The 71,009-nt window shown below is 46.6% G+C and overlaps 2 protein-coding genes across 4 annotated transcripts in view; one reads left to right on the top strand and one right to left on the bottom strand.

Annotated features, from left to right (window-relative positions):
• The window catches only part of INSYN1 (inhibitory synaptic factor 1), a 90,248-nt gene extending 87,745 nt beyond the window's left edge, over positions 1–2,503 (top strand). The window contains exon 2 of the mRNA XM_058156589.1: positions 1,814–2,503. Within this exon, the coding sequence (XP_058012572.1) occupies positions 1,814–2,503 (690 nt within the window). The remainder of the gene's footprint in view (positions 1–1,813) is intronic.
• A 35,944-nt stretch (positions 2,504–38,447) lies between these two features.
• On the bottom strand, positions 38,448–68,737 carry CD276 (CD276 molecule). Of its 3 annotated transcripts, none has more exons than XM_058155833.1 (8): positions 68,583–68,737; positions 60,044–60,167; positions 56,508–56,858; positions 52,002–52,298; positions 47,624–47,764; positions 46,126–46,164; positions 43,981–44,016; positions 38,448–42,391 (listed from the first exon to the last, which is right to left on the bottom strand). In XM_058155833.1, exons 2-8 carry the CDS (start codon positions 60,138–60,140, stop codon positions 42,369–42,371), a joined length of 984 nt encoding a protein of 327 aa, XP_058011816.1. In that variant the 5' UTR covers positions 60,141–60,167; positions 68,583–68,737; the 3' UTR covers positions 38,448–42,368. The 3 variants fall into 3 exon arrangements, with proteins under 3 accessions (XP_058011816.1, XP_058011814.1, XP_058011815.1); XM_058155831.1 differs by lacking the exon at positions 68,583–68,737 and adding an exon at positions 59,538–59,796; XM_058155832.1 differs by lacking the exon at positions 68,583–68,737 and adding an exon at positions 68,389–68,527 and having other exon boundaries at positions 38,450–42,391.
• Between the last annotated feature and the right edge of the window lie 2,272 nt (positions 68,738–71,009).

Here is a 71,009-nt window from a genome sequence, read left to right as displayed (position 1 = left end):
AGAAGAAGGATGGTGAGAAAGCCCCCAAGGTTGGCGTGGCTTTAAGTCCTCCCTCATAAGGGGGATTCTCGCCCTGTCCCAGGAGTGAAAGGGGTTAGGGCAGCAGTTCTCAACCTGTGAGTCGCGACCCTGTTGGGGGTCAAATGACGATTTGCCAGGGGTCACTTAAGACCATCGGAAATATGGGAAGTATACTTGCGAGTCGAAGAATCGCGCTCCAATGGTTGATTCCACAAGCCAGCTGCAGGCTCTTCAAATCGCTAGCCGAATTCGGCTTCAGGCGTGTTCAATTAAAAAAGAGAGAAATCTTTGCTCTGATGTCTCCCTCTCAAGCCAGCTGCAATCACTCCTAATCACTAGCCTAATCTGGCTTCAGGCGCGATAAACTTAATAGGGGAGGAGTCTCCGCGATAAACTTAATAGGGGAGGAGTCTCCGCTTTAATGCCTCCATCCTCAAGGCAATCACAAGCAGTTCAGATCGCTAGCCAATACGGCTTCAGGCGCGATAAATTCAAAACGAAAATATTTTTACGGTTGGGGGTCGCCACATCGTGGGGAATTGTATTAAAGGGGTCGCCACATCATGAGGAATTGTATTAAAGGGGTCGCAGTACTATAAAGGTGGGTTAGGGGAATAAGTGACGGAATAACTCCCGTGGATCAAGGCTGGTAAGGTGAGTGGTACGGTGGCCTAGAGGTGGAGCTCTCACCTCACCATCAGGAGGCTGTGAGTTCAATCCTAGGTAGAGGCAGATATTTCTCTCTCTGGGCACAATGAGAATATGATCTGCTGAATATAACTCCGCATTGGCAACAGGAAGGTATCCGGCCAGTCATCATTCTGCTCCATTCAGTTGCCCCGACTCCATCCCGCAAGGGATTATGGGGGTCATCAAAAGGAGATAGTGATCAAAGGCTGGGAAGGCCATGCTTTTTAAGAAGCGCTCTAGATGTCCTCAGATATGATAGGACTAGAGTGCCATGCAATCTAGTAAAACTGGGTGTTGTGATCCCAACATATTTAAAGGAATTTTGTTTTACTTATTTATATTTGTATTTAATTTTTATCTGGCCTTTATTACTATAAAAGGAACTCAAGGCAGTGAACGTATTCCTTCCTCTTCCTATTTTTCCTGCATGATTGGTTGGGCAAATAGAGAGGGACTGTTCCCAATGTCACCAAGTTGGCTTTCATGCCTAAGGTGGGACTAGAACTCTCCATCTCCTGGTAATTGGTCCAAAGTCACCCAGCCAATGTTTATGCCTAAGGCATGACTAGAACTCTCCAACTTCTAGTTTCTGGGCCAGCACCTTAACTCTACACCAAACTAAATAGTTTAAATGGAGGAGATAGAGAAAGAGTAGGGTGCTTTTTCTTGAAGCCTTATTAGTGCTTACGTTGAAGACTTCATTTGGTTTTTAAGCTTGAAGGTGGGCCTTCTTTAATTAAATGAGCTTTTTCCAACCTGGTGCCCCTTTCCTCTGACCAAATTGAACTACAGGTCCTGTGACACCTGGCCAAAAGGGCTATTAGCCAGTTGGCTGGCAACAAGAAGAATTTTGGTCCAAAGCTCCTGCTCCTGGCTATTGTTTGGAATTATGTGGCACCTACATGGAATGCATGACATTAAATTGATTTGAAGTCCCGGCCTTGCAGAAGGTCGTTGAGGAACCTGTCCGTTGAGTTGCCCGACGTGGAGGCCGCGTTGAAATGGACTTAGGGCAGGTGAAAACGTTGTTTATGGAGTCACCCCCACTCCCATGATATTCTGTGGGTCTTTTAACCACCTCCCCTTTCTCTCTGCCCTCTAGGTGGTCAGCCAGATTGACAAGCTGACCTCAGACTTCGAGTTTGAGCTGGAGCCCGACGATTGGACGACCACCACGGTGAGCAGCACCTCCAGCAGCGAGAAAGGTGGAGGCATATTTGACCTTGGGCACCTGGATTTCATGACCTCAGACATCCTTTCTGACAGCTGGGAATTCTGCTCTTTCCTCGAGGCTTCCACTCCTTCAGATTCGGGCGATGGTTCGGAGCAGCAGCAGCCACAACCGCAACAGCCACCAGGGCATCAGCCCGATTACCAGCTGATGAATGGCGGGGTGTTGCTCTACAACGGACCCCGGATTGAAACCCCAGACTCTTCCAGTGAGGAAGCGTTCAGCTCCATACCAAGTCACAAACCTCACCATCAGAGGACGCCGGGCACCAGGGAGCGGGTGCGTTTTAGTGACAAAGTCCTCTACCATGCTTTGTGCTGCGATGACGATGAGGAGGTGGACAGCGGGCCCCTTCCGGATGATCCTCCGGAAGAACCCAACGAGACAACTCCGAAGGGGACGTTAGTGGCCAAGACGGCGATGCGACGGTCCCCTCATCTCAGTAGCGGCCAACTGCGGAAGCTGACACGGAACAGCAGTACCCAGACAGTGTCAGACAAAAGTACTCAGACGATTCTCCCTTATATTTCGAACAAGCAGAAAATCAACCAGAAGAACTGAGGAGGAGCAGGAGGGTGAAGGGTGGTTCTGGGCTGAAGTAGAAGAAGAAGCTGCAGCGAACGAGAGAGAGAGAGAGAGAGAGAGAGAGAGAGAGAGAGAGAGAGAGAGAGAGAGAGAGAGAGAGAGAGAGAGAGAGAGAGAGATCTATAAACAGATAGATAGATAAGTTTCTCTCTATATTTAAGTCAATAAATAATCATGATATGATGAAATATATATATATATATGGAAATGGGATATCCTCTGACTACCTAACCGTCATGTCAAGACTCAGGGAATTTAAATTGTTTTGTTTGTCGAATGTCGTGTTTCTCCCAGTTCGTGCAATGCTTAATTATACATAAAAGGAAACACACCTCAGGCCATTTCACGTCACAAAGCAGGCAGAGGGGATCTATTGAAGAGGAGGAAGAGTAAGATCTACAACCTCTGCCCCACATTTTTCAGAATAGCATGTTTTGACAAACTAGCTTATTTCCCCTCCCCCTCCTGCTCCCTGGTTAATGATTGTGTGATCTTGACTAACATAGAGGAGTTGACTAATGGGGGGGGGAGAGACAGAGAAAGATGGATAGAGGTAGATTATGAATGGAGATGCATGGATGGATGGATGGATGGATGGAGATCCATGGATGGATGGAGAGGGAAGGAGGGAGGAGATCAATATAGGTAGGTATATTATGGATGGAGATGGATGGATAGATGGATGGATGGATGGATGGATGGATGGAGAGAGAGAGAGTGAGTTAGGAAGGAGATCAATATAAGTATATTATGGATGGAGATGGATGGTGGAGATGGATGGATGGATGGATGGATGGATGGATGGATGGATGGAGAGAGAGAGAGTGAGTTAGGAAGGAGATCAATATAGGTATATTATGGATGGAGTTGGATGGATGGATGGATGGAGAGAGAGAGAGTGAGGTGGATAGAGGTATATTATGGATGGAGAAGGATGGTGGAGATGGATTGAAAGAGGGGTGGAGAGAGAGAGAAGAGAGAGAGATTATGGAGATGGATGGATGGATCGATACAAATGGAGAGAGAGGAAGGGAGAAAGGGAAGGAGGCAGGGAGGCAGGGAAAGAGAGAGATAAAGAAACCTAGATCACACCATTATAGCATCTATTTTGATTTTTCTGGACTTCCTCAGTCTTCCCACCTCTCTGCAGCCCCAGAGTTCACAATCCAAAAGCATTGTTATTACCCTAAACTCTTGTTAGGTAGTCCTTTATTTTTAAGATGGGAGGGGGGAGGGATAAAGGAACATCTGGTGCGCATTCCTATTTTAAAAGTAAGCAGAAACCTTGAAAGCAACATAGGTTCGTGTAGAAATAAAGTTCCCAAGGCAGAAAGAATTCTCCTTTTACCTTCTGCCAGGCCAAATGCTTTCCTCTTTCTGAGTAGTTCTTGCCTCTCATGAAGTGAAGTGGGGCTGAGCAATTCAAAGGGAGGAGAATTAAAAGCGAAGTCACAAATTGGGTCAGTGAGTGACAACCTTTCCCGCTTTGAACTTTTTCAACAACAACAACAAACCAACAAAAAAAAAATAGAATTCTAGGATGATAAACTGTCACCACCAAGACCTCTTGTGCTTATTTGCTGCCTCCACACTTCAAAGAGCTTTTTCTGAACTGTGTTTATTTAAGACTGGAACCTCAAAGTCAGAAAGATGCCTCCTGGCATCTGTTTAGCATTACTTATTTCCCGGTGTCTGGTTTATTATTTATTTCCTTTCCCTCCGATTCCTCTGCCGTAGCCTCAAAAATCCAGGAGTGGGACTCGGAAACTTTAGCAACCGGTTCTCTGCCCAGTTGCTGGGTGGGCGTGGCCATGATGGGCGTGGCCTACTCAGTCTCCTGCACCTGGGGGGGGAGTTTGCCCTCCCCAGACTCTGGAGGCTTTCCTTGAGCCTCTGTGAGGGCGAAAATGACCTCCACCGGGCTCCAGAGACCCTCTGGAGGCCAGAAACAGGCCCATTTTTGGACTTCCAGGACTTCCGGTAGGCCCATTTTTTGCCCTCCCCAGGCTCTGGAGGTTTTCCTTGAGCCTCCGGGAGGGTGAAAATGACCTCCCCTGGGATCTGGAGACCCTCTGGAGGCCGGAAACAGGCCCATTTTTGAGCTTCCGGTACTTACTTCCAGTAGGCTTGTTTTTTGGCCTCCCCAGGCTCTGGAGGCTTTCCTCAAGCCTCTGGGAGGGTGAAAACAGCCTTCCCCAGGCTCCGGAGGTTCTCCGGAGGCCAGAAACAGGCCCATCTTTGGTCTTCCGGTACTTCCGGTAGGCCATTTTTCGCCCTCCCAGAGCCTCCGTTCGGGCCCTGCACTTACCTGGCATCCAAAACGGTCTACATGGTGACTCCTGGGAGGGGCAAGGCGGGGTGCGCGGGGTCAGACAGTCCTTGCAACAACCGGTTCAGCAAACCAGATTAAAATTAACATCCAGTTTACCCGAACCGGCTGAAACCCACTCCAGCTCAAAACTCTCCTTTTTACTTCTCCCCCCACCCCACCCCTTTCTAACCAGCTTTCCTCGACCAGCCAACAATGAAATACGTGGACAGGACATCCTGCCGCTGCCATTTCGACGGTTCTGACACAAACACACACATTAATAATGCTGTTACAGGTAGTCCTCAACTTACGACCGCAATCGAGCCCAAGGTTTTGGTTGTTAAGTGAGATGCTTGTAAAGCGAGCTTTGCAACCATTTTATGACCTTTCTCTCCACCGTTGCTAAGTGAATCAGGGCAGGTGTGAAGCTCGTCACACGGTTGTTATGTAAACCTGGCTTCCCCCACATGGATTTTGCTCGTCCGAAGGTCACAAAAGGGAATCACTGTGACCGTTATAAATAGGAGTCCCGAGGGTCTGATCACATGACTGTGGGAATGCCTTGACGGTCGTAAGCATGACAAACGGGCATAAGTCACTTTCTCAACTTTGAATGGTCACTAAATGAATTGTCGTAAGTCAGGAACTACCTGTACTCTTAGTGGACAATAAGAGAGCATTTTTTAAAAAATCTGTAATTATTTCTTGGACGTTTTTAAGAAGAGATTGGATAACCATTTGTCTGAAGTGGTGTAGGATTTCCTGCCTAAGCAGGGGGTTGGACTAGAAGACCTCCAAGGTCCCTTCCAACTCTGTTATTCTTCTATTCTGTTCTGTTCTGTTCTGTTCTGTTCTGTTCTGTTCCGTTCCTTTCCGTTCCATTCAATTCCACTCCACTCCACTCCACTCCACTCCACTCCACTCCACTCCACTCCACTCCACTCCACTCCACTCCACTCTACTCCTATTCTATTCTATTCTTTATTCTATTCTATTCTACTCTACTCTACTCCTATTCTATTGTTCATTCTATTCTACTCTACTCTACTCTACTCCTATTCTATTCTCTATTCTATCCTATCCTATCCTATCCTATCCTATCCTATCCTATCCTATCCCATTCCATTCCATTCCATTCCATTCCACTCCACTCCACTATACTCCTATTCTATTCTATTCTTTATTCTATTTTACTCTACTCTACTCTACTCTACTCTACTCTAGGTTAAGGTAAAAAGGTAAAAGTTCCCCTCGCACTTACGTGCTAGTCATTGCCGACTCTAGGGGGCGGTGCTCATCTCCGTTTCAAAGCCGAAGAGCCAGCGCTGTCCAAAGACTTCTCCGTGGTCATGTGGCCGGCATGACTCAATGCCAAAGGCACACGGAACGCTATTACCTTCCCACCAAAGGTGGTCCCTATTTTTTCTACTTGCATTTTTACGTGCTTTCGAAACTGCTAGGCTGGCAGAAGCTGGGACTAGTAACGGGAGCTCACCCTGTTACACGGCAGCACTAGGGATTTGAACCGCTGAACTGCCGACCTTTCGATCGACAAGCTCAGCTGTCTTAACCCCTGAGCTACCGTGTCCTGCTACTCTACTCTACTCCTATTCTATTCTTCATTCTATTCTATTCTACTCTACTCTACTCCTATTCTATTCTTCATTCTATTCTATTCTACTCTACTCTTCTCCTATTCTATTCTCTATCCTATCCTATCCTATCCTATCCTATCCTATCCTATTCCCTTCCCTTCCCTTCCCTTCCATTCCATTCCATTCCACTCTACTCCTATTCTATTCTATTCTTTATTCTATTCTACTCTACTCTACTCTACTCTACTCCTATTCTATTGTTCATTCTATTCTACTCTACTCTACTCTACTCCTATTCTATTCTCTATTCTATCCTATCCTATCCTATCCTATCCTATCCTATCCTATCCTATCCCATTCCATTCCATTCCATTCCATTCCACTCCACTCCACTATACTCCTATTCTATTCTATTCTTTATTCTATTTTACTCTACTCTACTCTACTCTACTCTACTCTAGGTTAAGGTAAAAAGGTAAAAGTTCCCCTCGCACTTACGTGCTAGTCATTGCCGACTCTAGGGGGCGGTGCTCATCTCCGTTTCAAAGCCGAAGAGCCAGCGCTGTCCAAAGACTTCTCCGTGGTCATGTGGCCGGCATGACTCAATGCCAAAGGCACACGGAACGCTATTACCTTCCCACCAAAGGTGATCCCTATTTTTTCTACTTGCATTTTTACGTGCTTTCGAAACTGCTAGGCTGGCAGAAGCTGGGACTAGTAACGGGAGCTCACCCTGTTACACGGCAGCACTAGGGATTTGAACCGCTGAACTGCCGACCTTTCGATCGACAAGCTCAGCTGTCTTAACCCCTGAGCTACCGTGTCCTGCTACTCTACTCTACTCCTATTCTATTCTTCATTCTATTCTATTCTACTCTACTCTACTCCTATTCTATTCTTCATTCTATTCTATTCTACTCTACTCTTCTCCTATTTTATTCTCTATCCTATCCTATCCTATCCCATCCTATCCTATCCTATTCCTTCCTTCCTTCCTTCCATTCCATTCCATTCCACTCTACTCCTATTCTATTCTATTCTTTATTCTATTCTACTCTACTCTACTCTACTCTACTCTACTCCTATTCTATTCTATTCTATTCTATTCTATTCTATTCTATTCTATTCTATTCTATTCTACTCCATTCCATTCCATCCCATCCCATCCCATCCCATCCTTCCAATAACTTTGGTAATTGCTCTTTTTTTAAAAAAAATGTCCTTAACATCCAGGGTTGATTGCTTCAGTGGCTATCAAGTTGGCAGCTTTACAAGGATAATATTGTAAAATTTGGTCAGCTAGGTGTGGTTCCGGTTACCGATTGTCTCTTGGTTATTATTTCACCCCTGGATCTCGCCTTTCCTTTCAATGTCTAAAGCCACCCTGGTTCTGGCTGTAATCCATATTTAGGAGGAAATCCATGTCAACCACGCTTGTTCGTGGATTTTTAAAGATTTACATTTAATAAGAACCTAACTTCCTGCTGTGCCTATTTTTAAGTTCTTAGCCTTGTTAGCCAAGTAGCAAATGTTTGCGTTTCAAGGTAAGAAAAAAAAAATGCCACTCAGGCCTTTTACCCCTTGCATGTTATACTTTTTATTGACAGCAGGTGATTTCTTGCAAAGTCTTCCTTCTTTTCTTATCCAGCTTATCTAAATGGTCAGAAATCACTTATTTACTGACAACAAAGCAATATCTCATCTTCAAGCAGTCACCAGATCTGGAAAGAAACACGGAAGAATTGAATCTTCCTTTGCCTGCAGGTTGAAGAAATTTGAAAAGAATCTCATATATAAAAGCCGTGTTGACAAGGAGAGGCTGATGGAGAAGGAAAAAAACAAAAACGGAGCTGCAGCTTTTTAAGAACAAACAAACAACATATCAAACCACCATCTCTAGCAGGCTAAGAATGTCAAAAACAAAAATAAACTGGGAAAAATTTCTCTTCCCAGGCACTTAGAAAATAACGGCGTTTGTCCGCTTCGGAAAACAAATTAACTAGGACATCCTTGTTTAAAAGAGAATATTTGTAGCTCAGGGTTGAAAGGAGGGGGGGGGTCCTTGCTCTCTGGGCTTGGTTGTTTTTTTAGCAGATGTTTCATTACCCAAACTAGGTAACATCAACGGTGCTAAAAGCGAGTGGGGCAAGCCACCTGTATTTAAACAGAGATCGAACCCCGTTCCCTTCGAGCCCTGATGATGCTACCTAATTGGGTGGTGAGATGTCTGCAAGAAAACAAACAAGCTTAGAGAGATCATGGATGGACCCCACAGTCCTCTTCCTCCTCCTCCACTCTATAAACTCTATTCCCTTCAGCACTGATGATGTTCTCTAGTTGGGTGATGAGATGACTGCAAGAAAACAACCAAGCTCAGGGAGCATCAAGGACCCCACAGTCCTCCTCTTCCTCCACTCTGCAAATCCCACTCCCTTCTAACGCTGATGATGTTCTCTGGTTGGGTGACGAGATGTCTGCAAGAAAACAACCAAGCTCAGGGAGCATCAAGGAATCCTCGATGTCACAAAACCACAATATAAAACAATTAGAACGTTCAAAACATTAAGCATTAAAAATTAAGGGTTAGGGTTAGGGTTAGGGTTAGGGTCAAGGACTCCAGAGTTCTCTTCCTCCTCCTCCTCCACTCTGCAAAGCCCATTCTCTTCTAACCCTGATGATGTTACCTAGCTGGGTAATGAAACATCTGCAAGAAAACAGCCCAGATCAGAAAGCATCACACCCTCCTTTCTTGAACAGGCTAGTCTTGTTGAGACGATGTGCTAAACCATCTAGTTGCTGGACTTAGTGCAAAGTCTAAATGTTGTAAACTGATATATATATTGCTCCCAGAAGCATGAAGCTGAAGCCTGAAGATGACGAATGAGACTTCGTCGAAACGTCGCCAAGACACTTCCAATTGTACGCGGGAGAAAACCCGAATAACCAAAGACCTACATACAAACACCCGCGAAAACCACACGCTGCAGTGGCTGTCTTTACCTAGGATGTATGAATCCATCCAGGCTTGGGCTGCTGGGGGTTCACAGGGGTTCGGGAGAACCTCTAGCTAAGATTCTGTGCAGTTTGGAGAATCCCCAAATCCCACTCCTGGATGGCTTCACCCGCCCCTCGTGCCCTTCCCAGGAGTCCCCACGTGGCCTGATTTGGATGTAGGTAAGTGCAGGGTGCTCATGGAGGCTTGGGGAAGGTGAAAAATGGGCCTACCAGAAGTTCAGGCCTATTTCCAGCCTACAGAGGGCCTCCGGAGCCTGGGGAGGCTGTTTTCGCCCTCCCGGAGACTCAAGGAAAACCTCCGGAGCCCGCAGAGGGCAAAAACGACCCTCTGCCATGGTGCAGGAAGCTGACTAGGCCACACCCACCATGGCCACGCCTACAACTGGGCAGAGAACACCTTGCTAAAAATTTTATAGCCCACCCCTGAATCCATCCATCTGTGACAGAGACATGCTGTCATTTTTATTTTATTTTTTTTATTTTTAAATTGCTTATGAGGATGAATGAAACCATTATCTGCTCTCATAACTACTGTTCTACCCAGCAATAAACCTGATCTATAGGTCTGGCTTTGCAATTTGCATGGATTTTATCTTGAAAGAGCAAATAAAACATTTGCGCCCGGCCCGAAAGCCCGAGAGAATAAAGGAATAACCGGAGAACATCAACCCCCTAGTTCAAAATTTTACACCGAATTAAGCTGTTATGGGCCCTGCAAAAATCCTCTTTTGCGGCCGAGGAGCAGCTTCATGAACGGAACAATGAATCTAAGTGACACTGTTCGGATCGATACTTTTATCAGCTCCTCCGCTGCTTTTTCATCCAAACTAATGTACAATCCTAGATGGCTATCTCTATCTTTTTCTTCAAAAAAGCAAAAAGAAAATTCCCCATAAAATTGACTGCCATCCAACCAAACCGTACGTGTTTATTTCCTCCGACTTCTGAAGGACTTTTTCCTAAGCGATGTTTATGGAAGGCACAGCCTTGAAATCTAACAGATGTCTCCTAACATCTGGTTAGCTCTTATTTTCTCCTTTATGGCCTATCATTCATACATACACAGACATTGCAGACCCATATTTATTTTATTATTCATTTATTATTTATCCAATTTATGTAAGGCTGCCGGGCCCGTAATGTATAACACTAAAAACAGCAAGGAACAATATAAAAATGAAAAGAACGATGAATATCTAGAGGAGGATAAAACATCTCGACCAGAACTGAAGAAGCTACTTGGATGAGAAGCAAAATATTTGTAAAAAAAAAATAACAACAAAAAAAACCTCCCAAGAAAATTTTGGAATAAAAACAGCATCTTTGGCACAGCTTTAGCCTGGTTGATTGAAAATCTCCATAGACATCTAGACCAGTGGGTTTTTTAAAAAAAGTTTATTTATTTATTTATTTATTTAATTTCTATACCGCCCTTCTCCCGAAGGACTCAGGGCGGTTTACAGCCAACATAAAACAGATTCATCAATAAATTAAAAAATAATTTTAAAAATCTAATTCAATTAGGCTGAATTCCATTAAACTATTAATAAAACGATAATAAAACCCAAGTTAAAAACTATGTTACAGTTACGCCAGCCCTGCATGGTAAAACAGAAAGGTCTTGAGCTCTTGTCGGAAGGTCCGGAGGTCGGGGAGCAAATGTAACCCCAGAGGCAGCTCATTCCAGAGGGTAGGTGCCCCCACAGAGAAGGCTCTCCCCCTGAGGGTCGCCAGCTGACATTGTTTGACTGACGGCACCCTGAGGAGACCCTCCCTATGGGAGCGCACAGGGCGATGGGAGGCTATTGGTGGCAGCAGGCGGTCCCGTAGATATCCCGGTCCTGTGCCATGGAGCGCCTTAAAGGTAGTAACCAACACCTTGAATTGCACCCGGAAGACCACCGGCAACCAGTGCAGCTTGCGCAGGAGAGGTGTTATATGGGAGCCATGAGTAGCTCCCTCTATACCCGTGCAGCCACATTCTGGACCAGTTGGAGCCTCTGGGTGCTCTTCAAGGGGAGCCCCATGTAGAGAGCGTTACAGTAGTCCAGGCGGGAAGTGTCAAGGGCATGAGTGACCGTGCATAAGGAATCCCGGTCTATGAAGGGGCGCAACTGGCAAATCAGGCGGACCTGATAAAAGGCTCCCCTGGCGACGGCCGTCATACGTTCTTCTAACGACAGCCGAGCATCCAGGAGAACACCCAAGTTGCGGACCCTCTCCATAGGGGCCAAAGTATCCAAGTTGGATACTTTAAGATGTGTGGGCTTCAACTCGCAGAATTCCCCAGCCAGCATGCTGTCTAGGGAATTCTGTGTTGTGGCCCGCCAGTGGCCGGTGGATCTGGCAGAAGATTCGGACAGTGAGGAAATTGGGGAGGAATATGGGCCAGTCCTGGAGTCTGGGGAAGGCTCTGACGAGGCCCCAGTGGTGGGATTCAGCCGGTTTGCACCTATTCGGGAGAACCGGTTGTTAACTTTCTAAGCAGTTCGGAGAACCGGTTGTTGAAAGAAATCTTATTTTGTTTTTTTTCCCCACTTTACAGGGCTAATCCTGTAAGGAAGGAAACATTCTGGTGGTGTTTCTAGCCTAATCTTTATTGCCGTGCTTATAGAAACTGCCTCTCTGGTTAACCCTTATTACATTGTAACAGCTAAAGCGAAGCGTCCATCGAGGTGAGTGATGTTGAGTTGGCCACGCCCACACGGTCATATGACCATCGAGCCACACCTACCCAGCTGGTCATTCATGCAGAGAACCATTTGTTAATTTATTTGAATCCCACCACTGCTCTGCCCCTACCGGTTCACCCGAACCAAATAGAACCACCGCTGTCTCATACGTCCAAGCCTGTTTCCTTGCACTCTGAAGAAGCATCTGTGGCGATTCTCCATCATCCAGGTCACGGTGGTCCCAAAGGTGCTTTTACAAGAGGCAACCGGACTTCGTTTTTCCTTGAAGATGTTTCGCTTCTCATCCAGAAAGCTTCTTCAGTTCTGACTGAAGGAAGTCCGGTTGCCTCGTGAAAAAACACCTCTGGGGGGCCACGAAGAACAATTTTATTCCAAGACAAGGAACTGCCCTCCCAGCCCAAGGTTTATTTACATCAACTTTATGGCAGTTTTCCTTGCTCTGTTCATAAAGGTTAATATTGCTCTTTCCACTTTGGCTGTTAGGATTTATGGGGAGCATGAAATAAAGCATAGAATGTATATCTCCATCTATAATAGAGATATACCGAATAGAAACATGAGGTGGGGTGAGGGGAAAGATGCCAGAACAGCTATTATCCTTGGGCTTTTGTTTATCCCCGCTTGCTGGTGGGAGTCGGACATAAATCAAGACTTTTCTTCCCAACCTTTGCTCATTCTCTGTACCTTCTTTCACCCAAGGTGAACCAGAGAGAAAAGAAACCTCATTGGTTCATTCGGCCGAATAACATTTACCTGGCTATTCTACCAAAACATTTCCTGTTGCAATTAATAGTTCATTCAGTCAAAACAAGAGAGAAACCTGTTTTGTATCTACAATCAGTGGTGGGTTGCCCCTGGTTCGGTCCGGTTCTTGCAAACCAGTAGTAAAACTGGGGGCAGGCTCCGCCCTCCCACCCGGATGTCATCAAAGACCACCTGCGCATGGGCAGAAGCTTTGCGTGATCCCGTTGCAAACTGGTAATAAAGGTAAGTAGAACCCAGCCCTGTCTGCAATCTACTGAAGAACCTGGTGGGACAACCTTGTTGTGACCCACCAGCGACCAGCAGAGCAGGCAGCAGATTCAGACAGCGAAGAGGTTGGGGAGGAACGTGGGCCAGTCCTGGAGTCCCGGACGATGGCTCGGAGGCAGAGAGGGGGCCAAGGCCATGTGGTAGTTCTTTGCTGCCTCTGGAGCCTGACATCAGCGAGGCAGAAGAGCAGAGTGAGCCTGTTCCCAGTGTGCGCAGAGCTTCCAGGAGACAGGAACAATTAAGAAAACAGGGTCAACTTGGGAGTAAGGCTTGGAGATGATTGGCATAAGACACACTCCCATAAGACACAAAAGAGGAGCAAACGGGATGTGAGCTTTTGCAGGAAGTAATTAGTTCATCTGGTCGGTTCAAGCTTTGGAAAGTTCTGCACTCTGTGCTAAGTTTGGCCTTGCCCTGCATGTGGCAATTAGTTCTCTGGCAGCATTCCAAGGGAGATAAGGTGGGTGTTTATAAACACTCCCCTGAAAGACTGTATGTGAAGCCTGTCGGACTGTGCATGACAATAATTCATAGCCATATGAATTGAAGAGGTTTGCCGGGACTAAGTTTGTGCTGTATACTTTCTAGGGAAGTCTAGGTCAGAACAAACCTTTTGAGTGGAGAGGACCAGGCACTGTAGCCTAAGAAGCAACATCTAAAGAAGGAGGACTGGAGAATCAGGAGGCACCCGTTCTTTTCACATAAACCTCCAAGTCTACTCTCAAACAATTGCGGAAAGTTAGTCAGGTGGAATGATAGCAAACTATTGAATATTATGATTAGGAACACCATGATTCACATGCTGGTTTGAAGATTAGCATAATCATGTCGGAGACCCGAATGTTGCAGTGGGTCAGGGTGAGCTCCCATCCTTCGCTCCAGCTCCTGCTGGGGACATGAAAGGAGCCCCCTACTGGATGTCCCCCCTCCAGACAACAGTGATGTCACTGGCTAATACTTTCAACTCGGAAGTGAGTTGGTGCTTCTGACACGAGTGTAATGAGATTGAGGATCGCTCTACAAGTGTCATGTTTGAGATTTGAATCTGGTCTTCCTCTTTGAACTTTCTAACTATGACTTCTGTTTCTCCTTGGCAGAAGAGCTACCAGTTACCAACTGGGCAGAATAACCACAGAATGCAGCCCTTACTACTACTACTACTACTACTACTACTACTACTACTACTACTACTACGTAGTTCAGGGGTCTCCAACCTTGGCAACTTTAAGCCTGGCGGACTTCAACTTTGCTGGCTGAGGAATTCTCAGCTTTGCTGGCTGAGGAATTCTGGGAGTTGAAGTCCGCCAGGCTTAAAGTTGCCAAGGTTGGAGACCCCTGACGTAGCTGAAATGTCCCCAACTTAGTTAAAATAGCAGCCACAGGCTGACCTTTTCTTTAAGGGAAAAAACCCATTAAAAAAAGCTTCGGGAAGAACCATAAAGAATGTCTTTATTAGTTCGTAGTCTTCATAAAAATCATCCATACACATCATAAAAGATCTCCAGAAGCTACCGAGAGACACACACACACACACCCAATTTGGAGCAGGACTTTCCTCTTTTATTTATTTATTCATTTTATTTTATTTATTTTGTCACAACAGTATATATAAGCATAAGCATGAAAATAACTATACAATATATAAGCATATATATGAGTATGAGTATGTAATTATATTAATTGGATATAGCAAAAGGAAACAATAGGACAGGAACAGTAGCCACGCTGGTGCTCTTATGCACGCCCCTTACAGACCTCTTAGGAATGGGGTGAGGTCAATAGCAGACAGTTTTTGGTTGAAGCTTTGGGGATTTTTGGGAAGAGACCACAGAGTCAGGTAGTGTGTTCCAAGCATTAACAACTCTGTTATTATTTTCCTGGCAGGGTACAAATTAAAATCTCCATGTTGGGGGAGGGTAAGGTGACCTGATGTCCCACTTTTGGCGGAACAGTCCCGCTTTTTAATAATTTGTCCCGCATCCCGCGGCATTTCAAAAAAGTCCCACCTTCAGAGGCAGACTCCATTCACTCCCATTCTGAAAATGGGAGGCGGCAACACAAGAGGGGGAGGAGGAGGCGGAGGCGGGGGAGTGGGTGTTACAGACGTCAAGCGGCGTCTCTCCTCCGCCCGCCTCCTCCTCCTCCTCCTCTTGCGTTGCCGCCTCCCATTTTCAGAAAGGAAGTGAATGGAGTCTGCGTCTGAAGGTGGGAGAAGAGACGCCACTTGACTTCGCCCGCCGGAGGCTGCCTGGAAGAGCCGAGAAGGTGCCTGGAAGAGCCGAGAGCCGAGAGGAGAGCCGAGCCTGCCTGGAAGAGCCGAGAAGGTGCCTGGAAGAGCCGAGAGCCGAGAGGAGAACCGAGCCTGCCTGGAAGAGCCGAGAAGGTGCCTGGAAGAGCCGAGAGCCGAGAGGAGAGCCGAGCCTGCCTGGAAGAGCCGAGAAGGTGCCTGGAAGAGCCGAGAGCCGAGAGGAGAGCCGAGCCTGCCTGGAAGAGCCGAGAAGGTGCCTGGAAGAGCCGAGAGCCGAGAGGAGAGCCGAGCCTGCCTGGAAGTGCCGAGAAGGTGCCTGGGAGAGCCGAGAGCCGAGAGGAGGCCGAGCCTGCCTGGAAGAGCCCACAAGGTGCCTGGAAGAGCCGAGAGCCGAGAGGAGAGCCGAGCCTGCCTGGAAGAGCCGAGAAGGTGCCTGGAAGAGCCGAGAGCCGAGAGGAGAGCCGAGCCTGCCTGGAAGAGCCGAGAAGGTGCCTGGAAGAGCCGAGAGCCGAGAGGAGAGCCGAGCCTGCCTGGAAGAGCCGAGAAGGTGCCTGGAAGAGCTGAGAGCCGAGAGGAGAGCCGAGCCTGCCTGGAAGAGCCGAGAAGCAGTGCAGCAGCCGCTCCTCCTCCTTCAGCCAGGTGGCGAGACCCAGCGCACATGCGCAGCCCCCCCCACCTGTCAATGGTGTCCCGCTTTGCCATTGCTGAAATCTGGTCACTTTAGGGGAGGTGGGTGTTTTGAGTTAATCGCAGCTTGTTTGGTGGCGCAGCTGTCTAGACCTGTGATGGCGAACCTACAGCACACGAGCCGTCACCCCAGTTCAGCTCTACTGCGCATGTGTGTGCGCCTCTCACTGGCCAGCTGGAATCGGTGCATGCTGCACATGCACAGGGGCTGGGGCGCATGTGGGGGGGCTGTGCGCGCATTGCATTTGGGGGGTTCAGACACATGCGTGTGCATTTGCGCATGCATGCTTTGGGCGCTCGGTTCTGAAAAGGGTAGCCATCACTGCTCTAGATACTCTAGAATACGCCCAGCAGTTCACAGATCACCAAGGAAAACAAAACAGGGCATCTCAAAAGGATGGCGACCTCTTTCCCCCACCCCCACCCCCAAGATCTGCAAAAAAAAAAAAAACACCCAACAAGGGTCAAAAATAACTCATCATGGACAACGGATTGTTTGGCATTGTGGTTAAATATAAAGTTTCTCATCAATACTTTTAATCTCTCATATGATTATCTTGAAGCAAATAGATATGTGTATGTGTGTGTATGTACACACACACGCACATACACACACATATGCACGGAGTATCTATCTATCTATCTATCTATCATCTGTCTATCCATCCATCCATCCATCCATTCATCCATTCATCCATCCATCTACCGGTATCTATCTATCTATCTATCTATCTATCTATCTATCTATCTATCTAATCATCCATCCATTCATCTGTCCATCTACTGGTATTTATTTATTTATTTATTATTCACATTTTTATACCGCCCTTCCCCGAAGACTCAGGGCGGTGTACAGCAAATAAAACGACAATAATACAAAAAACCATTTAAAATACCATAACAAAGTTAAAAATCTAATTAAACTGCTGTATACTTAAAACTATTAGATTAAAAATACAAAGATAAAACCCCTGTTAAAAGGCCGCTAAAATCCCCAATTATTAAAATCAATCAATCAGGCCAGCCCCGCTTGATGAAAAAAGAAAGTCTTGAGCTCGCGTTTAAAGGTCCGAAGATCAGGGAGAAGACCGAGTCCCACCGGCAGCTCGTTCAACAGAGCCGGGCCCCCCACAGAGAACGCTCTTCCCCTGGGGGCCGCCAGCCGACATTGGTATCTATCTATCTATCTATCTATCTATCTATCTATCCGTCCATCCATCCATCCATCCATCCATCTACTGGTATCTATCTATCTATCTATCTATCTATCTATCTATCTATCTATCTATCCATCCATCCATTCACTCATCCATCTACTGGTATCTATCTATCTATCTATCTATCTATCTATCTATCTATCTATCTATCTATCTATCTATCTAACCGTCCATCCATCCATCCATCCATCCATCTACTGGTATCTATCTATCTGTCCATCCATCCATCCATCCATCTACTGGTATCTATCTATCTATCTATCTATCTATCTATCTATCTATCTATCCATCCATTCATTCATCCATCTACTGGTATCTATCTATCTATCTATCTATCTATCTATCTATCTATCTATCTATCTATCTAACCGTCCATCCATCCATCCATCCATCCATCTACTGGTATCTATTTGTCTGTCTGTCTAGAGAGAGAGAGCGAGAGAGAGAATATGTGTGTGTTTGTGTGTGTTTGTGTGTATTTCCACTTCCTGATCTGTTGGTGGTGAATTGATGCCTGCAGCAAAACTTTTTTCCCCCCCATTTGCCACTTGTGAAAATTAATATTTAAATTGATTTAAAGCTTTATCCTCATTTAATCTATTTGCCTGTGCCTTCTAATTTCCTGCTTTCCTTTCAGCTTTGCATTCTGTCTGCATTATTATCTTCTTCTTCTTTTTTTAAAAACCGCTTTCCTATGACTACCGTTAATAGCAAAAACACGATATTTGGGCAGTCCTGGATCTTGCAAACAGATTCATCTCAAGTTTTTTTTATTTCTGGGGAAAGAGGGGAGGGAACGCAAAAAGAACGGAGACGGAATTATTATTATTATTATTATTATTATTATTATTATTATTATTATTATTATTATTATTATTATTATTATTATTATTATTCCCAGGGACGAAGCACTCAAGCAAAACCTTCTGAAGCACTGCAGCAAAAGATGCTCAATTGGGTTTTTCCTGAAGTGAACGTTGGGAATTGCAGTACAAGGAGGCTGGGGAACATTGTAACATATAGTGTTGGCATTAACCTGCATGAAAGACTGCCCAGAATCAGCTGGAATTAGCCAGCATCCCAATTAAATATAACATCAACCTTCCAGCAGCTCTTCAATGAGACTAGGTGGATATAGGGAAGCAAGAAAGGACAACACCCCCAAAAAATATTTTTTTGAGGCCCTAGAACAGTGATGGCTAACCTTTTTCGGACTGAGTGCCCAAAGTGTGCATGAACCCCTAAAATGCAATGTGCCCCCCCATGCATGTGCCCCGCTCCTGCATGTGCATGTGGCCCCCCCCACATGCGTGTCTGCCCCACACATGCATGCCCCACCCCAGCACATGCGGGGACAGGAGGAGCCTGTGCCTAATGCACGCATGAGAAGAGCTGCCAGAAGGCAAGAGCAGCTCAAGCAAAGAGGACGACTCGGGAGTAGGGCCAAGAGATGATTGGCCCTCCCATAAGGTTTAAAAGACCAGCAACAGCGTTTGGGCTCTTTTCCGGAAAACAACGTTGATAGCTTCTTCTTGTTGCCTTTGTTTCGTATCGGCGTCTTTTGAACTTTTGCCAAGAAAGGCCTTTGGCAGTTTGCCTAATTGGACCAAGGTTGGCGATAGGACTGAAGAATTGTGTTAGGAAGAATTTGCTTTAATTTAGTTGGACTACCCTGAGAATGAGTTAATTCTCAGCTGTTCGAATAAAGTTTGTTTGTTTTTACACTGACTGAGTTTCCTACTACCTACTTGGGCCTGGGTCACAAAAAACCTGTCAGAACCTGCTGGATTTCACCTCCTGCTTCCAGCCCTAGGAGTCCAGGAGAGAGAAGGACAGAGAGAAGGACAGAGAGAAGGACAAAGAACAAGTCTGCAGGCCACATCCCAGGGCTTTCCTTGTCCAATTGTCCAATGACCCGGTGATGGGTTTCAAACTTTTTTACTACCAGTTCTGTGGGTGTGGCTTGGTGGGGGTTGCATGGCTTGGTGGGCGTGGCTTGGTGGGCGTGGCAGGGGAAGGTTACTGCAAAATCCCCATTTCCTCTCAATCAGCTGAGACTTGGGAGGCAGAGAATAGATGGGGGTGGGGCCAGTCGGAATTTTTACTACTGGTTCTCTGAACTATTCAAAATTTCTGCTACCGGTTCTCCAGAACTGGTCAGAACCTGCTGAAACCGACCTCTGCAATGACCTCAGTTGATCTTCATTTGACATCAACCAGAAAGAGAAGGTGGTGGGTTTTTGTTTTGTTTTTTTAAAGTTATCTCTTCTCCGGAATGACCTGCCCTTGAAATAAAACAAGAGTTGATTCACCAGGCTACCGTGTTTGGATATGCTGAAAGCATTCCTGGCCTTTGAGAGCCCATTATGGTTCTGCCAGACTAAGTTTGATAGTTGTTATAGCTAGGCTTTTATTATGTCTTCTCGGGTATTTTATGTGTTCTATCATTGTACTGTATTGCATTCAAATGTATTTTTAATTGTACACACAGGAGTTGCACGGCTTGGCAACTGAATTTTAAATACAGGGAAATCAGACTCGAAAACATGCGGATCCGTTTAGGAAAAGCAGGTAGGAATGGAAACATTTTGTACAAGCTGAGGGCCCTTATGTGGCGAATTCGGCTGAATGGTTATCCGAGGGAGCCGCACCAGAAGAATCACAGCATCCTTACCTGGAATCTCACCCCTCCATCCATTGGGGGCCCCTTAATAGCCGTGCGTCTCTACTTGGCCAAGTGAGTTTCATGCTTCCTGCATGGTAATATTTGATTCAGACCGTCCAGAATTCTGCGTGAAGCTCAACCGAAGTGTCTGAATACCTGGGCTGATTTTCAGAAGGGTTGTGTGTTTGAGAGACAGGATGATGTTACCTAGTTTGGGTCATGAAATGTCTTCAAGAAAAATGCCAAGCTCAGAGAGCATCAAGGACCCCACAGTCCTCCTCCTCCTCTCTGCAAATCCCACTCCCTTCTAGCACTGATGATGTTCCCTAGTTGGGTCATGAAATGTCTTCAAGAAAGCCACCAAGCTCAGAGAACATCAAGGATGCCACAGTCCTCCTCCTCCTCCTCCAATCCCAGTCCGTTCTAGTACTGATAATGTAATCTAATTGGGAAAGGAAACATCTGCAAAAAAAACCCCACCAAGCTCAGAGAGCACCAAGGACCCCACAGACATCCAGCCCCTCCTCCTCCTCCTCCAATCGAGCCCCTTCTAGAACTGATGATGTTATCTAATTGGGTCATGAAACATCTGCAGGAAAACAACTAAGCTCAGAAAGCACCAAGGACCCTACAGTCCTACTCCTACTCCCTCTCCTCCTTCTCTCTGCAAATCCCACTCCCTTCTAGCACCGATGAAGTTCCCTAGTTGGGTAATGAAATGTCTTCAAGAAAGCCACCAAGCTCAGAGAGCATCGAGGATGCCACAGCCCTCCTCCTCCTCCTCCTCCTCCTCCTCCTCCAATCCTAGTCCCTTCTAGTACTGATGATGTTATCTAATTGGGAAAGGAAATATCTGCAAGAAAACTACCAAGCTCAGAGAGCACCAAGGACCCCACAGTAATCCATCCCCTCCTCCTCCTCCTCCTGTTCCTCCAATCGAGTCCCTTCTAGCATTGATGATGTTATCTAATTGGGTAATGAAACATCTGCAAGAAAACCACCAACCCAAGGACATCACAGTCCTCCTCTTCCTCCTCCTCCTCCTCTCCACAAATCCCTCTCTCTTTTAGCACTGATGATGTTACCTAGTTGGGTCTTGAAACATCTGCAAGAAACCAGCAAACTCAGAGAGCACCAAGGACCCTACAGTCCTACTCCTACTCCCTCTCCTCCTCCTCTCCGCAAATCCCTCTCCCTTCTAGCACCGATGATGTTCCCTAGTTGGGTAATGAAATGTCTTCAAGAAAGCCACCAAGCTCAGAGAGCATCGAGGATGCCACAGCCCTCCTCCTCCTCCTACTGTTCCTCCAATCGAGTCCCCTTCTAGCACTGATGATGTTATCTAATTGGGTAATGAAACATTTGCAAGAAAACCGCCAACCCAAGGACATCACAGTCCTCCTCTTCCTCCTCCTCCTCCTCTCCACAAATCCCTCTCTCTTTTAGCACTGATGATGTTACCTAGTTGGGTCTTGAAACATCTGCAAGAAACCAGCAAACTCAGAGAGCACCAAGGACCCTACAGTCCTACTCCTACTCCCTCTCCTCCTCCTCTCCGCAAATCCCTCTCCCTTCTAGCACCGATGATGTTCCCTAGTTGGGTAATGAAATGTCTTCAAGAAAGCCACCAAGCTCAGAGAGCATCGAGGATGCCACAGCCCTCCTCCTCCTCCTACTGTTCCTCCAATCGAGTCCCCTTCTAGCACTGATGATGTTATCTAATTGGGTAATGAAACATTTGCAAGAAAACCGCCAACCCAAGGACATCACAGTCCTCCTCCTCCTCCTCCTCCTCTCCACAAATCCCTCTCTCTTTTAGCACTGATGATGTTACCTAGTTGGGTCATGAAACATCTGCAAGAAACCAACCAAACTCAGAGAGCACCAAGGACCCTCCTCCTCCTCCTCCTCCTCCTCCTCCTCCTCCTCCTCCTCCTCCTCCTCCTCCTCCTCTCAACAAATCCCTCTCTCTTTTAGCACTGATGGTGTTACCTAGTTGGGTCTTGAAACATCTGCAAGAAACCAGCAAGCTCAGAGAGCACCAAGGACCCTCCTCCTCCTCCTCCTCCTCCTCCTCTCCACAAATCCCTCTCTCTTTTAGCACTGATGATGTTACCTAGTTGGGTCTTGAAACATCTGCAAGAAACCAGCAAGCTCAGAGAGCACCAAGGACCCTCCTCCTCCTCCTCCTCCTCCTCCTCCTCCTCCTCCTCCTCTCCACAAATCCCTCTCTCTTTTAGCACTGATGATGTTACCTAGTTGGGTCTTGAAACATCTGCAAGAAACCAGCAAGCTCAGAGAGCACCAAGGACCCTACAGTCATCGTCCTCCTCCTCCTCCTCTCCACAAACCCCTCCCACTCCTAGCACTGCTGAGATTACTTAGTTTGGGCAATGAAACATCTGTGAGAAAACCCACCAAGCTCCGAGAAGCACCAAGGACCTCTCATTTCAAACAAATATTCTCCTTTAATTAGGTTTAGTTTTGGTTTTTGGCGTGCGGGAGATGGAATCAGATATGTGATTTTAAAGAATGCCGGTCGGGTACATCGAGACATTATTCACTGTACCTCATCTTTGGAATTCTGTTATGTTGCAGCATCATTAACTGTGAAGAATGAAAAAAAAAATGTGAAGAATGGCTATAGTTAGAGATGATAATAGCTCCAAGTCTGCAGGGCTTAGACTTACTTCAATGCTTACATCTTCAGTGCCATTAACATTAAAGAGAAACTAGCCAGATGAGCTGTGAATTAGACAGGCATGTCTTCTTGGGAGAAGATGGGGAAGAGAGGTGAGGTGGAAAGGAAAACAAGGGGAAGGGGGAAAATCCCCATCCTGGATTTTAAATTTATAGCAATAGCAATAACACTTAGACTTATATACCGCTTCTGCTTTACAGCCTTCTCTAAGTGGTTTTACAGAGTCAGCATATTTGCCCCCAACAATCTGGGTCCTCATTTTGCCCACTTCAGAAGGATGGACGGCTGAGTCAACCTTGAGCCTGTGAGGATCAAACTGCTGACAGTCAGCAGAGTTAACCTGCAATACCTCATTCTAACTGGAAAGAAGGAAGGAAGGAAGGAAGGAAGGAAGGAAGGAAGGAAGGAAGGAAGGAAGGAAGGAAGGAAGGAAGGAAGGAAGGAAGGAAGGAAGGGCACTATCAATAGCACTTAAGACTTATATAATGCTTCACAATGCTTTACAGCCCTCCCTAAGTGGTTTACAATATCACCCTATTGCCCCCAACAATCTGGGTCCTCCTTTTACCGACCTCGGAAGGCTGGAAGGGTGAGTCAACCTTGAGTTGGTCATAATCGAACTCCTGACTGTGGGCAGAGTTAACCTGCAATACTGCCATTCTTACCACTGGGAAGGAAGGGAGGGAGGGAGGGAGGGAGGGGGGGAGGGAGGGAGGGAGGAAGATAGCAATAGGACTTATATACTGCTTCACAATGCTTTTACAGTCCTCTCTAAGCAGTTTACAGAGTCAGCCTATCATCCCCCAACAACCTGGGCCCAGCTTTGCTGGCTGAGGAACTCTGGGAGTTGAAGTCCACAAGTCTTAAAGTGACCAATGTTGGAGACCCCTGCTCCAAAGCACCTGAGGGCAGGACAAGAAGCAGTGGGTGGAAACTGATCAAGGAGAGAAGAAACCTAGAACTAAGGAGAAATTTCCTGACAGTGAGAACAATTAATCAGTGGAAGGACTTATTTCTAGAAGTTGTTTAAGAGTTGTGGACTTCAACTCCCAGAATTCCCCAGCCAGCATGGTGTAGGCCCTGGTGTAGGGTCTCCTGCTTGAGCAGGGGGTTTGACTAGAAGACCTCGAAGGTCCCTTCCAACCTTGTTCTTCTGTTCTATTCCCCAAAGCTCCTTTGTGTGCAGGACAAGAATTAATGAATGGAAACTAACCAAGGAGAGAAGCAACCTAGAACTAAGGAGAAACTCCCTGACAGTGAGGCCAATTAACCAGCCTTCAGAAGTTGTGAATGCTCCAACACTGGAAGTTTTAAGAAGAGATCGGACAATCATTTGTCTGAGATGGTATAGCGTGTATCCCACCTGAGCAGAGGGTTGGACTAGAAGACCTCCAAGGTCCTTTCCATCTGGGTTATTCTGTTAAATCATTCATTAGCTGGCCAGGCTAATCCGTAGGATGTTCTTGGAGATGGATCTTCATAATGGCAATTGTTTGTCCTTCTTTTTGCTCATTCCTGTGGAGCAGAAACCCAGAGAGTTGATCCTTGCCTGGCTGCAGAGCGCTTGAGAATGAATTGCGCTGGCAGAACCTCTCTTTCCAGCTCATTATCCACCTCCTGCCCTGTCACTGGGCTTCATGCAAAGCTCTCCGGGCTGTCAAAATAAACTCCTGCTGAGAAGCAGCACGTCCACACAACCAAATGCGCGAGACCTCTCAACACTAAGTGTTCCCAAACTCCTGGCTTTGATGAAGCGCTAGGAAAACGGATTGGCCGTTGAGTCCTTGTGCTTCTCTTTTTTTTTAGCCACCCAAGAGGCATCTCACCTGATTGGCGAGATGAGTGGCGTATAAATTTAAATAAAGGAGTAATGGAATAAATAATCATGCCTTAGCAGAACTGGCACTTCCCTTCAGCCCTTGGCTTTCGGAATAACCGAGTTGGAAGGGACCTTGGAGGTCTTCTAGTCCAACCCCATGCTCAAGCAAGAAACCCTATACCCGTGATGGCGAAACCTGTGGCACAAGTGCCACAGGTGGTACACAGAGCCCTCTCTGTGGGCACACAAGCTGTCACCGCAGCTCAGCTCCACTGTGCATGCGCCTCGCACTGGCCACCTGATTTTTGGGTCTCCGGCATGCATTCGCAAGGCGCATGCGGGAGACGCGCGCATATGCGTGGGGGACGGGGGTGCGTGTGCATGTGTGCATGGGTGGGGCACGCGGGGAGGGTCGCGCACTCATTGCATTATGGGTTATAAGTGCAAGGAGGTCTACTAGGCCCAAAATGGGCTGCAGGGGGGGTGCGGCACGCCCCCCCCCCCCCAGCGGCCCGTTTTTGCTCCCAGGAGGCTGCAGGAAGGCCTACTAGGCCCAAAACGGGGCGTGGGGGGAGCTCAGGGGGGTCACATGCGGATGTGTGGGGGTGGGGGAGCACGAGGGGGTTGTGCATGCATTGCATTATGGGTGCAAGCGTTTGACAGATGCTGATTTGCCATCAAATTCGATTTATTCTAAATAGGGTGGCTGGCAGATACATCCCCCATAGGGAGCCTTTGCCATCCCTCTTGTTACAGAGTGCCAATCTGGGAAGTTCTTCCCCTTTATGAAAAGGGATCCGATTGGGCCCTTAAGTATTGCCCTGGAACTGACAATGGAAGGAGCGACTAATTTATTACCCCGATGTGCGTTGTTTTGTGGATAGATGTGTATTAACTCTGTTGCTACTCCTTATAAATAGAAACGCAATGTGACTCACAACAGAGAATGAAATCATGGCCACTAATGGTCTTCGTGGCTCCATGGGCATTTTAGAGAATGTCGTGCCAACATCGGCTGCTGAATTTCTCAAGAGGGCTCTTTCCCTGGGAATTAGGCTTCTGTTTTTCTACCTCATTCTCAGAGTGGCTGAGAATTTCTTTCAGGTTTCTCTCCCTCTTGATTTTCAGCTTCCTCTTTTTGCGTTGGTGAATTCACAACTTCTGGAGGCAAGTTGTTCCACTGATTAATTGTTCTAACTGTCAGGAAATTTCTCCTTAGTTCTAGGTTGCTTCTCTCCTTGATGAGTTTCCACCCATTACTTCTTGTCCTGCCTCAGGTGCTTTGGAGAATAGCTTGACTCCCTCTTCTTTGGGGCAGCCCCTGAGATATCAGAACACTGCTATCAAGTCCCCCGTAGTCCTTCTTTTCATTAAACTAAAAAGGTAAAGGTTCCCTTCGCATATATGTGCGAGTCGTTCCCAACTCTAGGGGGCGGTGTTCATCTCCGTTTCAAAGCCGAAGAGCCAGCGCTGTCCGAAGACGTCTCCGTGGTCATGTGGCCGGCATGACTCAATGCCAAAGGCACACAGAATGCTGTTCCCTTCCCACCAAAGGTGGTCCCTGTTTTTCTACTTGCATTTTTTACGTGCTTTCGAACTGCTAGGTTGGCAGAAGCTGGGACAAGGAACAGGAGCTCACCCTGTCACGTGACACTAGGGATTCGAACGTATGTATATACATAGGTATATACATATTCATTAAACCATACATACCCAATTCCAGCAACTGTTCCTTTATATGTTTGAGCCTCCAGCCCCCTAATCATCTTTGTTGTTCTTCTCTACACTCTTAAACGCTTTTCATTTCATCCTCCAGTGCAGGACCGAAAGAGGGACAAGTTGTCCTTGTCTGTGCCGGTGTTAAAATAACCCAGCGAAGGATGGTTTTTCAAGAGAGGGTTGGCTCCCAAACTATAGCTTGAATTCCATCTGTTTGCTCTCTTGCCGCGCGTGTTTGGCTGGCAACGACGACAGCCGTGAGATATAAAACCGCACCAAGTGGCCAATAGCAGCTCCTTCAACAGATGTTCTTTTCTTTCTCGCCTGCCTTGGTGGCTTGCCGTTGTTTTAAAGGTATTTATAAAATTAAAAGGTAGCTCTTCCCGAGCTCTCTCGCTGGCTCCCCGTTTCCCGCCCTTGAAAAGCAGTCGGTTGATTAAATATTTATTCCAATTTTTTGTTCCCCTCCTTCGCTTTTATGCCACGTTTGTCCTTGAATTCCCCAGGCTGTGCTGTTATCCATACCTATTTCCCAAAAAAAAAAAAATGCCAACATCCAACAAAGAGATGAATTTCATTTTTGCCATTAAAGCAAAAAGCTGGGGATTTTTTTTATATAAAAAAAAGAAGAAGAAATGAAAAGAACAGAAATCCTCGGTGTGTGGAAAAGCTACATAACGGTCCACTTTAAATAATTTTAGCTTTCTGGCTTTATTACACCGTGTGTTTCATTATCAACCTCGCTGCTTCATCAGCAAAATGCAGTTTTCTTTGAAGAGAGAAAAGCCATCCATTTACTCCCATTTTTTTTTCCTCTTTCTCTTTTCTTTCCTGTTACAAGAAAATTCATAGAGGTGTGGGGTGGGGAAATAATGCCGTTAGAAGAATAACCCAAAATCATAATACGGAGGACAATTTTCCCTATCCAGGCCAAATGGTCAGAACCTGTGTTGTTGTTTTTTTAAGGGTCCTAGGAATACAACCAGGTTTTATCTAGGATTTATGAATGTAATAATAGAGGGCTCTCTTGCAGTTCTGTTTGGTTAGCAATGTTGTTTTGCAAGCTCTCATATTATCTTTCAAAGTCCTCATCTCTTAATGAAGAAGGTGGAGAACAGGGCCAGCACATCTATCTTCAATCCCAAAAGGCAAGTGGACTTTCTTTGTTTTTGTTTTGAAGGCGTTTCGCTTCTCCTCCGAGAAGCTTCTTCAGTTCTTCAGAGCTATCCTTGTTCAAGAACTGAAGAAGCTTCTTGGAATGAGAAGCGAAACATCTTCAGAGCAAAAAAAACAAAAAAAGTCCAGTTGCCTTTTGAAAAAAACAACACTGGGACAACCATCACGTGGATGATTGACAATCTCCAGAGACATCTGTCTTAAATTATAGTCCAAGGTAAATTTAATACCAGTTCCCCACAGTTTTTCCTGTATGACCACATTTAGCTTATAACCAAAATTTGCAGCTCGTTTTCCCCAAGATTTCAGTTGTCTTCTTCTCCGTTCCAGGTATCCTGTGGCCCATATTAAATCTGCCTTTCACTTGATTGCAAAAAAACCATTGAGAAGAATGTCCTTCTACTGCTAATTGGTCCCTGGTCTTCATCTGAATTTGTTCCTTATCTTCTACTGGTACTAAATCTGCATTGTTCTTTATCTGCTCATCGTTGAGCTTGTTGAGTAGTAACTGCGAGAGGGATCTTGGAGTCCTAGTGGACAACCATTTAAATAGGAGCCAGCCATGTGCTGCAGCTGCCAAAAAAGCCAACACAGTTCTGGGCTGCATAAACAGAGGGATAGAATCAAGATCATGTGAAGTGTTCATACCACTTTATAATGCCTTGTTAAGGCCACACTTGGAATACTGCATTCAGTTTTGGCTGCCATGATGTAGAAAAGATGTAGACCCTAGAAAGAGTGCAGAGAAGAGCAACAAAGATGATTAGGGGATTGGAGGCTAAAACATATGAAGAACGGTTGCAGGAACTGGTATGTCTAGTTTAATGAAAAGAAGGACTAAGGGAGACATGATAGCAGTGTTCCAATATCTCAGGGGCTGCCCCAAAGAAGAGGGAGTCAAGCTATTCTCCAACGCACCTGAGGGCAGGACAAGAAGCAATGGGTGGAAACTAATCAAGGAGAGAAGCAACTTAGAACTAAGGAGAAATTTCCTGACAGTTAGAACAATTAATCAGTGGAACAACTTGCCTCCAGAAGTTGTGAATGCTCCAACACTGGAAGTTTTAAAGAAGAGGTTGGATAACCATTTGTCTGAAGTGGCGTAGGGTTTCCTGCCTAAACAGGGGCTTGGACTAGAAGATCTCCAAGGTCCCTTCCAACTCTGTTATTCTATTCTATTCTATTCTATTCTATTCTATTCTACTCTACTCTACTCTACTCTACTCTACTCTACTCTTTATCATATCATTATTCTGTTTTTCTGTAGGAAAAGGAAAGGCAATGCCTGGAGGCAGAGTGAAGAGAGAGATCAGCTTCGAATCCTTCTGTTCCAAAAGCAATCTAAGTCCAACTCCTCTTGAATTCCGTTGACTCTTATCTAGCAGCAATTTAGTGCTGTTAGTTGACTAGATTCTTGCTACAGGCATCAGCAGTAAATCAGCTTAACTGGAATTTAATACGTGGCCCTGACATTCTCTTCTATAAAAAGCTTTTTCTATGTGTGTCAGTAATGATATCTTCAGGCAAAGTCTGGGTTAATATTTATTCCATATTCTTAATAACATCTGAGCTGCAGAATTCCCAGTGACCACATGATGGCAGCACATAGTTAGAAGAGGGTCATATACCTCTCTGCTGCCTACTAGGGATTATTCAATTGTTTTGCAGCCCCAAAAGAAAAGTTGTTTCATTATCTCTATTTTTTTTTACTCCAGATCTCTCCTTTGGGAGAGATGCCCCCCCCCCTTCTAACTCGGTGCTGCCATCATGTAGTCACTGGGAATTCTGCAGCTCAGTTGTTATTAAGAATGTGAAATAAATATTAACCCAGACTTTACCTGAAGATATCATTACTGACAGACACAGAAAAAGCTTTTTATAGAAGAGAATGTCAGGGCCACGTGTTAAATTCCAGTTAAGCTGATTTATTGCTGATGCCTATAACAAAAATCTAGTCAACTAACACCATTAAATTGGTGCTAGATAAAATATACTCATGTTTTCCCGAAAATAAAACCGGGTCATATTAATTTTTGCTCCAAAAGATGCATTAGGGCCTATTTTCTGGTTAGGTCTTATTTTGGGGGAAATATGATATTAAATGCATCCATTTGGTGGACAATCTTAACTGGGGCTTATTTTGAGGGAAGGGCTTATATTACGAGCATCCTGAAAAATCATACTAGGGTTTATTTTCCAGTTGGGTCCTATTTTAAGGGAAACAGGGTATATAAAAAAACCCTTATTCTTGACTTTGTTCAGAAGGAAAAAAAATAAGTTGCTGGTCTCCACGCAACCCACATTTACAGTACATTATTTGTCTGGTGATTTGCGAAGGATTCTGAAAGATGGTTATGATGAGCAGCGAGGACAATTCTCAGGCTGAGTGTTTAAAAAAAAAATGTAAAATTGCCTGCAGGATTCCCAGCTGTTTTGCTGCTGTTCCTCAGCTGCATTTTAAAAGCCCTACGAATTATGGAAGGGAAATGTAGCATGCTGGCAATTTTTTCTCTCCTTACCCCCTTCAATAGCTGTGACCAGAGCTGCGTGTTGTGATGATGACTGGACTGGGAGACGGGAAAGGCACTTTCAAAACAAAGGGGGAAAGGAAGAAACAATCTCCCAGGAGGGGACCCTGAAGCTTAGGACGGTAGGGGACTGAGAAGTAGCAATGGAGTCCGGAGAGTTTGATGTGTTCTCATCGCTGGGAAAATACGGGTAAACCTTCACTTCGAACAGTTCATTTAGGGACCGTTCAAAGTGACACTTAAGACCATCGCAACATCCCCATGGTCATGTGATCAAAATTCAGACACTTGGCAATGGGTTCATATTTATGATGGTTGCAGCAGCCCAGGAAGGAAGGAAGGAAGGAAGGAAGGAAGGAAGGAAGGAAGGAAGGAAGGAAGGAAGGAAGGAAGGAAGGAGGGAGGGAGGGAGGGAGGGAGGGAGGGAGGGAGGGAAGGAAGGAAGGAAAGAGGGAAGGAAGGAAGGAAGGAAGGAAGGAAGGAAGGAAGGAAGGAAGGAAGGAAGGAAGGAAGGAAGGAGGGAAGGAAGGAAGGAAGGAAAAGGGAAAAGAAGGAAGGAAACAGAAAAAGAGGGAAGGAGGGATGGATGGATGGATGGATGGATGGAAGGAAGGAAGGAAGGAAGGAAGGAAGGAAGGAAGGAAGGAAAAGGGAAAAGAAGGAAGGAAACAGAAAAGAGGAAGGAGGGATGAAAGGATGAAAGGAAGGAAGGAGAGGGAGATAAGGGAGGAGGAGGAAACAGAGAACATGGGAAGGAAGGAAGGAAGGAAGGAAGGAAGGAAGGAAGGAAGGAAGGAAGGAAACAGAGAAAGGAAGGAGAGATGAAAGGAAGGAAGGAAGAAAACAGAATAAAAGGGAAGGAGGGAAGGAAGGAAACAAAGAAAAGGGGAAAGAAGGAAAGAAACAGAAAAAGAGGGAAGGAGGGATGAATGGAAGGATGGAAGGAGGGAGAGGGAGGTAAGGGAGGGAGGAAACAGAGAACATGGGAAGGAAGAAAGGAAGGAAGGAAAGGAAGGAGGGAGGGAGGGAGAGAAAAGGGGAAGGAGGGAAGAAAGGAAACAGAAAGGGGGGAAGGAGGGAGGGATGGAAGGAGGGAGGGAGGGAGGGAGGGAAAGACAATCTACCGAAACGTAACAGCAGCCCTGTTCTGAGGTGTCCCTTCTCTTACTTCCAAGACTGCCCTCTGAAGACAAATCCCAGTCTGGGCTCAACTAAACCCAGATTCATGTGAAATCCGGGCATCGGAACTGCAATTTCTCACTGATCACTACAGCGGGGTGTTTTCTGGCCCCGAATGCATCAACGGCAGAGGGAGGGAGCCGAGAATATGAGTGCAAATAGCTTTGTGCCCTAATAGAGATAATATTGTTTGCCACCCTCTCTTCCTCCACAATAATCCAATTTCCCCTCATTGTGATAAAGTACTTGGCCTCTGGCGATGTAAGTTTATCCACTCTGCAATTGCATTCAAGCCCTTATGAAGGAGGTGGCCGAGGCTTAATTAAAAACCTCATCCTTCAAGATATCCAGCTCGTCTTGGGGGGGTCGGGGTGGGGGTAGAAACCCAGCAGAAGTCCTGACCTCCTCCCTGCAAGGGGGAACTTTTGTGGAGAGGTCAGAATTAGGGAGATGAGACAACCAAAGGCTATCCATTCTCACCTTTGCCGATATAAGGCAGTCGAGGGAGGGGATTTATATTTCTGAAATTCAATCTACTTTGCGGCGAGCGCTTTGCTTGCCTGAGGCCAGAGGCAGAGAGCTGTCTAAAGCTAATCCATCTAGGATCCCAGCCACCTGATTATAAACCTCAACAAACCTGCTTCTGCCCAGCTGTACACCTGCGATAACAACAAATAATTCAGGGTTTGCACCTGGCCCCTCCCTTTACAGAACTGCAGCTGTTATATAAGCAGAACTTCTCTTTCAGTGAAGCTGTTAACCCAGGGGTGGGCTGCTAGGGGTTCGCAGGGGTTCGGGAGAACCTCTAGCTAAGATTCTGCGCAGTTTGGAGAACCCCACAAATCCCACTCCTGGCTGGCCCTGCCCACCGCACCCCGTCCCTCCCAGGAGTCCCCAGGTGGCCCGTTTTGGATACAGGTAAGTGCAAGGTGTGCACAGAGGCTCAGGGAGGGCAAAAAATGGGCCTACTGGAAGTTTGGGAAGGTCAGAAACACCAGAGGGCCTCCAGAGCCTGGGGAGGCTCAAGAAAAGCCTCCAGAGCCCGGGGAGGGCAAACCCCCCCTTCACGGTGCAGGAGGCCAACTAGGCCACACCCACCATGGCCACACCCACAAAGCAACTGGGCAGAGAACCCCCTGCTAAAATTTTTGAAGCCCACCCCTGTATTAACCCCTGGCTTGCAACACATGTGATTGCAGTTGTAGGTATCACACTAAGCCAGGATTGATTCAACTGGTAGCTTATAGAATAAGCTTCAATAACCTGGTTCAGACCCAGTTCTAAATCTCCAGAATGCAACCTAACTGATGGGTAAGAGAGCTATGCTATGGCACTCTATTATCCTAGAAATCTCCTTCCTAACATTAAAGGTAAAAGTTTCCCCTGTCCAGTCATGTCCAACTCCAGGATGTGGTGCACAACTCCATTTTTTAGCTGAGGGAACCAGCATTGTCTGAAGAAGATACTTCCATGGTCATGTGGCCAACAGGAGATGCAGGAAACGCTGTTACCTTCCGACTGAAGTGGTACCTATTTATCTGCTTGCAGGAGGCACGATGTCTCGGTAGTTAAAGATGCTGAGCTTTGCCAGCCGGGAAGCTGACAGTTCCGGCGTTCGAGACCCGGGTGCCGCACGATGGGTTGAGCTCCCATTACTTGCTCCAACTCCTCCCCACCTTCCTGATATATATATATATAAAAGCAGAATGAAGAATGTGAATTAAGGAACACAAAATAAGGCTTTTGCACAGGACTAGTTTGAAGGGAACAAAAATAATTAGGGCAAGCCAAGAGAAGGGGCTCTCACCCCCCTCCCCCTTCCTAATTCATCATTAAGCAGCTCGTTTTTCAAGGAAGCCCAAGGGGGAAACCAAAGAGAAACATGAGATACAGCCATGGCAATAGGGATTCAGCAAACATCAATGGGACTGCACAATGAAAGGCATAAACCCATGATAGTTGGAAGCTTTCTTTTATTGATCGGCAGCGCGTCGCAGAAGATACAAGGACATTACCCACCATCCACCATGGTGGCCTGCTGGGACCGAGGAACTCAAGAGACAATACAAGCAGACAACTCTTACAGAACTGGTGACGGTTTGAAATCGAATCTGCTCTTCTTTTATTTATTCGTATTTATTCGTATTTTCGTATTTTGAGAGTGATCTTGGAGTCCTAGTGGGAAACCATTTAAATAGGAGCCAGCCGTGTGCAGCAGCTGCCAAAAAAGCCAACACAGTCCTAGACTGCATAAACAGAGGGATAGAATCAAGATCACGTGAAGTGTTAGTGCCACTTTATAAGGCCTTGGTAAAGCCACACTTGGAATATTGCATTCAGTTTTGGTCACCACGATGTAAAAAAGATGTTGAGACTCTAGAAAGAGTGCAGAGAAGAGCAACAAAGATGATTAGGGGACTGGAGGCTAAAACATATGAAGAACGGTTGCAGGAACTAGGTATGTCTAGTTTAATGAAAAGAAGGACTAGGAAAGACATGATAGCAGTCTTCCAATATCTCAGGGGTTGCCCCAAAGAAGAGGGAGTCCAGCTATTCTCCAAAGCCCCTGAGGGCAGGACAAGAAGCAGTGGGTGGAAGGAGAGAAGAAACTTAAAACTAAGAATTTCCTGACAGTGAGAACAATTAGCAACTTGTCTCCAGAAGTTGTGAATGCTCCAACACTGGATTTTTTTTCTTTTGGCATCTTTTCCATTCCTTAAATAATTCAGTTGTTTCTCTAGGATAGAATTGAAACCAGAATCATGTTTATTAGACACACTAGATCCAAAACTGGGTGAGAACTATCAATACATAATATTACACATGCTAACCGCTGCCAGGATCGTTTTTGCGTGAAACTGGAAACAAATAAATACCCCCTCCGATGAAATGGTAATTAGGAAGATACTTGAATCTGCTGAAATGGATAAGATGACTATGGATTTAAAAGAAAAAGAGTCAGGTTATTATAAAATTTGGAGTAGACTGTACAAGTGGCTAGAAATAAAAGTTGAAAAACCACTGAATAAAATATAAAGACAAATGTATATACGTATAATCAGAACGTATTTTATTATTATAATATAATTATTATATTATTACTAGACTTGTTAAAATTTATGAGAAGGCAAATATTGAATAGTGAATTACAAAAGCGGAATATACATGCTGATACGGAAAGCTGTAAAATTATATTACATTGCTGTGTTGCTTGTGGTTTTTTTAATCTGTATTTGTGTTTCTTTTCTCTTCCCCCCCCCTTTTTTTTTTCTTTTGTGCTTATGTTTTTTTAAAGTTGGAAAATGTTCAATAAAGACTATTTTTTTTAAAAAAAGAAAGAAATCGGACCTGCTCTTCTTTTGGCTTCTTTTCCATTCCCTAAATAATTCAATTGTTTCTCTGCAGATTCTCACTTTCTTTTTATTTATTTATTTATTTATTTATTTATTTATTTATTTATTTTATTAGATTTTTATACCGCCCTTCTCCCGAAGGACTCAGGGCGGTGTACAGCCAAATAGTAAAAAAACCCACAATATACACATTAAAACAAAACTTAAAACCGAGCATATAACTTAAATGGCCAAAATTTAAAACAATTTAAAACCCTAAGATACATAAAAACCCCAATTAAAAATTTAATAAAACTTTTTAAGCCAGTCCCGCTTGAATAAATAAATGCGTTTTCAGCTCACGGCGAAAGGTCCTTTTTCCTTAGGCCTTTCATTGGTTACCTAAGGATCAAACTCGTGGAGGTAGGACTACATGCCAGTGAGAGATCCCAGATTCAGACTACAGTTAGTTCAGAAGTACGGCAGCGTTTGGGCAGAGAAACAATCAGAAATGAAGTCCGTGGCAGTCAGAGGTTCTCTAAGACAGGGGTCTCCATCCCTGGCAACTTTATAGCTTGTGGACTTCAACTCCCAGAATTCCCATGCTGGCAGAGGAATTCTGGGAGTTGAAGTCCACCAGTCGTAAAGTCGCCAATGTTGGAGATCTTGTAGACACTTGGGAGGACAATTGCTAGAAGGTGCTTTGCTTTCCTCCAACATTATTTATTTATTATTTTATTTATTTATTTACATTTATATCCCGCCCTTCTCCGAAGACTCAGGGCGGCTTACAGTGTGTAAGGCAATAGTTTCATTCTATTTGTTTATTTACAAAGTCAACTTATTGCCCCCCCAACAATCTGGGTCCTCATTTTACCTACCTTATAAAGGATGGAAGGCTGAGTCAACCTTGGGCCTGGTGGGGCTTGAACCTGCAGTAATTGCAGGCAGCTGTGTTTTAATAACAGGCTTCTTACAGCCTGAGCCACACCGCGGCCCTACATGTTCTTCACCTTCCTCACCCTGGTGCCTTTCAGATCTATTGGATTACAGGCAAGTCCTCGACTTCCAACCACAAATGGGACCAGACAGTCTGAGGGAGTTAGTCATATATTTACCTCTGCTGTCACCTAGCAGTCGATAGAAGTTTTGCAATCAAAATCTTGATTATCAATGGGTTCTCTGAACTATCCAGTCATCTGACATCCTTCATAGAACCCGGTCTCAGCACTTAGCTGGCTCAAAGTCTTCCCTGGTAGCTGTTCTACATTTAACAGAATAACAGAGTTGGGACCTTGGAGGCCTTCTAGTCCAACCCCTTGCCCAAGCCCTACAACATTTCTGACAAATGTCCAATCACTTCCTAAAAAAACTCCAGTGATGTAGCAGCCACAATCCCTGAAGGCAAGCTGTTCCACTAACTAATAGTTCTCACTCTCAGGAAATTTCTCCTGAGTTCCAGATTGTTTCTCTCCTTGTTTAGTTTCCATCCATTGCTTCTTGTCCTGCCTTCAGGTGCTTTGGAAAAGGAGTCCACCCCCTCTTCTTTGTGGCAGCCCCTCAGATATTGGAAGACTGCTATCATGTCTTCCCTAGTTCTTCTTTTCCCCAGCTTAGACACACCCAATTCCCACAACCCTTCTTCATGTGTTTAGCCTCTGCCCCCTCTAATCATCTTTGTTGCTCTTCTCTGCACTCAAGTCTCAACATCTTTGTTTATATTGTGGCGACCAAAACTGAATGCAATATTCTCAAAGTGGTCTTAGTAAGGCAGGGGTCGGCAGCCTTAAACACTCAAAGAGCCACCAAGGTCCTAACTGGAAGCCCCCTGTTAATTCTGAAGCTGACCCCATCTCCCCCCACCATAGAGTCTCCTCCTAGCACAGCATCCTTTTTCCTCTGCTGACCGGAAGTCCAGTTCCCCCACCAAAGAGTCTCTACCTAGCATGGCATTCTGTTTCCTCTGCCAACCAGAAGTCTGGTTCCCCCACCATAGAGTCTCCTCCTAGCGCGATGTCCTTTTTCCTCTGCCAACTGGAAGTCCGGTTCCCCCACCAAAGAGTCTCTTCCTAGCACAGCGTTCTTTTTCCTCTGCCAACCAGAAGTCTGGTTCCCCCACCATAGAGTCTCCTCCTAGCGCGATGTCCTTTTTCCTCTGCCAACTGGAAGTCCGGTTCCCCCACCAAAGAGTCTCTTCCTAGCACAGCGTTCTTTTTCCTCTGCCAACCGGAAGTCGAATTCCTCCACCAAAGAGTCTCTTCCTAGCGCAGTGTCCTTTTTCCTTTTACCAACCGGCAACAGGAAGCCACAGCAGAAGGACGAAAGAGCCACATGCAGCTCCAGAGCTGCGGGTTGCCAACCCTTGTACTAAGGCCTTATAAAGTATCCTACCCTGTTTCCCTGAAAATAAAACCTAACCGGAAAATAAGTCCTATCATGATTTTTCAGGATGATTGTAATATAAGCCCTAACCCCAAAGTAAGCCCCAGTTAAGATTGTCAGCCAGATGGGTGCATTTAGTATCGTATTCCCCCCCAAAATAAGACCTAACCAGACCTAACCAGAAAATAAACCCTAATTTCTTTCGGAGCAAAAATTAATATAAGACCCAGTCTTATTTTTGGGGAAACACGGTAACACTTCAAGTGATCTTGATATTTGCCCTAGCAAAGGAACAACCGAATGACCCGATTCCACCACATGCCAAATCGTGCTCGTTTGTAGCGTTTGCAGAGTGCATGAACTCAGCCACTGCAGTTTGTCAATCGAAGATGAATGCATTAGGCAAGCCTGCCCTAAGTGCCCTCACTAGGCTGTCGACATAGGAGCGTTACCCTGGGCTGTTTGTTAAGCATTTGGTAAGACAACAGTTCGCTCCGTCCAACGGCCAGCACGCTTTGAAAAGTCGCAGAGAAGTCAAGGGGTTTATCGGAATGCAAACGGCATCTCAGAAGTTTCACCCTGACTGAGATCATCTTGCAATTTCAAGGTGGCTTGTCAAAACCTTGACCAATTTGATGTTCTTGCAACTCAGGCAAGCGTCAATGGGTTTGTTTCCAAATCATATTTAATAGGAACGGTGAAGCACAATATGCCAGCGTGGAACTGAATCGCTGAAAGCACACCTGTGGCACCAGGCAGGAGAAAGCTGTGCCTTCCATTACACAAATCCACCGGAATTAAGCTGGATAAAGATGTTTCTAGCTGTTAGCCGTGGAAGATCTCCTATCTGTTAAAATGGAACTGATGCGTTCATTATGTACCAGAAGCCAAGTTTTACCAGCTTGGTTGGAGAAAACTTCAATCTTGAATTTGCAAAGGACAGTACAGGTGTGACAATGTGACACCTGGAAAAGCTTTCTTGGCAGGAGTCATAGGAAGAGGGTGGGTTGAATGGATTCCAACTTATTCTGTCACACAAAAATGATTTTTTTTTCTTTTTACGATCCTGTATAAATCCTTTGCTTCGGGGTGGGTTTGGGGCGACTGAGTGGAGTTGAGCATTTGCTGGCCAGATGCCCTTCCTGACACCTATGCGAAGTTCACAGCAGATATTTTCTCTTTACGCCTAGATAAACATCTGCCGCTGCCTAGAATTGAACTCTCAACCTGGGAAGTGAGAGTCTTTACCTATGCTACCATACTAGACCACGGGTGTTAAACTCAAGGTCCGGGGGCCAGATCTGTCACGTGGGGTGCTTAGATCTGGCCAGCAGGGCCACCCTGGAAACAGTGAAGGACTGGCCCACAGTGCCACACAGCCAGCAAAAACGGGGCTTGGGAGGGCCAACCGTGGTCCTCCTGAGCTCCATTTTTGCTGGGAGAGGGTTACCAGAGGCCATCATAGCAGAAAACAGACTTGGGAGCCTGTTTTCTCTGGCAGAGCGCTCCGGCCACTATAGGACCCCCGACACGAGTGATGTCGAGCTGGCCAAGCTCCCTGGCCATGCCCCTTGCCCCCCCCCCCCCACGACATCAAACACAACCCTGATGCGGCCCTCAATGAAATTGAGTTAGATACCCCTGCTCTAGACAATCACACCGCTTGTGACACAAAAGGGAACAATCTCACAATATTCAATGAGCATGTATTGAAGATGTGAGATAATTTCAGGTTTGTTTGTTTTTTTAATGGTTCCACAATTTGACATTCCCAATAATGGCTGAGAAAGCATAAAAGCTGGTGGGGATATTTTATTTATTTTATTTTAAGGACTGGGCCCTTCATTTAAAAAGGAACAAACCTAGAACATCTTTTGGCAATTTCAGAGAATTGGAAGGAAATATTTTGGTAGACAAACTTTCAACTGTAGCCTAAGGTAGACCACTGTAGCTTAGGGCTATGCAGTATTTTCCATCTGATTCTTAAAAATGTGGATTGAAGTGCAAACATAGCCCCGGTGTGCAACTTCGTACGCTAGTCTTCTCTTTCCCCAAGAGTAAAAAGTTCTGTTAAGTAATAATAATTGGATTTAAAAAAAATTTAGCATGGCTGCTAGATACATGCTCTACACTCTTGTTCTGTTTGTAGGAGGTGGTTCCAACTTTGACAGTTTGTGGACTCCCAGAATTCCCCAGTCAGCATGTCTGCCTGAGGAATTCTGGGAGAGGAGAGGGGAGGGGAGGGGAGGGAAGGAAAGGGAAGGGAGAAGATAGAGAGGAGAGGAGAGGAGAGGAGAGGAGAGGAGAGGAGAGGAGAGGAGAGGAGAGAAGAGCTCAGCCAATCTAACCAATGTTAGAACAATTAACCAGTGGAACAACTTGCCTCCAGAAGTTGTGAATGCTCCAACACTGGAAGTTTTTAAGAAGAGCTTGGATAACCATTTGTCTGAAGTGGTGTAGGGTTTCCTGCCTAAGCAGGGGGTTGGACCTCCAAGCACCCTTCCAACTCTTCAGTTATTCTGTTAATCAAGGAATTTAATCCATTTCTCATTCATGCCTCCATCTTGTGTGTGTTAAGGACCCTGTTTCTTGGCTCCATTAAGATTCCCAGCAATAGTTCAGCTTGGTAACCTCAGGAACTCGAGATGAAATTCCCGCACACTGAAAACATTCATTCTGAAAACTGTAGCTTTTCCACCCGGCTCTAGTTGATGGTTTTAGGAATTCTAATATGAAAGGAAGTCGAGACCCTGTAAGATTTTCACTCTCCTTCTATGCATCCTCCCCGTAGCTTCTGTTCAAATTTAATGTTGCCTTTCCTTGAGCTGCTTTCCTGGCGGTTCCAGATTTGCCCCCTGCCATGTCAAACAACTGTTGAACACGATTGGAATTCCCTCTTCCTCTTCCTCCAGATACTCTTTAATAGAGCCACAGAAGAAAGAAAACGGAGAGCAGATTCTACAGCATTCTCAGCGCTCAGAATCAAAGGCTGACATTTTCGAAGCTTGGGAAGAAAACGGGAGACCTCTGACCAAGTATTTCAGATTTAATCTTAGGCACACTTAAAAGTAAGCCCCGCCCTATGAATCTGATTGGTTTCAAGGCAAACATGAACATAGCTGCAAAGTTTACCAGAGTCAGATGTTTTTTTCATCTCCCTTGGTTGCTGATATTTTATTTTTATTTTTATTTTTTTTAAAGAGAGCTTGCAGAAAGAATACAGTTTGTTCCCTGTGAGGTTTCTTTGTGCATCACAAGTGTTTCTTGCTGAAAGGCGATATCCAGCACTGCTCAAAGGCACTTTTTTGTTGTGGCCCACCACCTGGCAGCAGATTCGGACAGTGAGGGGGTTGGGGAGGAACATGGGCCACTCCTGGAGTCTGGGGAAGGCTCTGTGTCGGAGGCAGAGATGGGACCAGGGCAGTCTGACAGTTATCAGTTGCCTTTGGAGTCTGACATCGGTGAGGCAGACAAACAGCTGGAGCCTGTTCCCAGTGTGCAATTGCCTGACGAAGGGAACAGCTGAGGAACTAGGGTCGACTTGGCAGTAAGGCCACAGGTGGATGATGAATGGCCCCTCCCAGAGGGAATAAAAGAGGAGCGAATGGGGAGGGGAGTTTGCAGGAGACAATTAGTTTGCTTAATTGGTTCGTGACTCTCAGAGTCACGAGTTGCCAAGTTTTGAAGATATCCTTGCCAAGTTTTGAAGATATCGGCTTGGCAGCTCTCCAAGCCAGATAAGGTCTGGGACTGTAAATGCTCTCTTGAAAGACTTTGTTGGATGTGAATGTGAGAAATTCACAGTAACTTAATAAAAAGGGGTTTTTGTCGGCACAAGGAGTTTGCGTTGTGGTTTGGGAACGCCTAGGTCATTTTGTTATTTTTTTTCTAAGTTATTGGTTTTTTGAAAAAAAGAACCCTATTCCTAATGTTGACTGTAACAGTGTTTACTGATGACTATAAAAGAAGATGTATGCCCTCAGGTCATGCATCCATTTCCCTTATGCCATCTCTGATGGCCAGAGTTTTTGGAAGTTCCCAACAGAAAAAAATGTTTAGGCACAATGTCAGATCCTCCTCCATCTTCAGCTTGGCGCCTCACTGGGAGAGGGAAGAGAGGCAAAAAGGAAGACGGAAGCAATTGCGTAATGTACACCTGTATTCAACAATGGGGGGAACTGGGGAAGGGGGAATGACAGGCGAAGAAGAGCAGAGCAGTTCGGGCCATTTGTGCTTGGCATCTTCAAAGCCGTTTGTCCTGGGTGTGAAACTCCAGCATCTCAAAACATCCCAGCGTTTCTCAAAACGTTGCGGCAATGTTGGATTGGTCAACAATGAACTGAGCTTGAAGAGAGGGATGGCGAACCGTAGGTTTGAGCGGGAATCTCAGTTTCCGCCTGACTTTATCGCAGCCAGCCTCTTTTATGTAAAAGTTCTTTTCACGTCAACCAAATGGAATCGAGGGTTTTACTTTCCTAAAGACTGCATTGGGGCAGTCTGACACCAGATTGGGACAACTCTCCACAGTCAATTCGCTGCGACCAATTCACCACGGCCAACTTGCTGTGGGATAACTCACCGCAGGAGAACTGAACATTTCAATTTAATTATTTAAAATACATTTTTTAAAAAAATATTTTACTTTTTGTCATTTGCATTTCATTTTGTCCCTCCTTTTGCACCTGTTCTTTATCGTGTTTCCCCGAAAATAAGACCCTGTCTTATTTATTTTTTTTTGAAACCCTGAAATAAGCACTTGGCCTTATTGTCGTGTGCTCAAAAGCCCAATTGTGCTTGTTATCAGGGGATGTCTTATTTTGGGGAAAACAGGGTAATTATTCTATTCCACCATTTCTTTTATATTAATGTAACTCTTGTCCCCCGGCGAGTTGGCCGTGACGAATTGGTCCTGACCCATCTGACACACACTTAAGTCAGGATGCCAAAGATACTAAGTTGGTCTCTTGGCCAAAACCCAGACTAATTTTGCTTCTTGGATGAACGATAAGAGAAGGCAAAAATCCCTGCAGCGAGAAAGGAAAACTGTTCCCAGAGGCAGTGGCTTAAAATCCAGTGGGTGAATCCCCTTGGGGGGAGGGGGAATTGCAGGTAGAAGAAGGCAAGAACTACAATCAAAATAGAAGTGTTGAGCTGGATTATGTTCTCCACCCCAATTGTGGGATCTTCAAATTATGATCCCTGGGTGGATAGAGATCAGGTTTTGCCGTGTAAGGTCAACAGGGAGAAGAATTAAGTAGTCTTGGATATGTTGGATGAAGAAGGACCTTGACTACCTTAAGCTTGGGGCAAGGATAGAGCTGCCAAGGAGTAAGTTGAGTTCCAGCCTCTTTCTCAATCCTTGGTAGGAGGGCTAGGTCTGTGGAGAAGGCAAGAATCTGTAAGAAGGCATCTGTAGCTTTTGAGGGTAGGCTTCAAGGCAATTCCCTCTCGCCTCTTCTATTGTCTATGCTGGAAGATCTCAAGGGGTTGGCTTGACAACTTCAGCCTTGAGAGGTGGCTATTGCTTTGACCTCCATTATCGTCAATCAATTTCTTCGGCCATATCTGGAAAGAAAGGAACAATAACGTCTCAAAATTGGGATGGGCTAATCTTTTCAAGTATTGCCCAAAGTATTGGGATGGGGAAGACGGGGGCACCTCAAAGGGTAGGCTATCATAGTCCCCTCCTCATTGCATCCCAGTGTGTCTCAACTTTAGCAACTTCAAGATGAGTCGGCTTCCACCTGGCTGGGGAGTTCTGGGGGTTGAAGCCCACCGATCGTAAAAAGAAAACCAATCACGTTTGTGTCACAGAGTAGGGAGAAATGCATCTGTCCACCTGTGTACAAAGGGTGGGCTAGAAAAGTCAGCGCCCCCCCCCAGCAAATCGTTGGGCTATGAATCCATTGGCGGTGTCCATTTTGCTGTCCAAATTCATGAGGTCCTAACCCTAACCCTAAGTGGGTTGCCCCCCCCATGGGATTTTCCCATGTATTTTACCGGGAAATATAGCTAGGGTGGGTTCAAAAAGTCAGCACCCCCCCCAAGCATACCCATGAGCTGTGAATCCATTTGCAGTGTCCATTTTTCTATCTGAATTCATGGGGACCTAAGCCAGTGGTGAGATTCAGCCGGTTTTCTCCGGATCGGGCGAACCGGTAGCAGCGACTGCAGGAGGCTCTGCCCACCCACCTGGATGTAATGCGCGAGCACTGCGCATGCACAGAAGGCCATGCACATGCGCAGATGAGACTCGTGCGCTCACATTTGGGAACTGTTAGGGAAGGCAAGTGAATCCCACCACTGGACTTAACCCTAGGTCCCCATGAAATAGTTTTCAATGATTACTACGCACACGCTCACTCTCTCGTTCGTTCGGATTTGGCTTTGAGATGAAGAGCTAAGGATGAAGCTTAATCCAAGCAAGGGCAAAGCACCGTGTCCTTACTTCTGTGTCAAAATCAAAGCAGGGGGGGGCGGGGAGGGAGTCATGTAACAGAATTGCCAAGTTTGGTCATCGCCGTTGGTTGCAAGAGAGAACGAAAGTGAGAGCCGCAGATTTAATCCGGATCGCTCTGTAGGGAGAACAAATGCGCCACTCATTTCTGGCCTCCCACCCCCTCGGTTTGAAAGGACCTGAAGCTACGATGCTACACCAGTGGCGAAATCTGAACCGGTTTACGATTGGTTCGCTGGCTACGCATGCATGCCTAGATAATCACATACACACACAGGGGGGAGGGGGGATGATCAGCTGTGGTGTGCGATCATCAGAGCCTTTTTTTTTTTTTTTTACTTTTCAAAGCATTTTTTTACAACCTATTTGGGTGAATAGGTTGTAAAAAAATGCTTTGAAAAGGTTAAAAAAAAAGGCTCTGATGATCGCGCAGCACAGCTGTGATTGTCAGAGCCTTCTTTTTTTAAATTATTTTTTAAAAGCATTTTTACTACCGGTTCCAGAGAACCGGTAGTAAAAAAATGCTAAAAAAAGTTTGTAAAAAAAAGTTCCGACGATCGTGCATCGCTCATCTGATCGTGGGAAGTTTTTTTTTTTTTTACATTTTTTACTACCGGTTCAGGCGAACCGGACTGAACCGGGAGCATTTCACCCCTGCGCTGCACCTGTGTTTGCTGCAAAGTGCAACTGCCCTTACCTTCTTTGACATCCATGTTTTTCAGAGGTTGTAAGGCTGTCCATGCGATGGGGGGGACAAAAAGAAGAAGGTGTCAGTGGACTGATCCCCAGAGGAGAGTGCCGAACAGAGTGAAAACCGTAGCGTGACTCTTACGGAGTCTGAACATCTTTCAAAGCAAAGAAATACTTGGCTTTACTCTCCTGTTAGAGCAACTTTCAACTTTTATACCATGTACAAAAGGAAGTCCTGCACTGACCTCTGCTGGCACATTGTAAAACCTGCAATATTCTACTTTCGGGATACCGGGCAGAATGCCAAGGAATTCTCACGCCTTTTATCGAAATCAAAACTCTCACCACTTTTGATTTCGATAAAGGAGAAGATATGGAGCTCGGGGTTGAAATGTGGGGGGTCCCCTCGCTGCTCTTCTCTAGAGTTTGGTTGTTTTCTTTCAGGCGTTTCATTACCAAACTAGGTAACATCATCAGTTTTAGTAAGGAGTAGAGTTTGCAGGGAGGAGGAGGAGGAGGAGGGAGAGGGAGACTGGGGAGGGGAGGGGGAGGACAACGATGGCTTAGGGGGTCCTAGGTGCTCTCTGAACTTGGTTGTTTTCTTGCAGATGTTTCATTACCAAACTAGGTAACATCATCAGTTTTAGTAAGGAGTAGAGTTTGCAGGGAGGAGGAGGAGGAGGAGGGAGAGGGAGACTGGGGAGGGGAGGGGGGAGGGCAATGATGGCTTAGGGGTCCTAGGTGCTCTCTGAACTTGGTTGTTATCTTGCAGATGTTTCATTACCCAAACTAGGTAAACATCAGTACTAGAAAGGAGTGGGGGTTTTAGGGAGGGGGAGGGGGAGAAAAGGGAGGGACAACCATGACTTTAGGATCCTAGGTACACTCTGAAGTCAGTTGCTTTCTCGCAGACATTTCATTACCAAACCAGGTAACATCATCAATGCTAGTAAGGAGCGGCGGCATTTGCTCTCACTTTATATTCTAGTGACTTGCCCTATCAGTGTTGGTTGAGATCATCCTGGGCTGTTTACTGCCTTCTTTGGCAGTTCCTTCGTTGGGGTATTGTTTATTTCTTGATTATTTATTTATTTATTTATTTTATTACATTTTTATACCGCCCTTCTCCCGAAGGACTCAGGGCGGTGTACAGCCAGGATAAAACTCAATATATATACAATTAAAACCAGAATTTAAAACGAAGCAAATTGCAAAAAAAGGCCGACATTAAAATTTAAAAATATAAAACCCAAGACAATAAAACCCAATTTAAAATAATAAAAACTATTATGCCAGTCCCGCTTGAATAAATAAATATGTTTTTAGTTCACGGCGAAAGGTCCGAAGATCAGGCACTTGACGCAGGCCAGGGGGAAGTTCATTCCAGAGCGTCGGAGCTCCAACAGAGAAGGCCCTGCTCCTGGGGGCCGCCCGCCGACACTGTTTGGCGAACAGCACCCTGAGAAGACCCTCTCTGTGGGAGCGTACGGGTCGGTGGGAGGCATAGGGTAACAGCAGGCGGTCTCGTAAGTACCCGGGTCCTAAGCCATGGAGCGCTTTAAAGGTGGTAACCAAAATCTTGAAGCCAGATTGTTGGTCTGATGTTAATTGGGGCATTCAACTAAGCTCATCTGGGTGTTGACTGCTGGTGGGGAGGTGTTTGGGACTTTTTGTTCCCTTTTGGGCTTCTGGATTGTCACAGTAATGCCCAGTATGTAGATGTTGTTCATGACTATAAACAACAGGAAATTACAGTCCTTGACTTATGACCGATTGCTTAGTGACCCTTCGAAATGACGACCCACCTCCAAAGAGGACTTACGACCTGGATCCAAGTTTTGACAGTCACTAGCCCTCTACTGCGGTTTCACAATCACACTTTGAATGGACAATATTACTATCCTCTCTTTTTTTTTTTTTTGGCTGGGTTCATTAAGCAAATCACGGCAGCTTTTAAATGAATCACACCGTCGGTAAACAAATCCGGCTTCCCCTTATTGGCTTTGCTTGTTAGAAGGTTGTAACTTCTCACGGTCACTAAATGAATGGCTGTAAGTCGAAGCCTATTTTATACTCTAATAACAACCAAAAGCAGAGGTCTGTCTGGAAATATCAACCAAGACCTGATAGAAGATCAAACTGTTTGTCTGACCTGTTTTGGAACCTTCTCCGTCATTTAACTCCTCTAGTCCTGAAGGAGGAAAAAAAAAATCAGGTTAAAAAAATAAATGAACCAGCCTAGAGGTGCCATCCGTGTCAAATTTGCTGGAAGGCTTACCAAATCCATCTTGTCAAAGATCACAAAGATCACTGGTGGCTCAGGCTGGTAAGACAGTCTGTTATAAACACAGCTGCTTGCAATTACTGCAGGTTCAAGCCCCACCAGGCCCAAGGTTGACTCAGCCTTCCATCCTTTATAAAGTAGGTAAAATGAGGACCCAGATTTTTGGGGGCAATAAAAGTTGACTTTGTATATAATATATAAATGGATGAAGACTATTGCTTGACATAGTGTAAGCCGCCCTGAGTCTTCGGAGAAGGGTGGGATATAAATGCAAATTTAAAAAAAAAAAAGATCACAAGCCAGGACTCTGGGTTGGATCAAAGGTGGATAATCGAAACCGGCTGATGGCCAACTCAAGCAAACCATCACTGCCCCACAGCCTCTGGAAATAGCACTAGCACTTAGACTTATAGACTTCATAGTGCTTTTTACAGCTCTCTCAAACTCTTGCCCCCAACAATCTGGCTCCTCATTTTACCGACCTCGGAAGGAGGGAAGGCTGAGTCAACCTTGAGCTGGTCAGGATCGAACTCCTGGCAGTAGGCATTAGCCTGCAATGCTGCATTCTAACCACTGGAAGGGAAGGAAGGAAGGAAGGAAGGAAGGAAGGAAGGAAGGAAGGAAGGAAGGAAGGAAGGAAGGAAGGAAGGAAGGAAGGAAGGAAGGAAGGAATAGCACTTAGACTTATAAACCGCTGCTTTCCAGCCCTCTCTAAGCGGTTTACAGAGTCAGCCTCTTGCCCCCAACAATCTGGCTCCTCATTTTACCGATCTTGGAAGGATGGAAGGCTGAGTCAACCTTGAAGTTGGTGAGATTCGAACTGGCAAATTGCAGTCAGCAGAAACACCCTGCAGTACTGCATTCTAACCACTGTGCCACCGCTTCACTTGATGGAAATGGTTTGTTCCATCTTCAATATGGTTTAATATTTAGAATAACGGGGAGATGTTAGGGCTGGGCAGTAGCACCTCTCTGCAATCCCTTCCACCAATGTTTTTCAATCTTGGTAACTCTAAGATGGGTGGACTTCAACTCCCAGAATTCCCCAGGCTGGGGAATTCTGAGAGTTGGAAGTCCACCCATCTTCAAGTTGCCAAAATTGAGGACCACTGCTCTGAATTAAAAGCATTCTTCCCCAGGACCATGAGGCAATTGTAAAAGACAGCCACAAACGCGCACACCAAAAAGACTCAACTGCAGACAGGTGCTAGCTTCCCAGCCCTATGAAGCACCATCTTGCCTTCAAACTCCAAGCAGTACATAGCCCTAGAAATATCTGGGGAAGGGGGGGGGATTGGGGGGAGTTGAACAGGTGCACAACCCGCGGGTCAAGACAGAGCGAAGACTACGCGCAGGTAACTCTTACCGGCTTTCGCTTTCTCCTCTTTGCAACTTTGACGGATTTTTTTCTGGCAGACGTATGCCAGGACGATCAGAAGGATGGCAAGGCAAATCGACAACCCCACTATGACCCACAGAGCGACTGCTGGGAACAGAAGGTGTTGTCCTGGAAGCAGAGAAAGAAAAACAGGGTGGGGGACACACACACTGTGATTATCAACGCCTTGGACCGGGATGACCAGAGGTGAAATCCAGCAGGTTCTGACAGGTTCTGGCAAACCGGTAGCGGAAATTTTGAGCAGTTTGAAGAACCGGCAAATACCACCTCTGGCTGGCCACAGAGTGGGGAGGGAATGAGGATTTTGCAGCATCCTTCCCCTGGAGTGGGGAGGGAATAGGGATTTTGCAATATCTTTCCCCCAGGAGTAGGGAGGGAATGGGAATTTTGCAATATCCTTCCCCCAGGAGTGGGGTGTGAATGAGGATTTTGCAATATCCTTCCCCTGGAGTGGGGAGGGAGTGGAGATTTTGCAATATCCTTCCCCCAGGAGTAGGGAGGGAATGGGGATTTTGCAATATCCTTCCCCCAGGAGTGGGGAGGGAATGGGGATTTTGCAATATCCTTCCCCTGCCATGTCCACCAAGCCACGCCCACAGAACCGGTAGTAAAAAAAAATTGGATTTCACCACTGGGAATGACCCAAGGAAAACTCCACCATGTGGGTTCGATGTCACACCACACTCACACACCACATGCGCCGCAAAGAGCTGTTGGCTGCCAAGAGTTTACTCAGAACCCAAAGCCCCTAATGACGCAGCTAAATGCTTCAATTGCTGCCGTTTCCCAAGACTTCCCAGGAAACAGCAGGTTGAATTACCCTATAAAACACTTCATTAACCTTTAAATAATTATGCTAATAAATTCAAATAAATGCTGATCTATCACCCTTTGCTCAGAGGAGAAGGAGGAGGAGGAGGAGAAGCTGAGCAAGGAGGCATTCAGCTTAATGGATTCCCTACGTGGTTCTTGGTCAAAGAGAGGTTTCGGATGTTGACAAGGGCAACTTTGTGTCTGCCAATGTTTAACAGCGGGCTTTTACCCTCACTGGACGGGCTGCTGGGTAAACGGCATCTTCTTTGTTATGGGGGAGGGGGAAAGATTTTTGCCCCCTCTTTTATGCAGACGTAAACATTGGGGATGTCAGGCTCATGCAAACAGAGCTATACGTACATAACCGGTCAGCAACTTTATTGCTTTCCACCTATATTACAAGAATCTTCCGCACACTGCTCGCCTTCCCTTGGGAACCAGCAAATAAAGTTTCATGCAAAGGTAGGTTTCAACCGGTTCTGACCAGTTCTGGAGAACCGGTAGCCGAAATTTTGAGTAGTCCAGAGAACCGAAAAAATGCTTTTAAAAGTTTTTTTTTTTTAAAGCGCCTCTGATGACCGCGTGGCTCAACTGGGATCATTAGGGGCTTTTAAAACCTCTTCAGCCAAAGAGGTTGTAGAAAAAAATGCTTTTAAAAGGCTCCTCTGACGATCCCAGCTGAGTTGCCCGATCGTCAGAGGCTTTTCTTTCTTTTAAAGGAAAAAAAAATCCGCTTTTAAAAGTAAAAAAAAAGAAAAGCCTCTGACGATCTGGCAACTCAGCTGGGATCGTCAGAGGAGCCTTTTAAAAGCATTTTTTTAACAGCCTCTTCGGCCGAAAAGGTTGTAGAAAAAAATGCTTTTAAAAGTAAAAAAAAAAAAAAGTTGGCCACGCCCACCCAGTCACATTACCCACCACGCCCACCAAGCCACACGCCCACAGAACCGGTAGTAACAAATTTTACATTTCACTACTGCCCCAACCCCTGCCTCCGACGGAGGGCTCCAGCTGTACCCCTTCTGGGCTAGCAAGCCTCAAATCAGTCCTGGCTGCAGGGCCCGTTGATCTGCGGATAATCTCAGCAAGCCCCGATTAACTCTGGCTAGCTTGGCCGCCTTGGTTTCTGCGCATGCCTCATCCTGTCCGCCTCTCAGCTGAGGGGCGGTAGCATCAGCGGCAATGCAGAAGATGGCCCCAGGATCAATTGATCAGAGGAAAGAGACACCAGCTGTCAGCAGGTGGAGACAAGGCAAGGATTCCCGAGCGGTTTTGTTGTGTCTTGTCCGCTCTCACCGCAGCCGGGGTCTGCTTATCTGCTCCCGAACACGGAGGAATGTATGCCTCCCGGCCCCAGTCCTGGCTCCATGCCCAGACAAGCTGCAGAGGAGGGGGCACCTCCCGGTCCCAGCCCTGACTCCATGCCCAAGCAGGCTGCAGAGGAGGGAGCAACCCCCGGCCCCAGCCCTGGCTCCATGCCCAGGCAAACGGAGCAGCTAGACCCCTCCCCCTCCTCCACAGCATGTGAGCCTGAGGAAAGTTTACTTCCAACAGCTGATTGGAGTGACCCTCGCATCAGAAGACTGGATAGGCGGAGGCAACAGAAGGAAGGGAGGGGCAGGCCTTAATGAGTGCTGAGTCATGGAGCCACACCCCATGGCCTATATAAAGGATCTGCTTTCTGGCAGTCTCTGAGTCAGGCAAAGTCGAACTTATCTTGCTGAAGTCACTTACTGGTCTCCTGCCTGCTCTGAGGACTTTGCTAGGACTTTGGGCAGAGCTGCAGAGGCAAGCCTGATTCGGATTTCCCTGACCCGGCCGTCAGCGGAGGAGTGGGACACGACAGGTTTGAATGTGGAGCGGTTCGACCTGTTTGCCTCCATCCCCACTGGAATGGCAGCCCTAGCGATGTGGGGCTGACACCTGTCACTTGCAGGCTCCAACGGTTCCCAATGGGCCACAGGCCAGTATTGGGTCACAGCCCAGGAGTTGGGGACCCCTGGGTTACGAGTTGAACATTGGTTTGATTTGCATTTCCTTTGCTGGCCCCCCAAGACGGTTCCAGCTGGTGTCCCATCCTACTGGGCTCCATCGAGTGGCATTGTGTGTTTAATCGAAACGTTTATGCTCCCGAAGGGACCTTCTCTCACAAAGCAGCGATTGCTGTGCCAAGGACAATTAAACCCTAATTAATGTTACCGCCAAGTGAAGGAGGTTAGCGAGAACTTGGGGGAAGTCTATAAAAATTGAAATGGCTCGAAGACATCTGGAAAGCCGGCAAATGTAGGTTGGCAAGGCAAGCGGGCGTCAGACTGCTCAGAGGGAAAAGTTCAGACTTTCCCGAAAGCTAATCTTTTGGAAGGCTGCAACCCTACACTTTGCTCTTGTCTTGGCAGGTTTGGGAAATAACCGTGGAGTGGTTTATTTGCTTACAGTAAAGGTAAAGGTTCCCCTCGCACACGTATGGGCCAGTCATTCCCGACTCTAGGGGGCGGTGCTCATCTCTGTTTCAAAGCCAAAGATCCAGCACTGTCCGAAGACGTCCCCGTGGTCATGTGGCCGGCATGACTCAACGCCAAAGTCGCACAGAACGCTGTGACCTTCCCACCAAAGGTGGTCCCTATTTTTCTACTTGCATTTTTTACATGCTTTCGAACTGCTAGGTTGGCAGAAGCTGGGAAAAGTAACAGGAGCTCACGCCGTTACGCGGCACCAGGGATTCGAACCGCTGAACTGCCAACCTTTTGATTGACAAGTTCAGCGTCTTAGCCACTGAGCCACCGCATATCATATGTATTATGTATGATAAGAATGTTATCACTATATATAACAGCGCATGATAAGAACGTGGCAAAGAGAATTAAATGCATCTGCACAATCCCCTTAATTGCAAGTAGTCCTCGATTGCTAAGTGAAATGGTGGGGAAGCAAATTTTGCCATATGTTACGACTGTTGTTAAGTTAGTCACACGGTTTGTTGAGTGAATCTGCCTTCCCCCTTGACGTTGCTGGTCAGAAGGTCGCAAAAGGGGCCCACGGGACCCTTTTCATAAATAGGAGTCAGACGCCAAGGGTCTGTGTGACCACGGGGATGCTGTAACGGTTGTAAGTGTGAAAAGGGGTCATAAAGTCACTTTTTTTCAGTGCCCGATGTAACTTTGAACAGGTCACTAAATGAACTGGGGAGAACCGGTATCAACCTACCACTGCTAAAGGTAAAGGTAAAGGTTCCCCTCGCACATATATGGGCCAGTCGTTCCCGACTCTAGGGGGCAGTGCTCATCTCCGTTTCAAAGCCGAAGAGCCAGCGCTGTCCGAAGACGTCTCCGTGGTCATGTGGCCGGCATGACTCAACGGCAAAGGCGCACGGAATGCTGTGACCTTCCCATCAAAGGTGGTCCCTATTTTTTCTACTTGCATTTTTTACCTGCTTTCGAAACTGCTAGGTTGGCAGAAGCTGGGACAAGTAACAGGAGCTCACCACTGCTACTCACTGACTATCCCAGATTTCACCCCGTCCCTGGAAGGCACGAACCTGTGATGGTGACGGAAGCGTGGGTCATCTCTCGAAGCAATGGGTTCTTGATCAGGCAACTGTAGGTGCTGTTAGGTTCAAGCACCACCTGCAGGATACTCTGGACATCGAAGAGGCCCTGCTCATTGGCCACCTGGGAGGTGGTGATATTGTCGGTGATGTTGTTGCCGTGGCCATCTTGCCAGAGCACAACAGCTTCAGGGTACCCGGAAAAGCTGTGGCATCTCACTTTGACCAGGTCACCCGGCTTCAGGTTCTTGCTGGGTTCCAAATTGACGTTCGGCTTGGAGTAGTTAGCTTAAAACAGGAGAAGAATGGATGAGAGATGATTCGGGCACCAAACAAACCCAGGTCAATACAGGTAGTCTTTGACTTACGATCATTTAGTGAGCGACTGGAATTGGGAACGTCTAGTTTAATAGATGTTATTAAACTAGTGATAGCTCAGGCTGTAAAGAAGCCTGTTATTAGAACACAGCAGCTTGCAATTACTGCAGGTTCAAGCCCGGCCCGAGGTTGACTCAGCCTTCCATCCTTTATAAGGTAGGTAAAATGAGGACCCAGATTGTTGGGGGGGGGGGCAATAAGTTGACTTTGTAAATATACAAATAGAATGAGACTATTGCCTTACACACTGTAAGCCGCCCTGAGTCTTCGGAGAAGGGTGGGATATAAATGTAAATAAAAAATAATAATAATAAAAACTAGAAAACTTACCAGTCTGGGCCTCTGTGGCTCAGACTGGTAAGACAGTCTGTTATTAACACAGCTGCCTGCAATTCTAATCCCACCAGGCCCAAGGTTGACTCAGCCTTCCATCCTTTATAAGGTAGGTAAAATGAGGACCCAGATTGTTGGGGGCAATAAGTTGACTTTGTGTATAAATATACAAATAGGATGAAGACAATTGCTAACATAGTGTAAGCCACCCTGAGTCTTCGGAGAAGGGTGGAATATAAATGCAAAAATAAAAAAAAATAAAAAAAAGAAGGACTAGGGGAGACATGATAGCAGTGTTCCAATATCTCAGGGGCTGCCCCAAAGAAGAGGGAGTCAAGCTATTCTCCAAAGCACCTGAGGGCAGAACAAGAAGCAACGGATGGAAACTCATCAAGGAGAGAAGCAATCTGAACTAAGGAGAAATTTCTTGACAGTGAGAACAATTAATCAATGGAACAACTTGCCTCCAGAAGTTGTAAATGCTCCAACACTGGAAGAGGAGATTGGATAACCATTTGTCTGAAATGCTAGAGGGTTTCCTGCCTAAGCAGGGGGTTGGACTAGAAGACCTCCAAGGTCCCTTCCAGCTCTGTTTCTGTTATTCTGTTGCTGGAATTGGGTATGTCTGGTTGCTGGTATTGAGTATGTCAGGTTTAATGAAAAGAAGGACTAGGGGAGACATGATAGCTGTGTTCCGATATCTCAGGGGTTGCCACAGAGAAGAGGGATAAAGCTATTCTCCAAAGCACCTGAAGGCAAGACAAGAAGCAACGGGTGGAAACTAATCAAGGAGAGAAGCAACTTAGAACTAAGGAGAAATTTCCTGACAGTGAGAACAATTAATCAGTGGAACAACTTGCCTGCAGAAGTTATAAATGCTCCAAAACTGGAAGTTTTTAAGAAGAGACCGGACATCCATACGTGCGCTGGCCAGTTGGTCTTTGGGTTTCCAGCAAGCACGTGTGCGCCATCCAGCTGGTCTTCATGCACACCAGAGCACCAGAGACCCAAAGACCAGTTGGCCGGAGCACGCATGCCTGTTTTCTGGCCATTTTTGGCCCATTTTTCAGGCCATTTCTGGCACTTCGGCACCTGCGAAGACCAGCTGGCCGGCACGCACACCCACAGAGATGCGTGCCGGAAACCAGAATAGCAGCTGGCGATGACACACGTGACCACAAAGAGGGCTCTGTGTGCCACCTCTGGCACGCGTGCTGTAGGTTCGCCATCACAGGTATGGGGTTTCCTGCCTGACCAGGGGATTGGACTAGAACAGGGGTCTCCAACCTTGGCAACTTTAAGACTTGTGGACTTCAACTCCCAGAATTCCCCAGCCAGCTTTGCTGGCTGGGGTATTCTGAGAGTTGAAGTCCACAAGTTGTCGTGTCCCACTCCTCCGCTGACGGCCGGGTCAGGGAAATCCGAATCAGGCTTGCCTCTGCAGCTCTGCCCAAAGTCCTAGCAAAGTCCTCAGAGCAGGCAGGAGACCAGTAAGTGACTTCAGCAAGATAAGTTCGACTTTGCCTGACTCAGAGACTGCCAGAAAGCAGATCCTTTATATAGGCCATGGGGTGTGGCTCCATGACTCAGCACTCATTAAGGCCTGCCCCTCCCTTCCTTCTGTTGCCTCCGCCTATCCAGTCTTCTGATGCGAGGGTCACTCCAATCAGCAGCTGTTGGAAATAAACTTTCTTCAGGCTCACATGCTGTGGAGGAGGGGGAGGGGTCTAGCTGCTCCGTTTGCCTGGGCATGGAGCCAGGGCTGGGGCCGGGGGATGCTCCCTCCTCTGCAGCCTGCTTGGGCATGGAGCCAGGGCTGGGACCGGGAGGTGCCCCCTCCTCTGCAGCTTGTCTGGGCATGGAGACAGGACTGGGGCTGGGAGGCATACATTCCTCCGTGTTCGGGAGCAGATAAGAAGGCCCCGGCTGCTGTGAGAGCGGGCAAGACACAACACAAGTCTTAAATTTGCCAAGGTTGGAGACCCCTGGACTAGAAGACTTCCAAGGTGAGTTTTGCCCCATTTTACGACTTTTCTTGCCACCCGTTGTTAAGCGAATCACTGCAGTCGTTAAGTTAGCAACCTGGTTGTTACGCGATTCTGCCTTCCCCATTGTCGTCGCTTGTCAAAAGGTCACAGGGGTGGAAATCGCATGACCTGGGGACACAAAGCAACCGTCATTAACACGAACCAGTGGCCACGCACGCAAATTTTGATCGGACGTGACCCTGGGGAATGCAGCAACAGGTCGTAAGGGTGAGCCCACAGCTATAAGTCCCTTTTTCCAGTCCCGTTGTAACTTCAAACGGTCACTAAGCGAACCATTGCTTACTCATGTGCTCCCTGTAATTCAGAAACCAATAGTTGAAGTAGGGAGGTTTGGGGGAAAGGAAGGGGAAGTAGAGAGGGAGAAGGAAAGGAGGAAAAAGGAAAGTAGAAGAGTAGGTGGGAGGGAAAGGAAAGAGAGGGTGAGGGAGAAAAAGGATTGTTGTAAAACAAGGGAGATGAAATGGTAGAAGAGCAACCAGTCCTTCGGGAGAAGGGCGGTATAAAAATTAAATTATTATTATTATTATTATTATTATTATTATTATTATTATTATTATTATTATTATTATTATTATTATTATTATTATTATTATTATTATTATTATTATTGACCCCGAATATATTTAAATTGTTTAGGATGAAGATTGTATTAGTATGAAAGTTAAAAGAAAATATGTATGTTAGATAAGAAACTGTACATTTAAGACACATTTATAAGGGGGGGAAAATAGAATAGAATAGAATAGAATTTTTTAGAATAGAATTTTTTATTGGCCAAGTGTGATTGGACATACAAGGAATTTGTCTTGGTGCATATGCTTTCAGTGTATATAAAAGAAAAGATACCTTCATCAAGGTACAACGTTTACAACACAAATGATGGTCAATATATCAATATCAAATAAAACTTTTTCAAAAAAAAAGAGAAAGAAACCAACAGCACTTAGACTTATATACCGCTGTATAGCGCTTTACAGCCCTCTCTAAGCAGTTTATAGAGTCAGCCTATTGTCCCAACAATTTGGGTCCTCATTTTAATGACCTCGGAAGGATGGAAGGCTGAGTCCACCTTGAGCTGGTCAGGATCAAACTCCAGACCGTGGGCGAGTTAGCCTGCAATGCTGCATTCTAACTACTGGGAAGGAAGGAAGGAAGGAAGGAAGGAAGGAAGGAAGGAAGGAAGGAAGGAAGGGAGGGAGGGAGGGAGGAAGGAAGGAGGAGGGAGGAAGGAGGGAGGAGGAGGAGGAAGGAGGAAGGAAGGAAAGAATGAAGGAAGGAAGGAAGGGAGAGACGGAGGGAGGGAGGGAGGGAAGGAAGGAAGGAAGGAAGGAAGGAAGGAAGGAAGGAAGGAAGGAAGGAAGGGAGGGAGGGAGGGAGGGAGGGATGGAGGAAGGAAGGAAAGAATGAAGGAAGGAAGGAAGGAAGGGAGAGACGGAGGGAGGGAGGGAGGGAAGGAAGGAAGGAAGGAAGGAAAGAAGGAAGGAAGGAATAGCACTTAAGACTTATATACCACTTCACGGTGTTTTCCAGCCCTCTCTAAGCTGTTTACAATGTCAGCCTCTTGCCCCCAACAATCTGGGTCCTCATTTTACCCACCTTGGAAGGATGGAAGGCTGAGTCAACCTTGAGCCTGTGAGGATCAAACTTATGGCAGTGGGCAGAGTGAGCCTGCAATACTGCCATTCTAAACACTGCTCCAGTGTGGCTCATCCTACCCATCACCTGCCCCGAAGCTCACCTGCCATTTGCAGACTAACAGCCGCCCTGCTGAAATCCCGCACTTTGACGAAGCAGGTGAAGCTCCCTTCGTCGGAAATCTGCACTTGGCGTAGCAGCAGGGACATGTTGCCGTGGGCCAGCTGGTCATAGAAGAGGGCAGTGCGGTTGGCGTAAGTGCTGCCCTGGTAAGCCGGCTGGTCCTGGCCTTCCGTGAAGCCGTGCACCAGTTGGTTGGTGTCGGTCACCTGCCAGAAGAGGCTAAGCTCGCTCAGAGTGAAATTGGACTCCGGCGAGAAGGAACAGTGGAGAACGGCATCATGGCCAACCAGGGCAACCACGGGGTCTTCGGAGACCTTGATCTCTATGGCTCCTGATGGGGAAGAGGACAACACAACACAACGTTTAAGACAGTGGGGAAATCCATTTTTTTTTCTACTACCAGTACTGTGGGCATGGCTTGGTGGGCATGGCAGGGAAAGGATACTGCAAAATCTCCATTTCCCTCCCCACTCCAGGGGAAGGATACTGCAAAATCTCCATTTCCTCCCCACTCCAGGGGAAGGATACTGCAAAATCTCCATTTCCTCCCCACTCCAGGGGAAGGATATTGCAAAATCTCCATTCCCTCCCCACTCCAAGGGAAGGATATTGCAAAATCTCCATTTCCCTCCCCACTCCAGGGGAAGGATACTGCAAAATCTCCATTCCCACCCCACTCCAGGGGAAGGATATTGCAAAATCTCCATTCCCACCCCACTCCAGGGGAAGGATATTGCAAAATCTCCATCCCCACCCCACTCTGGGGCCAGCCAGAGGTGGTATTTGCAGGTTCCTTGACTCTGTTCTCATCCAACTTTGGACACCAAAATCCCCAATGAGGGATAGCCTGAAGCAGGGGTGAAATGTTCCCGGTTCGGACTGGATTGTCTGAACCGGTAGCGATGGCGGTGGGTGGTTCGGAGAACCAGTAGCAAAAATCCCTGCTTCCCCCCCCCACATGCCCAGCTGAGCCACGCAATCATCAGAGTTCTTTTTGTTTGCTTTCAAAAGCATTTTTTCTTCAGCCGAAAAAATACTTTTAAAAGTAAAAAAAAAAGCCTCTGATGATCGCGCGGCTCAGCTGGGATCATCAGAGGCTTTTAAAAGCATTTTTTTCTACAACCTCATTTTTTTCTACAACCTCTTCAGTCAGAGGTTGTAGAAGAAATACTTTTAAAAGTAAAAAAAAAAAAGGTTGGCCATGCCAGCAAAGCTGAGGTCTGGAGCAGGGGTCTCCAACCTTGGTCCCTTTAAGACTTGTGGACTTCAACTCCCAGAGTCCCTCAGGCTGCAAAGCTGAGGTCTGGAGCAGGGGTCTCCAACCTTGGTCCCTTGAAGACTTGTGGACTTCAACTCCCAGAGTCCCTCAGCCTGCAAAGCTGAGGTCTGGAGCAGGGGTCTCCAACCTTGGTCCCTTGAAGACTTGTGGACTTCAACTCCCAGAGTCCCTCAGCCTGCAAAGCTGAGGTCTGGAGCAGGGGTCTCCAACCTTGGTCCCTTTAAGACTTGTAGACTTCAACTCCCAGAGTCCCTCAGCCAGCAAAGCTGAGGTCTAGAGCAGGGGTCTCCAACCTTGGTCCCTTTAAGACTTGTGGACTTCAACTCCCAGAGTCCCTCAGACAGCAAAGCTGAGGTCTAGAGCAGGGGTCTCCAACCTTGGTCCCTTGAAGACTTGTGGACTTCAACTCCCAGAGTCCCTCAGCCTGCAAAGCTGAGGTCTGGAGCAGGGGTCTCCAACCTTGGTCCCTTGAAGACTTGTGGACTTCAACTCCCAGAGTCCCTCAGCCAGCAAAGCTGGCTGAGGAACTCTGGGAGTTGAAGTCCACAAGTCTTCAAGGGACTAAGGTTGGAGACCCCTGCTCTAGAGGTATGATGCCCATGTCTGAACAACATCCAGCAGCCAAATAAAAAAGAAAGATGATTTTTTTAAAAAAAAATCACACAACAACCCAGAGGTTCAGATGTTCACCTCTAGATGTCAGTCTAGCTTCATCACATCGGCTTTATGCCACTTAGTAGCTCTGGATGCATTTTGGGGGAGGGAGACGGAGCTGACCCCAAGTGTCAGCAGTCCAGGGCAGGGGTCTCCAACCTTGACAACTTTAAGCCTGGCGGACTTCAACCAGGGGTGAAATCTACTTACCTTCCTTACCAGTTCAGACGTGCACATGCCGTGTGCGTCACATGCGCACACAGACTTTCTGCGCAGGCGCAGAAGGTAAAAAAAATACCAGGTTAAAACCAGGAAGTAATGGCACCTGGGTGGGTGGGCAGAGCTTCGTTCCGCCATTGCTACCGGATCACCGAACCAGCCGCCAAGATCACTACCGGATCGCGCGATCCGGTCCGAACCAGGAGCATTTCACCCTTGACTTCAACTCGCAGAATTCTCAACTCCCAGCTTTGCTGGCTGGGGAATTCTGGGAATTAAAAGTCCTCCAGGCTTAAAGTTGCCAAGGTTGGAGATCCCTGATCCAGAGAACTACAAGACACTATCTTTCATTCATGCACATACATCAGGGGTGAAATCTAGCCGGTTCTGACAGGTTCTGGAGAACCGGTAGTGGAAATTTTGAGTAGTTTGGAGAACCGGCAAATACCAACTCTGGCTGGCCCCAGAGTGAGGTGGGAATGGGGATTTTGCAATATCCTTCCCCTGCCACGCCCACCAAGCCACACCCACAGAACCGGTAGTAAAAAAATTTGGATTTCACCGTGCTTTGCTGAGAGCAAAGAACCAGTCGGATGTTTGATATGGGACTGCCATTGGGATAGGTGAAGTCTCCAAGAAGATTAGAAAAACTTTTGACGCTGGGAATGCAGAAGAAATGGGTTCAATATGACAGGTAGTCCTCAACTTATGACTGCAATTGGGGCCAGAGTTTCCGTTGCTAAGCAAGGAAGTTGTTAAGTTAAGTTAAGTTAAGTTAATATTATTATTATTATTATTATTATTATTATTATTATTATTATTATTATTATTATTATTATTATTATTATTGAGTTGCACCTGATTTTTGCTGCACTTGCCGCTTGCCACAGGTTATAAGGTCCCTCCTTCTTCTCTTTCCAGAACATTCCCACACATCATTACACGTTAACGTGGTTAAGGTTAAGGATGACATATATGTTTCTGGAATTGTTATAAGATGCCAATAAAAGGGAATCTTTGTAGCTCAGGGTTGAAATGATGGGTCCTTGGTGCTCTCTGAATTTGGTGGATATTTCTTGCAGATATTTCGTGACCCAGCCAGGTAACATCATCAGTGCTAGAAGAGAGGGGGGTTTGCAGAGGAGGAGGAGGAGGAGGAGGAGGAGGAGGAGGAGGAGGAGGAGGAAGACTGTGATGTCCTTGGTGCTCTCTAAGCATGGTGGTTTTCTTGCAGATGTTTCATGCCAACTAGATAACAACATCAGTGCATCAGAAGAAGATATAAATCATCCTTAATCTAATCAAACTTGCAACCCGGAAACCAGAAGTTAGGAAGGCAAGTCGCTGACGCTCCTCATACTTACCTAGCCAGGTGGGCAGGAGAAAACCCAGAAGCAGCAACTGGACCCACAGCTTCCATACAAAGGAAGAGTCCTGGGAGCGAGAAGCGTTGGGGCACATGGTCAGGAGAAAGCAGTGATCCTCTTCCTGAAGGAAAACCGAACAGGGTAAGACATGTGCAAAACACCAGGTTTATTCAAGTTACGTAGACAACTCTACGAGTTGTGGATGATCCAAGCACATTGATGGGTTGATATCAAGAAATTCTAGGGCTGTAGGCTAGCAAGGAAAGCTAAGCAAGGACGGAAAGAGAACAACAAACCACTTCAACAATCCTTCTGTAGAACGTCCACATAGGAACCAGGAGCTCTCCTTTTTTTATAGCAGGAATTTTGGTAAGATGCCTTCAATGAAATTCTTACCATGTGGCGTGGGATGCTCTTGCCTTGACTTCCCAGTTAGGCCAAATGATGCATACCATCAACATTTAGGTTAGCCTCCTTTCTGTGCCTAGCCTTCTTGGCTTCTATGCCTTCAGTGTAGGAGAAGGGACTCGTTCTAAATCAAGGGCCTCTGGTGGCTCAACAGACTAAGTCTGTCTGTTATTAACACAGCTGCTTGCAATTACTGCAGGTTCAAGCCCCACCAGGCCCAAGGTTGACTCAGCCTTCCATCCTTTATAAGGTAGGTAAAATGAGGACCTAGATTGTTGGGGGCAATTAAGTTGACTTTGTCTATAATATACAAATGGATGAAGACTATTGCTTGACATAGTGTAAGCCGCCCTGAGTCTTCAGAGAAGGGCGGGATATTTTATTTATTTATTATTTATTTATTTATTCGAATTTTTATACCACCCTATCTCCCGAAGGACTCAGGGCGGTGTACAGCCAAATAAAAACATAAGAATAATACAAATAAAAACAACAATTAAAAAACTTATTATTTAGGCCGAAATTAAACTATCACTAAAATAGTATAAAACCCCATTAAAACTAAATTTAAAACTAAAAACCTTAGGCTAGCCCTGCGCAAATAAATAGATGTGTCTTAAGCTCGCGGCTGAAGGTTCGGAGGTCGGGAAGTTGGCGCAGCTCTGGGGGAAGCTCGTTCCAGAGGGTGGGAGCCCCCACAGAGAAAGCCCTTCTTCTGGGTGTCGCCAGTCGGCACTGCCTGGCGGACGGCACCCTAAGGAGTCCCTCTCTGTGAGAGCGCACGGGTCGGTGGGAGGCAATCGGTGGCAGTAGGCGGTCCTGTAATATAAATGCAAATTAAAAAAAAATGCTGTGCTGAAGCTGAGCAGGCTGTTTGCTGTTTGCTACAAGGAGGCAAATTGCTGGGAGGCAGAGGTCGAAGGGTGGGGGGGGCGACCGGGGTGGGGTGGGGGACGCTTTGGCAACATTCGCTGTATAAGACGCACAGACATTTCCACCCACTTTTTTCGGGGGAGGGGGAGGAAGTGTGTCTTATACTCCGAAAAGATCGGTACTACCTGGCACAACACTAAGGTGTGTTTCAATCTTCTAACTGAAATTCACTTCTCCCCAAGAAGACCAGTGGTGAAAGTCAAATTTTTTTACTACCGGTTCTGTGGGCGTGGCTTGGTAGGCATGGCAGGGGAAGGATACTGCAAAATCCCCATTCCCTCCCCACTCCTGGGGGAAAGATACTGCAAAATCTCCATTCCCTCCCTACTCGTGGGGGAAGGATACTGCAAAATCTCCATTCCCTCCCCACTCCTGGGGAAGAATACTGCAAAATCTCCATTCCCTCCCCACTCCTGGGGAAGAATACTGCAAAATCTCCATTCCCTCCCTACTCCTGGGGGAAGGATACTCTAAAATCCCCATTCCCTCTCCACTCCAGGGGAAGAATACTGCAAAATCCCCATTCCCTCCCCGCTCCTGGGGAAGAGTACTGCAAAATCTCCATTCCCTCCCCGCTCCTGGGGAAGAATACTGCAAAATCTCCATTCCCTCCCCACTCCTGGGGAAAAATACTGCAAAATCTCCATTCCCTCCCCACTCCTGGGGAAGAATACTGCAAAATCTCCATCCCCTCCCCACTCCTGGGGAAAGGATATTGCAAACTCTCCATCCCCTCCCCACTCCTGGGGAAGAATACTGCAAAATCTCCATTCCCTCCCCGCTCCTGGGGAAAGGATATTGCAAAATCTCCATCCCCTCCCCACTCCTGGGGAAGAATACTGCAAAATCTCCATTCCCTCCCCACTCCTGGGGAAAAATACTGCAAAATCTCCATTCCCTCCCCACTCCTGGGGAAGAATACTGCAAAATCTCCATCCCCTTCCCACTCCTGGGGAAGAATACTGCAAAATCCCCATTCCCTCCCCACTCCTGGGGGAAGGATATTGTAAGATCCCCATTCCCACCCCACTCTGGGGCCAGCCAGAGGTGGTATTTGCCGATTCTCCGAACTGCTCAAAATTTCTGCTACCGGTTCTCCAGAACCTGCTGGATTTCACCGCTGAAGAAGACCCACTGAATGTTCTGCAAAATCCAGTGAGTTATATCAGCTTCTTTCTTCTGCTGTCTTTTCCCCACCCATTCTTGGCTCTCTAATTATGATTGTGACAAGCCTATTTATTTGACATCATCGGGAACGCTCTATTTATAGGGTCTTCTGGGTTTATATTTTTAGCCTCCTTCTACCAGAATTCTCCTGCTTTCCCTGTCCCTACCAACAGAACCCTGTAATTGTCAAGGCTATTTTTTTCCCCCTGCCAGCAAAGCGTGCCAGCTGCATTACACGGCAGAAAATTTAAGTGTGCAAGATTAACGCACAATGCCAAATTCTCCTATGAAGACAGCCAGGGGTTGGGGAAAAAAACTACATGCAAGCTTAGAATGACATAATATTCTTTCCCCGCTCTGGAATTGTGCTTGGACAGTTGTCTTAAAAGTCTAACGCCCCATTTCAACACATAACATAATGCTGTATCTAAATTGGGACACTGGATGCTTGCTGCCGTCCCTCGAGTCACCTTTCCTGTGTGATTGTGCAAACAATCTATCTCTGGACTAGCCTTGGCAAGCCCAGCTGTCTTGCGCAGCCCTCAAAACATGCAAAGAGCTATCAGAAAAGAACGGTCTGGTCCCAGGACTATTAGTCAGGCCCCTTCTTTGCAGAAGTGAAATTTACAAAGAAATTTACAATCCGCCCTCAGCGTCCTTGGCTTCAAAAAAAAATATCAGGGGGATGATTTCAGTTTTAAAAAAAAAAGGGGCGGGGGGGGGCGAATTGTGCACCAGTCTTTCTCAATGGAAGTGAGTTGGAATGACACTCTTCAGGATCACTGGCCACCAACTGAAAATGTTGGAAGCTACAAATCCAAAAGATCTGGAGAAGGTTATGTTGGTCTATGTACTCCCATTTTTTTTTATTGCATTTATATCCCGCCCTTCTCCGAAGACTCAGGGCAGCTTACACTATGTTAAGCAATAGTCTTCATCCATTTGTATATTATATACAAAGTCAATTTATTGCCCCCCAACAATCTGGGTCCTCATTTTACCTACCTTATAAAAGGATGGAAGGCTGAGTCAACCTTGGGCCTGGTGGGACTTGAACCTGCAGTAATTGCAAGCAGCTGCTGTTAATAGAATAGAATAGAAATAGAAATAGAAATAGAATAGAATAGAATAGAATAGAATAGAATAGAATTTTATTGGCCAAGTGTGATTGGACACACAAGGAATTTGTCTTGGTGCATAGGCTCTCAGTGTACATAAAAGAAAAGACACGTTCATCAAGGTACAACATTTAAAACACAACTGATGGTCAATATATCAATATAAATCATAAGGATTGCCAGCAAAAAGTTATAGTCATACAGTCATAAGTGGAAAGAGATTGGTTATGGGAACGATGAGAAGATTAATAACAGACTGTCTTAGCAGTCTGAGCCAGCAGAGGCCCCATTGAATTCAAAGGTATAAAATGGTTAAGGGACTGAGACTAAACCATTGCAGGAACTGGGTATATCTAGTCTGATGAAAAGAAGGACCGGGGGAGACATGATAGCAGTCTTCCAATATCTCAGGGGCTGCCCCAAAGAAGAGGGAGTCAAGCTATTCTCCAAAGCACCTGAAGGCAGGACAAGAAGCAATGGGTGGAAACTAATCAAGGAGAGAAGCAACTTAGAACTAAGGAGAAACTTTCCAAGAGTGAGAACTATTAACCAATGGAAAGACTTGCCTCCAGAAGTTGTGAATGCTCCAACACCAGAACTCTTTAAGAAGAGATTGGACAACCACTTGTCTAAAATGGTCTAGGGCCGTGATGGCAAACCTGTGGCACGTGTGCCAGAAGTGGTACACAGAGCCCTCTCTGTGGGCATGCGCCATCACCAGCTGATCTTCCGGGTTCCATCATGCACATACGCAGCAGCCAACTGCTCTCTTCCGTGTTCCGGTGCTCTGGCACCGCATGCGACACTCCAGTTTTGGCACTCGGTGCTGAAAAGGTTAGCCGTCACAGGTATAGGGTATCCTGTCTGAGAAGGAGGTTGGACTAGAAGACCTTCAAGCAGAGGTGAAATTCATTTTTTTATTGCATTTATATCCCGCCCTTCTCCGAAGACTCAGGGCAGCTTACACTATGTTAAGCAATAGTCTTCATCCATTTGTATATTATATACAAAGTCAATTTATTGCCCCCCAACAATCTGGGTCCTCATTTTACCTACCTTATAAAAGGATGGAAGGCTGAGTCAACCTTGGGCCTGGTGGGACTTGAACCTGCAGTAATTGCAAGCAGCTGCTGTTAATAGAATAGAATAGAAATAGAAATAGAAATAGAATAGAATAGAATAGAATAGAATAGAATTTTATTGGCCAAGTGTGATTGGACACACAAGGAATTTGTCTTGGTGCATAGGCTCTCAGTGTACATAAAAGAAAAGACACGTTCATCAAGGTACAACATTTAAAACACAACTGATGGTCAATATATCAATATAAATCATAAGGATTGCCAGCAAAAAGTTATAGTCATACAGTCATAAGTGGAAAGAGATTGGTTATGGGAACGATGAGAAGATTAATAACAGACTGTCTTAGCAGTCTGAGCCAGCAGAGGCCCCATTGAATTCAAAGGTATAAAATGGTTAAGGGACTGAGACTAAACCATTGCAGGAACTGGGTATATCTAGTCTGATGAAAAGAAGGACCGGGGGAGACATGATAGCAGTCTTCCAATATCTCAGGGGCTGCCCCAAAGAAGAGGGAGTCAAGCTATTCTCCAAAGCACCTGAAGGCAGGACAAGAAGCAATGGGTGGAAACTAATCAAGGAGAGAAGCAACTTAGAACTAAGGAGAAACTTTCCAAGAGTGAGAACTATTAACCAATGGAAAGACTTGCCTCCAGAAGTTGTGAATGCTCCAACACCAGAACTCTTTAAGAAGAGATTGGACAACCACTTGTCTAAAATGGTCTAGGGCCGTGATGGCAAACCTGTGGCACGTGTGCCAGAAGTGGTACACAGAGCCCTCTCTGTGGGCATGCGCGCCATCACCAGCTGATCTTCCGGGTTCCATCATGCACATACGCAGCAGCCAACTGCTCTCTTCCGTGTTCCGGTGCTCTGGCACCGCATGCGCACACTCCAGTTTTGGCACTCGGTGCTGAAAAGGTTAGCCGTCACAGGTATAGGGTATCCTGTCTGAGAAGGAGGTTGGACTAGAAGACCTTCAAGCAGAGGTGAAATTCATTTTTTTTAACTACCGGTTCTGTGGGCGTGGCTTGGTGGGCGTGGTGTGGCTTGGTGGGCGTGGCAAGGGAAGGATACTGCAAAATCTCCATTCCCTCCCCACTCCTGGGGGGAGGATACTGCAAAATCCCCATTCCCTCCCCACTCCTGGGGGAAGGATACTGCAAAATCTCCATTCCCTCCCCACTCCTGGGGAAGGATACTGCAAAATCCCCATTCCCTCCCCACTCCTGGGGGAAGGATACTGCAAAATCCCCATTCCCTCCCCACTCCTGGGGGAAGGATACTGCAAAATCTCCATTCCCTCCCCACTCCTGGGGGAAGGATACTGCAAAATCCCCATTCCCAGCCCGCTCCTGGGGGAAGGATACTGCAAAATCCCCATTCCCTCCCCACTCCTGGGGGAAGGATACTGCAAAATCCCCATTCCCTCCCCACTCCTGGGGGAAGGATACTGCAAAATCCCCATTCCCTCCCCACTCCTGGGGGAAGGATACTGCAAAATCTCCATTTCTTCCCCATTCTGGGACCAGCCAGAGGTGGGATTTGCTGGTTTCTCTGAACTACTCAAAATTTCCGCTACCGGTTCTGCAGAACCTGTCAGAACCTTCTGGATTTCACCCCTGCCTTCAAGGTCCTTTCTGATTCTGTTATTCTGCTATTTTGTCCACACCACTGGAGGTTTTCAAGAAGAGATTGGAAAGCCATTTGTCTGATATGGTGTGGGGTTTCCTGCCCAATCAGGGGCTTGGACTAGAACAGGGGTCTCCAACCTTGTCAACTTTAAGACTTGTGGACTTCAACTCCCAGAATTCCACAGGAATTCTGGGAGTTGGAGTCCACAAGTCTTAAAGTTGCTAAGGTTGGAGACCCCTGGACTAGAAGACCTCCAAGGTCCCTTCCAACTCTGATTTTCTGTTTAATTACACTAACTAATCCGTAGGGCTTTGGAAACCAATCAACCCTATTTCACCAGAGAAAAGATTGCTGTCGCTTCAGCTTTGATCATTCTTTCCCCTGGACCTAATGACATCGTCTTGGCCTCTGGAGAGAAGATGGTGAAAACAGTCATCTAACCAATCTTGCATGATGAAGTCATTGCACCAAAGGAAACAGATGGCCAGCTGTGCTGTCCTACCCAAAGGGAGATTTCAGGAAGTGAGGAAGGGTAGTTTGAATGACACACACCAAAGAGATGGACACCCTTTGAAACCGGCATTCCCACCAGAGGCTGGGAAGTGCTTTCGCCCAGATGGCACCGAGTAGTTAGATTGGGTTAATTCTCCAACGGAGCCCATGAAAGCGCTTTCCCATGCTTACGAGGAGACCCGACCTGATGGTCGGAAGACCACAATCTTGCTTTGCTTTGCCGATTTCACCACATCCATCGGATGTGGTCATTTGTCTGCTTCCAAGCCCAGTTGGCCACAATTTCAGTTTTCTAAATTAATATTAGACTCCAGAGGTCCAGCTTTCTAATAGGTAAGTAAGAGGAGAAGGAGAGGGGAATAGAATAGAACTAAAGAGAACAGAAAATAATCAGAACAGGGCAGAACAGGGATGGGAAGGGAAGGGAAGTAGGAGAGGAGGGGAGGGGAGGGGAGGGGAAAGGAGAAGAAAAAGGAGGGGAGGGGAGGGAGGGGAAAGGAGAGGAGGGGAGGAGGGAGAGAAGAGAAGAGAAGAGAAGAGAAGAGAAGAGAAGAGAAGAGAAGAGAAGAGAAGAGAAGAGAAGAGAAGAGAAATTTTCCTGGGAATTCCCAAAGCCAGTTTTGAAAACACACACAGAGAGACAGGAATTCCAGTCCAGCTCAGGTCACATTCGCAGACTCTGAGATGCAAATGATAAGTTTGTTAAACTTTTCTGCCACCCTCTGCAGCGCAACCCGGATCGCAATTCGGATTCTGACCACCGCCACCACCGCCCCTTCCCCCTTTTAGCGCCCCCCCCCACGAATAGAATAGAATAGAATAGAATAGAATAGAATAGAATAGAATAGAATTTTTTATTGGCCAAGTGTGATTGGACACACAAGGAATTTGTCTTGGTGCATATGCTCTCCGTGTACATAAAAGAAAAGATACTTCTTTTAGCGCCCCCCCCCCACGAGACAACAGAAGGTCATTCGTTGATCCCTGCCCGTTTCAAGGACCCTTCCCGACCCTCTCGTTCTTCCCAGGGAGGGGCTGGGTGGCGCTGGTAAGGTGAAACCACCCCACCCCACCCCAGGGGTAGGTGGGTGGGTGAGAAGCGGGAAAGCGGAGCCCTTTCCTCGCCTGACTACTAACTTATCTCAAGACCTACGTGGCCGTGGCCGGAAAAGCGAGTTCGAAGCCAACGGCGGAGAACGAAGCGAAACCGAGCCGCGGCCGGGCTGAGTGATGCAGAGAAAGACGCGTGGCTGGAATTAACACGCATCGCGAAGCCCGTTCCAGGGCTTTGTGTTGGGCAAGTAGGCGCGGCGACGGGGAGGGAGGGAGGGAGGGAGGGTCAGGAAAAGCCCCTTCCAGCTGCTTTCTAGATCCAGAAGGAGGGAGAGAGGGGGGGGGTGGACAAGACAAGCTCGGCTGCTTCCTTCCCTTCGGCTGCTAAACCATTCCTTCTTTCCCTGCGGCCGCTCCCCAGATCAGCCGACTTACCCTGCCCCGCAATCAAAGTCCGTCCAAGTTGCGCCGGCCAGCCTTGGACGCCTGGACTGGAGCCTGGCCGGAGTCGGCTCGCTTTACCCGATCGTCCTCCTTCCTTCCTCCTCCTCCTCCTCCTCCTCTTCCCGCCGCCCTTCCTTTCCAGGGCCGGCAGACAAGGGCGGGTCTCCCCACCAGTTTCTGCGTACCCTCCGGGCGTGCAGGTCCCAACTCGTCCAGCAGCCCCGCCGGGAACTTCCCTGCGCCCTGGAGGGCGAGAGCCGGAGGGAGTTGAACCCAGTTGAAAAGGAAGCCAATCCCAGCCCCTCTGGCTTCCGGGGTGGGGAGAGCGGGGATCTGGGCACTGGGGAGGGGGAGGGAGGGAAAGGGGAGGGGGCCAAGGGGGAGGAGGGAAAAGGGGAGGGGAAGGGAAGAAGGGTGGAGAGGAGCTGGCGGGGGAAAGAGAAGAGAAGGAGGAGGGGATGTGCGCCAGGATTTGAGGGGCCTGCGACAAGAAAGAGGGGGGGGGGTCCATTTATTTTCCAAAGCCCCTGAAGGGAAGACAAGAAGCAATGGATGGAAACTCATCAAGGAGAGAAGCAACCTGGAATTAAGGAGCAATTTCCTGACAGTGAGAACAATTTAACCAGTGGAACCACTTGCCTCTAGAAATTGTGGGTGCTCCATCAGTGGAAGCTTTTCAGAAGAGACTGGACAGCCACCTGTCTGAAATGGGGAAGGGTTTACTGCTTGAGGGGGGTGGACTAGAAGACCTCCAAGGTCCCTTCCAGCTCTATTCTGATTGAAAGGATCGAGTTTGCCAAGTTGGGCAAAGGGCGAAGTTGGCCACATAAAGGCTGCTTGTTTTCCTGCTTCAATTCAGAATGGACAGCTACCCCGTGGGGGGGGGGGAGCCTCGCCTCGCCTCGCCTCCAACAGCCGAAGCCAACTTTTTCAATGCTTCCCACCGAGGAATGAAGAGGCTCTTGCAAGCAGATCCCGATTTCCCTCGACCTGGATCCGCATCCACACGTTTCACTGAACCTGCTTGCTTAGCTGGGTTTTGCCGTGCAAAGCGTTGGAGGGTTGGACTTGCGCGAGCTGCAGAACCCGTCATCAGACGGGCCTCTAGATGAGCGTTGGTCAACCCTTCAGGGCAACTTTAAGGAGAATAGAATAGAATAGAATTTTTTATTGGCCAAGTGTGATTGGACACACAAGGAATTTGTCTTGGTGCCTATGCTCTCAGTGTACATAAAAGAAAAGATACGTTCATCAAGGTACAACATTTACAACACAAATGATGGTCAATATATCAATATAAATCATAAGGATTGCCAGCAACAAAGTTACAGTCATACAGTCATAAGTGAAAAGAGATTGGTGATGGGAACTATGAGAAGATTAATAGTAGTGCAGATTTAGTAGTTTAAGGAGGTGTGGACTTCCAACTCCCAGGATTCCCCAGGCAGCATGGGCATTGCTAAGGATTCTGGGAGCTGAAGTCCACCCGGCATGGGGAGAGGCGCAGGCCCGGATGCCACGCTCATCTAGAGTTGCTGTTGCTGTTGTTAGTTGCGAAGTCGTGTCCGACCCACTGCAACCCCATGGACAACATTCCTCCAGGCCTTCCTGTCCTCTACCATCCTCTCCATTTAAGCTCACGTTTACTGCTTTGGTGACTCCATCCAGCCACCTCGTCCTCTGCCATCCCCTTCTTCTTTTGCCCTCCATCATTCCCAGCATTCGGCTCTTCTCCAGGGAGTCCTTCCTTCTCATTAGGTGGCCAATATATTTGAGTTTCCTCTTCAGAATCTGGCCTTCTAAAGAGAAGTCATCTAGAGACGACCTTGAAAACAGACATACATTGTTCACTGCATCTGAGCAACTGGGACTGCAATACATTGATTACATTGGAGGAAATTGCATGGTGGACATGTGTGTGTTTGTGTGTGTGTGTGTATGTGGGGTTTCCAACCTTGGCAACTTTAAGACTTGTGGACAGCCAGCTCTGCTGGCTGAGGAACCCTGGGAGTTGAAGTCCACAAGTCTTAAAGTTGCCAAGGTTGGAGACCCCTGGTTTAGCAGACAAAGAAAGAAGGAAGGGACAGCATGAATGGAAAAGTTTGAAACAATGCTGGCCCCAATCCAATAACTCATTTGTGCCATGACCGTAGGGTGCCTACTGGGTATTATTGCTGTCTGGGACTGAACTATAAATTAAATTTAGCAGCACCGGAGACAAATTGTATTTCCTGTGGAAGACCTAGTCTGAGTCATTGGCTGGTTGACTTCTAGTTAGGAAAGGGTTCCTGAGGACAACACACAGGGTTATGGAACCCGGCTGATAAATAATCAACATTTTAACTTGGATTCCAGAGTGTATATGTGAGGTCTGATGGGGGTTTTGATTTAACATGGAGCTTTTTTGTAATTTCCAACAATACTGTGTGTGTGTTACAGAGTGTCCTCGACTTACAACCATTCCAGAGATCACCAATGCATTTTTATCCATTTTCAGCAAAAAGTTCATAAAGGGTTTCCAGATTTTTCTAAAAGTAGTTATTGCCCCTTCTCTAGTCAAGCTAGTTAATGTATGATGTGGCTTATGTTTTGATCAAGGCGGAGGCAATTTG

This window comes from Ahaetulla prasina, chromosome 13, assembly GCF_028640845.1.
Source record: "Ahaetulla prasina isolate Xishuangbanna chromosome 13, ASM2864084v1, whole genome shotgun sequence".
NCBI classification, from domain to species: Eukaryota; Metazoa; Chordata; class Lepidosauria; order Squamata; family Colubridae; genus Ahaetulla; species Ahaetulla prasina.
This window is presented reverse-complemented; position numbering and strand designations above follow the sequence as displayed.

What these genes read in the sequence shown, in the direction of transcription:
- CD276 (XM_058155831.1), bottom strand. Translation starts at nt 59,652, where the DNA reads ATGTCATCCTTAACCTTAACCACGTTAACGTGTAATGATGTGTGGGAA. An exon ending in GCAAGTGCAGCAAAAATCAG is followed by an intron (nt 56,859 to 59,537) that starts GTGCAACTCAAT and finishes CTTCCCCATCAG; the next exon opens with GAGCCATAGAGATCAAGGTC. An exon ending in TGTTAGTCTGCAAATGGCAG is followed by an intron (nt 52,299 to 56,507) that starts GTGAGCTTCGGG and finishes TCCTGTTTTAAG; the next exon opens with CTAACTACTCCAAGCCGAAC.